The sequence below is a fragment of the Mauremys reevesii genome, linkage group 12 (genome assembly GCF_016161935.1).
Source record: "Mauremys reevesii isolate NIE-2019 linkage group 12, ASM1616193v1, whole genome shotgun sequence".
Classification (NCBI taxonomy): domain Eukaryota; kingdom Metazoa; phylum Chordata; order Testudines; family Geoemydidae; genus Mauremys; species Mauremys reevesii.
Genome location: NC_052634.1, coordinates 49478149 through 49547486, shown reverse-complemented (window position 1 = coordinate 49547486; position 69338 = coordinate 49478149). Strand labels below are relative to the sequence as shown.

General features: G+C 55.7%; 1 protein-coding gene and 7 non-coding genes across 8 annotated transcripts; 4 read left to right on the top strand and 4 right to left on the bottom strand.

The window, feature by feature from the left end:
* Positions 1–27004: 27004 nt before the first annotated feature.
* Positions 27005–27075, bottom strand: TRNAS-CGA. Its single transcript has one exon. It is a non-coding gene; the product is annotated as a tRNA-Ser (tRNA).
* Positions 27076–27392: 317 nt separating this feature from the next.
* On the top strand, positions 27393–27863 carry LOC120375795 (DNA-directed RNA polymerases I, II, and III subunit RPABC2-like). Its single transcript, XM_039496724.1, has one exon. The coding sequence runs from the start codon at positions 27410–27412 to the stop codon at positions 27791–27793; it is 384 nt and encodes a 127-aa protein (XP_039352658.1). The 5' UTR covers positions 27393–27409; the 3' UTR covers positions 27794–27863.
* Positions 27864–28919: 1056 nt separating this feature from the next.
* TRNAN-GUU lies at positions 28920–28993 on the top strand. The gene has a single exon. It is a non-coding gene; the product is annotated as a tRNA-Asn (tRNA).
* Positions 28994–31421: 2428 nt separating this feature from the next.
* TRNAN-GUU lies at positions 31422–31494 on the top strand. Its single transcript has one exon. It is a non-coding gene; the product is annotated as a tRNA-Asn (tRNA).
* Positions 31495–39464: 7970 nt separating this feature from the next.
* Positions 39465–39604, bottom strand: LOC120375945. The gene has a single exon (XR_005586879.1). It is a non-coding gene; the product is annotated as a U4 spliceosomal RNA (small nuclear RNA).
* A 3682-nt stretch (positions 39605–43286) lies between these two features.
* Positions 43287–43358, bottom strand: TRNAQ-CUG. Its single transcript has one exon. It is a non-coding gene; the product is annotated as a tRNA-Gln (tRNA).
* A 12535-nt stretch (positions 43359–55893) lies between these two features.
* Positions 55894–55966, bottom strand: TRNAV-AAC. The gene has a single exon. It is a non-coding gene; the product is annotated as a tRNA-Val (tRNA).
* Positions 55967–63173: 7207 nt separating this feature from the next.
* Positions 63174–63246, top strand: TRNAC-ACA. The gene has a single exon. It is a non-coding gene; the product is annotated as a tRNA-Cys (tRNA).
* The last annotated feature ends 6092 nt before the right edge of the window (positions 63247–69338 follow it).

Below are 69338 nucleotides of genomic sequence, written 5' to 3'. Positions count from 1 at the left end.
TGCACCCCTCTTCCTGGGACTCGCAGTGATTTTCAGCCAGCCAGTAAAACAGAAGGTTTATTGGACACAGGAACACAGGCTACAGCAGAGCTTGTGGGCAGAGCCAGGACCTCTCAATCTGGCCTTTCTGGGGGGTTCAGGGTGCTTGGATCCCAGCCTAGGATTCTCTGAACTCCCCTCCCCCAGCCCCAAATCGAAACTGACTCCCCCTCTCCACTCGGCTCTCTGCTTTGTCTAGCTCCCCTGGCAGAGATGTTGACCTCCCCTCCCCCCTGCCTAGCTCAGGTTAGAGGCTGAATACCTGTCCCTCACCTAATGTCCTCCCCGGCTCCCCCAACCCCCACACAGACAGCCCCTACTCCAGCACATCTCTCCCCCTTTCGAGACTGAACTGAGCAGGGTCACTCTGCCCAGTGACCCGGGGAAGTTCAGGGCCCCCTCTCCGGGACAGCGCGTCTGCTATCAGGTTGGCACTTCCCTTCACGTGGACCACGTCCATGTCATAGTCCTGCAGGATCAGGCTCCACCTCAGGAGCTTGGCGTTGGCTCCTTTCAGCTGGTGCAGCCAGGTCAGGGGAGAGTGGTCGGTGTACACGGTGAAGTGGTGCCCAAAGAGATATGGCTCCAGTTTCTTAAGGGCCCACACCATGGCCAGGCATTCCTTCTCGATGGCCGCGTAGTTCTGCTCCCGGGGTAGCAACTTCTTGCTCAGGTACACGATGGGGTGTCTCTCCCCTTTTTCATCCTCCTACATCAACACCACCCCCAGCCCCGTGTCTGAGGCGTCAGTGAACACCATAAAGGGCTTGTCAAAGTCTGAATTTGCCAGAACTGGGCCACTGAGCAGAGCCTCCTTCAGCACCTGGAGAGCCTGCTGGCACTCGGTCCAGACCACCTTGTCTGGCTTCCCTTCTTGCACAGCTCAGTGATGGGGCGGCTATGGCGCTAAAGTGGGGCACGAACCTTCGATAGTACCCGCCATCCCAATAAAGGCCTGGACCTGCTTCTTGGTTTGGGAGCGGGCCAGTCTCTGATCACCTCCACCTTGGCTGGTTCCGGCTTTAGGCAGCCGCTCCACACGATGGCCCAGGTAAGATACTTCAGCCATCCCCACCTTGTACTTCTCAGCCTTTACGGTTAGACCAGCCTCTCGGAGTTGGTCCAGCACTTGTTTAACCTGGGACACGTGGTCCTCCCAGGTCTGGCTGAAGACGCAGATGTCGTCAATATACGCCACGGCAAAACTCTCCATCCCCCTCAGTTGCTGATCCACCAGACGCTGGAAGGTGGCCGGCGCTCCTTGAGGCCGAAGGGCAGGGTCAGAAACTCATAGAGCCCCAGAGCGGTGATAAAGGCCAATTTCAGCCTGACATCTGCGTCCAGCGGCACTTGCCAGTAGCCCTTTGTAAGATCCATGGTGGTGAGGTACCAGCGCCTCCCAGCTTGTCTAGGAGCTCGTCAGGCCTGGGCATGGGGTTGGCATCAGATACAGTGATGGCATTGAGCTTTCGATAGTCCACACAGAACCGGATCGACCTATCCCTTTTGGGGACCAGGACCAGCGGCGAGGCCCAAGGGCTGGAAGATGGCTGGATCACCCCCAAAGCCAGCATGTCCCTGACCTCTCTTTCTAGGTCCTGGGCAGTTTTTCCTGTGACCCGAAAAGGGGAGCATCGTATGGGGGGGGGGGTGACCCGGTCTCCACCTGGTGGACAGTCAAATTAGTGCGCCCGGGCTGGTTGGAAAACAGCTGTCGGTACAGATGCAGCACCCCTCTGATCTCAGCCTGCTGGGCCAGGGTCAGCTGATCAGAGAGGGGAATCGCCTCCAGGGGGGAACCAGCCTTTGTCCCCGGGAATAGATCCACTAAAGGGTCATCTCCCGGCTCCTCCCAATGTCCACACACAGCCAACACCACATTCCCCCTGTCATAGTATGGCTTCATCATATTCACATGGTACACCCGGCGGTGATGAGCCCAGTTAGACAGCTCCACCACATAGTTTACCTCATTTAGTTGCTTGATAACCTTGAAGGGCCCTTCCCAGGCAGCCTGGAGTTTGTTTTTCCTCACGGGGATGAGAACCATCACTTGACCCCCGGTGGCGAAGGCGCGGGCCTGCGCCGTGCGGTCGTACCAGACCTTCTGCTTCCTCTGGGCTCGGGCCAGATTCTCCCTGGCCAGGCCCATGAGCTTGGCAAGTCTTTCACGGAAGGTCAGGACATACTCCACCACTGACTCGCCATCGGGCAGCCTTCCCCTCCCATTCGTCTCTCATCAGGTCCAGGGGCCCCCTTACCCGCCTCCCATATAACAGTTCAAAAGGCGAGAACCCGGTAGATTCCTGGGGTACCTCCCTGTACGCGAACAGCAGGTGAGGTAAGTACTTGTCCCAGTCCTGTGGGTGCTGGTTCCTAAATGTTTTTAGCATCATCTTTAGCGTCCCGTTTAACCTCTCCACCAGCCCGTTGGTCTGGGGGTGATACGCTGAGGCCCAGTTGTGCCGGACCCCACATTTCTCCCACAGGGACTGGAGCAGGCTCGACATGAAGTTGGACCCCTGGTCCGTTAAGACTTCCTTGGGGAACCCCACCCGGCTGAAAATGGTCAGCAGTGCATCTGCCACGGTGTCTGCTTCGATAGAGGACAAGGCCACCGCCTCAGGGTAGCGAGTGGCGAAATCTACCACCACCAGGATGTATTTCTTCCCCGACCGGGTCGCCTTGCTGAGAGGTCCCACTATGTCCATGGCCACCTTCTGGAAAGGTTCTTCTATGATGGGCAAGGCCTCAATGCTGCTTTCCCCTTGTCCTGGGCCTTCCCCACCCGCTGGCAGGGGTCACAGGATTGGCAGTACTGTCGGACGTGGGTAAAGACCCCAGGCCAGTAAACGTTCTGTAGCAGCCTCTGCCTGGTGCGCCGGATTCCTGGTGCCCTGCGAGGGGATGTCATGGGCCAGGTACAGGAGCTTGTGGCAAAACTTCTGGGGAACCACCAGCTGCCTCCTGTTCCCCCATGACTCTACTTCCCTGGGGGGAGCCCATTCTCGGTACAGGAACCCCTTCTCCCACAGGAATGTCTCCTGGCAACCTCTCCGCATGGTCTGTATCGCACTGAGGTGAGCCCGGTCCCTGAGCTTCTGCAAGGGGGGGTCTTGCTGACACTCAGCCTGGAACTCGGCAGCTGGGACAGGGATGGGGACCTGCTCTCTCTCACCAGCTGGGACTGAGGTAGCAGCCTCTCTGGGTCGTGTCCTGAGTGTTCCCTCCCCACCAGGTTAGGGTCCGGCACCTCGGGCAGAGTACCTTCCCGTTGTCAGGGCGCAGTGCCCTACACCGACTCTGACTACGGGTCACGACCAGGGCACCCGGGCGTTGCTTGGCCAGTCCTCGAGGTCCCCATTAACACCTCCGTGGGCAAATGTGGGTGTACCCTCACGTCCTTGGGGCCCTCCTTGGCCCCCCACTTCAGGTGCACCCTCACCACGGGCACCTTGAATGGGGTCCCACTCACACCCCTCACGGTCAGGTAGGTGTCGGGCACCATCCGATCTGGGGCCACCACCTCGGGCCGGCCCAGCGTCACCTCTGCGCCCGTGTCCCAGTACCCATCCTCCCATCCACCTCCAGGGGAACAAGGCACTCTTTCCGGAGGGCAGCCCGTGCCCACCCTGTAAACCAAAAACCCGGAGTCTGGAGCATCCAGCCCCCCAGAGGAGCAGACCTGGGGCCCTCCTCCCTCCTTCGCAGGTGGTACGCGGCCAGCCCCCCTTTCCTGGAAATGTTGCCCCTCATCTGATTGGGTCTTTACCCAGTCAACCCTCTGTGGGTTGGGTCTGCTCGGTCTGTCCCTGAGCTTGGGGCACTGGGCCCGTATGTGGCCTCATTGGCCACAGTGATAGCAGCCCATGTCTCGTGAGTCCCCTCGAGTGGGTCGGATGGACCTGACGCTGGATGTTCCCCTTTGGTGGGGGTTCTCCATAGGGCCCCGCTGGGAGGTCCCATGGTGACTTTCTCTCTGCGTTGAGGCAGGCCTGCTCCTTCGAGACTCCTCCCTGTTATCCCCTGCCCGACTGTCCACAAATTGGTCGGCCAGCTGGCCTGCGCGTGCTGCGGGTTCTCCGGCTTCTGGTCCATCAACCACAGCCTCAGGTCGGATGGGCACTGCTCATACAGGTGCTCCAGTATGAATAGGTCAAGCAGGTCCTCTTTAGTTTGGGCCCGGCTGTCCACTTGCGGGCATACCCCTGCGCCCGGTTGACCAGTTGTAGGTATGTGACCTCACGGGTTTTATGTTGACTCCGGAACCTCTTCCGGTACATCTCAGGAGTCAGCCCAAACTCACGGAGCAGGGCCTGTTTGAACAGTTCGTAGTCCCCTGCCTCCACCCCTTTCATTCGGCTGTACACCTCCACGGCGGTGGAGTCCAGTAAGGGGGTGAGAAACGGGATCCTGTCTGCAGGGTCAACCCGGTGCAGCTCGCAGGCATTCTCAAAGGCCGTCAGGAAGGTATCTATCTCCTCCCCCTCCTTACGCCGGGCCAGGAAGCTCTTATCAAAGCTCTTTGTAGGCTTGGGTCCCCCCTCACTCACCGCAGCCGGGGCCCCGCTGCTTCTCAGCTGGGCCAGTGCCAGCTCACGCTGGCGCTGGTTCTCCTCGTGTTTACGCTGGTTCTCCCGCTCCTTCAGTTCTTGCCTCCTTAACTCGGGCGCCTCCCTGTCATATTCCAGCCACATCTGTTCGAGGGACGGGGAGCTCCGCTGGGACGATCCCCTGCTGGCCGCTGAGCCCTCGGTATTCACTGGGCTTCTCCCAACCCCTCCCCTAGGTATAGGTGGGCAGGGTCTCGGGGTGTCCTCAGCAGCAGTCTGGCCCCTCCCAGCCATGTCAGGCCCCGGGGCCCATAATGTGTCCGCTGGGTGGCTTCCCTCTGGGACAGGGCTCGGTTCACCCAAGCGATCCGTCTCCTCCAGCTGGGCAATTAGCTGGTCTTTGGTGGACCTCCCAATGCACAGCCCCCTCTGCCTGCACAGCTCCACCAGGTCGCTCTTAAGGTGCTTAGCATACATCTTCCTGCTGGCCACTCGCCGGCCTGTGCTCTCAGCTTCCCACCGGTTCCAGGGAGACCCCTCGTGCACCAGCCCTTCTTCAGGTCACCACCTCTCTGCCAGGATCGAGCTGCAGACTCCTCCGCCCCTGGGACTGCTCCTGCAATCCCCCGGGGGACCCTGTTACTGCAAAGTCCTTCTCTCTGGTCACACACTCCCAGGGGTTAATCGCCTCCTGAAACTGTCTCTTTCTGTCTCTTCAGCCCACCTGGTCCCCGTCAGTTCCCCCTTCGTTTTGCTGCTCCCCAGTCACTAACTGCAGGAAGCGCTGTCCACGGGGTGCAGTAGGTCCCGCCGCTGCCACCAGTTGTCACGGAGTGTGGGGGAGACCGGCCCTGCACCCCTCTTCCTGGGACTCACAGTGACTGTCAGCCAGCCAGTAAAACAGAAGGTTTATTGGACAACAGGAATACAGGCTACAGCACAACCAGGACCACTCAATCGAGTCCTTCTGGGGTTCAGGGTGCAGGGATCCCAGCATAGGATTCCCTGAACTCTCCCCCCCCAAGCCCCAAACCGATACTGACCCAACCCCCTTCAGCCGGCTCCCTGGCTTTGTCTAGCTCCCCGGGCAAAGGTGCTGACCTCCCCTCCCCCCGCCTAGCTCATGGTACAGGCTGAATACCTGTCCCTCACCTAAAATCCTCCCTGGCTCTCCCAACCCCCACACAGACAGCCCCTACTCCATCACAGCAGGTCAGGACTGGGATAGCAGGGGCTGCGGGTCGGGAGTGAGGGGCATTAGCAGAGTCTTGAGGTCAGGACTGGGATAACAGGGGCTGCTGGTCGGGAGTATTGATGGGCACCAGCAGGGCTGTGATTCTGCAGGTCAGGACTGGGATATCAGAGGCTGCGGGTTGGGAGTGAGGGGCACCAGCAGAGCTCTGGGTCTGGAGGTCAGGACTGGGATAGCAGGGGCTGCGGGTCGGGAGTGAGGGGCACCGGCAGAGCTGGAGGGAGCCCAGGGGGCTGCGGGTCAGGAGTGAGGGGCACCAGCAGAGCTGTGGGTCTGGAGGTCAGGACTGGGATAGCAGGGGCTGCGGGTCGGGAGTGAGGGGCACCGGCAGAGCTGTGAGTCTGCAGGTCAGGACTGGATAGCAGGGGCTGCGGGTCGGGAGTGAGGGGCACCCGCAGAGCTGTGGGTCTGCAGGTCAGGACTGGGATAGCAGGGGCTGCGGGTCGGGAGTGAGGAGCACCCGCAGAGCTTTGGGTGTGGAGGTCAGGACTGGATAGCAGGGCCTGCGGGTCGGGAGTGAGGGGCACCAGGAGAGCTGTGAGTCTGGAGGTCTGGACTGGTATAGTAGGGGCTGTGGGTCGGGAGTGAGGGGCACCAGCAGAGCTGTGAGTCTGCAGGTCAGGACTGGGATAGCGGGGCTGCGGGTCGGGAGTGAGGGGCACCGGTAGAGCTCTGAGTCTGCAGGTCAGGACTGGGATGGCAGGGGCTGCGGGTCGGGAGTGAGGGGCACCAGCAGAGCTGTGAATCTGCAGGTCAGGACTGGGATAGCAGGGGCTGCGGGTCAGGAGTGAGGAGCAATGGTAGAGCTGGAGTTAAACCAGGGGGCTGCGGGTCGGGAGTGAGGGGCACCAGCAGAGCTCTGAGTCTGCAGGTCAGGACTGGGATAGCAGGGGCTGCGGGTCGGGAGTGAGGAGCAATGGTAGAGCTGGAGGGAAACCAGGGGGCTGCGGGTCGGGAGTGAGGGGCACCAGCAGAGCTGTGAATCTGCAGGTCAGGACTGGGATAGCAGGGGCTGCGGGTCGGGAGTGAGGGGCACCGGCAGAGCTGTGAGTCTGCAGGTCAGGACTGGATAGCAGGGGCTGCGGGTCGGGAGTGAGGGGCACCGGCAGGGCTGTGAGTCTGCAGGTCAGGACTGGATAGCAGGGGCTGCGGGTCGGGAGTGAGGGGCACCGGTAGAGCTCTGAGTCTGCAGGTCAGGACTGGGATAGCAGGGGCTGCGGGTCGGGAGTGAGGGGCACCGGCAGAGCAGGAGGGAGCCCAGGGGGCTGCGGGTCAGGAGTGAGGGGCACCAGCAGAGCTGTGGGTCTGGAGGTCAGGACTGGGATAGCAGGGGCTGCGGGTCGGGAGTGAGGGGCACCGGCAGAGCTGTGAGTCTGCAGGTCAGGACTTGGATAGCAGGGGCTGCGGTCGGGAGTGAGGGCACCCGCAGAGCTGTGGGTGTGGAGGTCAGGACTGGATAGCGGGGGCTGCGGGTCGGGAGTGAGGGGCACCAGGAGAGCTGTGAGTCTGGAGGTCAGGACTGGATAGCAGGGGCTGTGGGTCGGGAGTGAGGGTCACCGGCAGAGCTGTGAGTCTGCAGGTCAGGACTGGGATAGCAGGGGCTGCGGGTCGGGAGTGAGGAGCAATGGTAGAGCTGGAGTTAAACCAGGGGGCTGCGGGTCGGGAGTGAGGGGCACCAGCAGAGCTGTGAATCTGCAGGTCAGGACTGGGATAGCAGGGGCTGCGGGTCAGGAGTGAGGAGCAATGGTAGAGCTGGAGTTAAACCAGGGGGCTGCGGGTCGGGAGTGAGGGGCACCGCAGAGCTCTGGGTGTGGAGGTCAGGACTGGATAGCCGCGCCCGCGGGTCGGGAGAGATCGGCACCAGGCGAGCTGTGTGTCTGGTTGTCTTGAATGGTATAGCAGGGGCTGTGGGTCGGGAGTGAGGGTCACCTGCAGAGCTGTGAATCTGCAGGTCAGGACTGGGATGGCGGCGGCTGCGGGTCGGGAGTGAGGGGCACCGGTAGAGCTCTGAGTCTGCAGGTCAGGACTGGGATAGCAGGGGCTGCGGGTCAGGAGTGAGGAGCAATGGTAGAGCTGGAGTTAAACCAGGGGCTGCGGGTCGGGGTGAGGGGCACCAGCAGAGCTCTGAGTCTGCAGGTCAGGACTGGGATAGCAGGGGCTGCGGGTCGGGAGTGAGGAGCAATGGTAGAGCTGGAGGGAAACCAGGGGCTGCGGGTCGGAACTGAGGTGCACCAGAAGAGCTGTGAATCTGCAGGTCAGGACTGGGATAGCAGGGGCTGCGGGTCGGGAGTGAGGGGCACCGGCAGAGCTGTGAGTCTGCAGGTCAGGACTGGATAGCAGGGGCTGCGGGTCGGGAGTGAGGGGCACCGCAGAGCTGTGAGTCTGCAGGTCAGGACTGGATAGCAGGGGCTGCGGGTCGGGAGTGAGGGCACCAGAAGAGCTGTGAGTCTGCAGGTCAGGACTGGGATACCAGGGGCTGTGGGTCGGGAGTTAGGGGCACCGGTAGAGCTGTGAGTCTGGAGGTCAGGACTGGATAGCAGGGGCTGCGGGTCGGGAGTGAGGGGCACCGGCAGAGCTGGAGGAGCCCAGGGGCTGCGGGTCAGGAGTGAGGGGCACCAGCAGGCTGTGGGTCTGGAGGTCAGGACTGGGATAGCAGGGGCTGCGGGTCGGGAGTGAGGGGCACCGGCAGAGCTGTGAGTCTGCAGGTCAGGACTGGGATAGCAGGGGCTGTGGGTCGGGAGTGAGGGGCACCAGGAGAGCTGTGAATCTGGAGGTCAGGACTGGTATAGCAGGGGCTGCGGGTCGGGAGTGAGGGGCACCGGCAGAGCTGTGGGTCTGCAGGTCAGGACTGGGATAGCAGGGGCTGCGGGTCGGGAGTGAGGAGCAATGGTAGAGCTGGAGGAAACCAGGGGCTGCGGGTCGGGACTGAGGTGCACCAGAAGAGCTGTGAATCTGCAGGTCAGGACTGGGATAGCAGGGGCTGCGGGTCGGGAGTGAGGGGCACCGGCAGAGCTGTGAGTCTGCAGGTCAGGACTGGATAGCAGGGGCTGCGGGTCGGGAGTGAGGGGCACCGGCAGAGCTGTGAGTCTGCAGGTCAGGACTGGATAGCAGGGGCTGCGGGTCGGGAGTGAGGGGCACCAGAAGAGCTGTGAGTCTGCAGGTCGGGACTGGGATAGCAGGGGCTGTGGGTCGGGAGTGAGGGGCACCGGCAGAGCTGTGAGTCTGCAGGTCAGGACTGGCTAGCAGGGGCTGCGGGTCGGGAGTGAGGGGCACCGGCAGAGCTGTGCGTCGGCAGGTCAGGACCGGGATAGCAGGGCCTGCGGGTCGGGAGTGAGGGGCACCAGAAGAGCTGTGGGTCTGCAAGTGTGGACTGGTATAGTAGGGGCTGCAGGTCGGGAGTGAGGGGCACCAGAAGAGCTGTGAGTCTGCAGGTCAGGACTGGATAGCAGGGGCTGGGGGTCGGGAGTGAGGGGCACCAGCAGAGCTGTGAGTCTGGAGGTCTGGGCGGGGATGGCCGGGGCTGCGGGTCGGGCGTGAGGAGCAATGGTAGAGCTGGAGTTAAACCAGGGGGCTGCGGGTCGGGAGTGAGGGGCACCAGCAGAGCTGTGAATCTGCAGGTCAGGACTGGGATAGCGGGGGCTGCGGGTCGGGAGTGAGGGGCACCGGTAGAGCTCTGAGTCTGCAGGTCAGGACTGGGATAGCAGGGGCTGCGGGTCAGGAGTGAGGGGTACCAGCAGAGCTGTGGGTCTGGAGGTCAGGACTGGATAGCAGGGGCTGCGGGTTGGGAGTGAGGGGCACCAGCAGAGCTGTGAATCTGCAGGTCAGGACTGGGATAGCAGTGGCTGCGGGTCGGGAGTGAGGGGCACCGGCAGAGCTGTGAGTCTGCAGGTCAGTACTGGGATAGCAGGGGCTGCGGGTCGGGAGTGAGGGCACCGGCAGAGGTGAGGGTCTGGAGGTCAGGACTGGGATAGCAGGGGCTGCTGGTCGGGAGTGAGGGGCACCGGCAGAGCTGTGAGTCTGCAGGTCAGGGCTGGATAGCAGGGGCTGCGGGTCGGGAGTGAGGGGCACCGGCAGAGCTGTGAGTCTGCAGGTCAGGACTGGATAGCAGGGGCTGCGGGTCGGGAGTGAGGGGCACCAGAAGAGCTGTGAGTCTGCAGGTCAGGACTGGGATAGCAGGGGCTGCGGGTCAGGAGTGATGGGCACCGGCAGAGCTGGAGTCTGCAGGTCAGGACTGGGATAGCAGGGGCTGTGGGTCGGGAGTTAGGGGCACCAGAGGAGCTGTGGGTCTGCAAGTGTGGACTGGTATAGTAGGGGCTGCAGGTCGGGAGTGAGGGGCACCAGGAGAGCTGTGGGTGTGGAGGTCAGGACTGGATAGCAGGGCCTGCGGGTCGGGAGTGAGGGGCACCAGGAGAGCTGTGAGTCTGGAGGTCAGGACTGGATAGCAGGGGCTGCGGGTCGGGAGTGAGGGGCACCGGCAGAGCAGTGGGTCTGGAGGTCAGGACTGGGATAGCAGGGGCTGTATGTCGGGAGTGAGGGGCACCGGCAGAGCTGTGAGTCTGCAGGTCAGGACTGGGATAGCAGGGGCTGCGGGTCGGGAGTGAGGAGCAATGGTAGAGCTGGAGGGAAACCAGGGGGCTGCGGGTCGGGAGTGAGGTGCACCAGAAGAGCTGTGAGTCTGCAGGTCTGGACTGGTATAGTAGGGGCTGTGGGTCGGGAGTGAGGGGCACCAGCAGAGCTGTGAATCTGCAGGTCAGGACTGGGATAGCGGGGGCTGCGGGTCGGGAGTGAGGGGCACCGGTAGAGCTCTGAGTCTGCAGGTCAGGACTGGGATAGCAGGGGCTGCGGGTCGGGAGTGAGGGGCACCGGCAGAGCTGTGAGTCTGCAGGTCAGGACTGGGATAGCAGGGGGTGTGGGTTGGGAGTTAGGGGCACCGGTAGAGCTGGAGTCTGCAGGTCAGGACTGGGATAGCAGGGGCTGTGGGTCGGGAGTTAGGGGCACCGGTAGAGCTCTGAGTCTGCAGGTCAGGACTGGGATAGCAGGGGCTGCGGGTCGGCAGTGAGGGGCACCGGCAGAGCTGGAGGGAGCCCAGGGGGCTGCGGGTCAGGAGTGAGGGGCACCAGCAGAGCTGTGGGTCTGGAGGTCAGGACTGGATAGCAGGAGCTGTGGGTCGGGAGTGAGGGGCACCGGCAGAGCTGTGAGTCTGCAGGTCAGGACTGGGATAGCAGGGGCTGCGGGTCAGGAGTGAGGAGCAATGGTAGAGCTGGAGTTAAACCAGGGGGCTGCGGGTCGGGAGTGAGGGGCACCAGCAGAGCTGTGAATCTGCAGGTCAGGACTGGGATAGCAGGGGCTGCGGGTCGGGAGTGAGGGGCACCCGCAGAGCTGTGGGTGTGGAGGTCAGGACTGGGATAGCAGGGCCTGCGGGTCGGGAGTGAGGGGCACCAGGAGAGCTGTGAGTCTGGAGGTCTGGACTGGTATAGTAGGGGCTGTGGGTTGGGAGTGAGGGGCACCGGTAGAGCTCTGAGTCTGCAGGTCAGGACTGGGTTGGCAGGGGCTGCGGGTCGGGAGTGAGGGGCACCAGCAGAGCTGTGAATCTGCAGGTCAGGACTGGGATAGCAGGGGCTGCGGGTCAGGAGTGAGGAGCAATGGTAGAGCTGGAGTTAAACCAGGGGGCTGCGGGTCGGGAGTGAGGGGCACCCGCAGAGCTGTGGGTGTGGAGGTCAGGACTGGATAGCAGGGCCTGCGGGTCGGGAGTGAGGGGCACCAGGAGAGCTGTGAGTCTGGAGGTCTGGACTGGTATAGTAGGGGCTGTGGGTCGGGAGTGAGGGGCACCAGCAGAGCTGTGAATCTGCAGGTCAGGACTGGGATAGCGGGGCTGCGGGTCGGGAGTGAGGGGCACCAGGAGAGCTGTGATTCTGGAGGTCTGGAAGGGGATAGCAGGGGCTGCGGGTCGGGAGTGAGGGGCACCAGCAGAGCTGTGAATCTGCAGGTCAGGACTGGGATAGCAGGGGCTGCGGGTCAGGAGTGAGGAGCAATGGTAGAGCTGGAGTTAAACCAGGGGGCTGCGGGTCGGGAGTGAGGGGCACCAGCAGAGCTCTGAGTCTGCAGGTCAGGACTGGGATAGCAGGGGCTGCGGGTCGGGAGTGAGGAGCAATGGTAGAGCTGGAGGAAACCAGGGGCTGCGGGTCGGGACTGAGGTGCACCAGAAGAGATGTGAATCTGCAGGTCAGGACTGGGATAGCCGGGGCTGCGGGTCGGGAGTGAGGGGCACCGGCAGAGCTGTGAGTCTGCAGGTCAGGACTGGATAGCAGGGGCTGCGGGTCGGGAGTGAGGGGCACCGGCAGAGCTGTGAGTCTGCAGGTCAGGACTGGATAGCAGGGGCTGCGGGTCGGGAGTGAGGGGCACCAGAAGAGCTGTGAGTCTGCAGGTCAGGACTGGGATAACAGGGGCTGTGGGTCGGGAGTTAGGGGCACCGGCAGAGCTGGAGGGAGCCCAGGGGGCTGCGGGTCAGGAGTGAGGGGCACCAGCAGGGCTGTGGGTCTGGAGGTCAGGACTGGGATAGCAGGGACTGCGGGTCGGGAGTGAGGGGCACCAGGAGAGCTGTGAGTCTGGAGGTCAGGACTGGTATAGCAGGGGCTGTGGGTCGGGAGTGTGGGGCACCGGTAGAGCTCTGAGTCTGCAGGTCAGGACTGGGATGGCAGGGGCTGCGGGTCGGGAGTGAGGGGCACCAGCAGAGCTGTGAATCTGCAGGTCAGGACTGGGATAGCAGGGGCTGCGGGTCAGGAGTGAGGAGCAATGGTAGAGCTGGAGTTAAACCAGGGGGCTGCGGGTCGGGAGTGAGGGGCACCCGCAGAGCTGTGGGTGTGGAGGTCAGGACTGGATAGCAGGGCCTGTGGGTCGGGAGTGAGGGGCACCGGTAGAGCTCTGAGTCTGCAGGTCAGGACTGGGATGGCAGGGGCTGCGGGTCGGGAGTGAGGGGCACCAGCAGAGCTGTGAATCTGCAGGTCAGGACTGGGATAGCAGGGGCTGCGGGTCAGGAGTGAGGAGCAATGGTAGAGCTGGAGTTAAACCAGGGGGCTGTGGGTCGGGAGTGAGGGGCACCCGCAGAGCTGTGGGTGTGGAGGTCAGGACTGGATAGCAGGGCCTGCGGGTCGGGAGTGAGGGGCACCAGGAGAGCTGTGAGTCTGGAGGTCTGGACTGGTATAGTAGGGGCTGTGGGTCGGGAGTGAGGGGCACCAGCAGAGCTGTGAATCTGCAGGTCAGGACGGGGATAGCGGGGGCTGCGGGTCGGGAGTGAGGGGCACCGGTAGAGCTCTGAGTCTGCAGGTCAGGACTGGGATGGCAGGGGCTGCGGGTCGGGAGTGAGGGGCACCAGCAGAGCTGTGAATCTGCAGGTCAGGACTGGGATAGCAGGGGCTGTGGGTCAGGAGTGAGGAGCAATGGTAGAGCTGGAGGGAAACCAGGGGCTGCGGGTCGGGACTGAGGTGCACCAGAAGAGCTGTGAATCTGCAGGTCAGGACTGGGATAGCAGGGGCTGCGGGTCGGGAGTGAGGGGCACCGGCAGAGCTGTGAGTCTGCAGGTCAGGACTGGATAGCAGGGGCTGCGGGTCGGGAGTGAGGGGCACCGGCAGAGCTGTGAGTCTGCAGGTCAGGACTGGATAGCAGGGGCTGCGGGTCGGGAGTGAGGGGCACCAGAAGAGCTGTGAGTCTGCAGGTCAGGACTGGGATAGCAGGGGCTGTGGGTCGGGAGTTAGGGGCACCGGTAGAGCTCTGAGTCTGCAGGTCAGGACTGGGATAGCAGGGGCTGCAGGTCGGGAGTGAGGGGCACCGGCAGAGCTGGAGGGAGCCCAGGGGGCTGCGGGTCAGGAGTGAGGGGCACCAGCAGAGCTGTGGGTCTGGAGGTGAGGTCTGGGATAGCAGGGGCTGCGGGTCGGGAGTGAGGGGCACCGGCAGAGCTGTGAGTCTGCAGGTCAGGACTGGGATAGCAGGGGCTGCGGGTCGGGAGTGAGGGGCACCCGCAGAGCTGTGGGTGTGGAGGTCAGGACTGGATAGCCGGGCCTGCGGGTCGGGAGTGAGGGGCACCAGGAGAGCTGTGAGTCTGGAGGTCAGGACTGGATAGCAGGGGCTGTGGGTCGGGAGTGAGGTCACCGGCAGAGCTGTGAGTCTGCAGGTCAGGACTGGGATAGCAGGGGCTGCGGGTCGGGAGTGAGGAGCAATGGTAGAGCTGGAGTTAAACCAGGGGGCTGCGGGTCGGGAGTGAGGGGCACCAGCAGAGCTGTGAATCTGCAGGTCAGGACTGGGATAGCGGGGGCTGCGGGTCGGGAGTGAGGGGCACCGGTAGAGCTCTGAGTCTGCAGGTCAGGACTGGGATAGCAGGGGCTGCGGGTCAGGAGTGAGGGGTACCAGCAGAGCTGTGGGTCTGGAGGTCAGGACTGGATAGCAGGGGCTGCGGGTTGGGAGTGAGGGGCACCAGCAGAGCTGTGAATCTGCAGGTCAGGACTGGGATAGCAGGGGCTGCGGGTCGGGAGTGAGGGGCACCAGCAGAGCTGTGAGTCTGCAGGTCAGTACTGGGATAGCAGGGGCTGCGGGTCGGGACTGAGGGTCACCGGCAGAGGTGTGGGTCTGGAGGTCAGGACTGGGATAGCAGGGGCTGCGGGTCGGAAGTGAGGGGCACCGGCAGAGCTGTGAGTCTGCAGGTCAGGACTGGATAGCAGGGGCTGCGGGTCGGGAGGGTGGGGCACCTGCAGAGCTGTGAGTCTGCAGGTCAGGACTGGGATAGCAGGGGCTGTGGGTCGGGAGTTAGGGGCACCAGAAGAGCTGTGAGTCTGCAGGTCAGGACTGGGATAGCAGGGGCTGCGGGTCAGGAGTGATGGGCACCGGCAGAGCTGGAGTCTGCAGGTCAGGACTGGGATAGCAGGGGCTGTGGGTCGGGAGTTAGGGGCACCAGAAGAGCTGTGGGTCTGCAAGTGTGGACTGGTATAGTAGGGGCTGCAGGTCGGGAATGAGGGGCACCGGCAGAGGTGAGGGTCTGGAGGTCAGGACTGGGATAGCAGGGGCTGCTGGTCGGGAGTGAGGGGCACCGGCAGAGCTGTGAGTCTGCAGGTCAGGACTGGATAGCAGGGGCTGCGGGTCGGGAGTGAGGGGCACCGGCAGAGCTGTGAGTCTGCAGGTCAGGACTGGATAGCAGGGGCTGCGGGTCGGGAGTGAGGGGCACCAGAAGAGCTGTGAGTCTGCAGGTCAGGACTGGGATAGCAGGGGCTGCGGGTCAGGAGTGATGGGCACCGGCAGAGCTGGAGTCTGCAGGTCAGGACTGGGATAGCAGGGGCTGTGGGTCGGGAGTTAGGGGCACCAGAAGAGCTGTGGGTCTGCAAGTGTGGACTGGTATAGTAGGGGCTGCAGGTCGGGAGTGAGGGGCACCAGCAGAGCTGTGGGTCTGGAGGTCAGGACTGGATAGCAGGGCCTGCGGGTCGGGAGTGAGGGGCACCAGGAGAGCTGTGAGTCTGGAGGTCAGGACTGGATAGCAGGGGCTGCGGGTCGGGAGTGAGGGGCACCGGCAGAGCTGTGGGTCTGGAGGTCAGGACTGGGATAGCAGGGGCTGCGGGTCGGGAGTGAGGGGCACCGGCAGAGCTGTGAGTCTGCAGGTCAGGACTGGGATAGCAGGGGCTGCGGGTCGGGAGTGAGGAGCAATGGTAGAGCTGGAGGGAAACCAGGGGGCTGCGGGTCGGGAGTGAGGTGCACCAGAAGAGCTGTGAGTCTGCAGGTCTGGACTGGTATAGTAGGGGCTGTGGGTCGGGAGTGAGGGGCACCAGCAGAGCTGTGAATCTGCAGGTCAGGACTGGGATAGCGGGGGCTGCGGGTCGGGAGTGAGGGGCACCAGTAGAGCTCTGAGTCTGCAGGTCAGGACTGGGATAGCAGGGGCTGCGGGTCGGGAGTGAGGGGCACCAGTAGAGCTCTGAGTCTGCAGGTCAGGACTGGGGTAGCAGGGGCTGCGGGTCGGGAGTGAGGGGCACCGGCAGAGCTGTGGGTCTGGAGGTCAGGACTGGGATAGCAGGGGCTGTGGGTCGGGAGTGAGGGGCACCTTATCACCAGGAACTGCTCCCGGCCAGGCACCACACCCCATTCACACGCCTTTGGTCACTACGTAGCTCAGTGGCAATCACTGCCCCGAAGTGACTCCGGCGCAGGCACCCACAGCACGAACTCCCCACACCGGATTCTGTCCACACGCAGAGAATTCTCTCCGCCGGGCTCCTTCGGTTCCTCTCGCTGCTCTCCGTCCTGCCGCCAGACACTGCTCATCTGCATAACCCCGCCCATGGACACGTGACACCTCCTGTCATTTTGATCTCAAGTGAATGAGTCGCCTGCGGGGAGTGAACACGTCACCGCACGTCACAGCCGCCGGGCGGGGATTGTCTGTGAGCCCCGCGCTGGGGGCGGGGCTTCAGGGAGAGACCCCGCCCCATAGACAGCCTGGGGCTGGGATATATGGGGTAATGGTTTGTGGGGTTGGGGGGAGAAGGGGGGAGGGAGAGACCCACCCCCATAGACCTGCAGGGGCAGGGGATATTGGGGGCAGGAGGAGAAGGGGATTGGCAGAGACCCAGCCTGGGGTGCAGGAGAAATGGGGTGGGGTGGAGGGAGACATGTCGGGTGGGGGTGGGGTGTGTGAAATGTTGGTCCAGGAATCTGAGTCACTCCCAGGACATCGTGCAGGGGGGAGCACAGGGGCAGGGAGAGAGCCCCAGCCCCTGCCCCTGCCCCACAGAGCCCCAGAGGGATATTGGGGGCAGGGGAGGGGATGGAGGGAGAGACCCAGCCCCATAGACCCCTAGAGGCAGCGGGATATGCGGGGTCAGGAGAGGGGATGGCAGAGAAGACACCCATCTCCATAGACAGGAAATTAGGGGAGAAGGGGGTGGGAGGGATCCCGCCTATAGACCTGCAGGGGCAGGGAGATATTGGGGCAGGAGGAGAAGGGGTTGGCAGAGACCCAGCCTGGGTGCAGGGAAATGGGCTGGTTTGGAGGGAACTGGGGAGGAGAAGAGACACAGGGCAGGACACACCTTGGGACAGGGAAACTGACTCACTCCGAATACATGCAGAGCAGGGCAGGGCGGAGGCAGATCATGCTGGTCCCAGGGTAATTTCGGGGGGTTCTGAGTCCCCACTCAGCCGGGGGGCTCCCCTCTGGGCTGAGGAGCCCTGGGGTGGGGCGGGTGCAGGGGCTGTGTGTGTGTGTGTCAGGCTGGGGGAGCTGCCTGGGCAGAGGGGCTGGAACTGGGGGCGGCTCCAGGCACCAGCACACCCAGCGCCTGGTTTGGGGGGGGCAAACTGCAGGGGGGGGGCTCTGCTGGTCACCGCGAGGGCAGCAGGCACCCCAGCCCCTCCCCCACTCTGCCCCCCTCCCCACCCCACCCAGAGCTGGGGGAAAACCCAGGAGTCCTGGCCCCCAGCCCTGCCCCTCCCCCGTATTTCCGTATGGCTCCATCCAACAGCCCCGCCCCGCCCCGCGAGTGGGGAGAGACGAGGCCAAGGGAGAAGCAGGCGGGGGCGCTGGGGCGCGGGGCTGCGGGGCCGAGACCCCGGGACACGCGCGTTCGGGTCAGGAGCCGGAGGGGGGCGGGGGCGGGGCTCCCTGGCTGGCGGAGCGGGGATGAGGAGTTGCGTTGGGGGGGAGGTGTCAGGTTGACCCAGGGACCCGCCCTCACCTGGGCTGGAGAGGACGGAGGTGCCCCGGGGCAGGCTGGGAGTTGTAGTTCCTGGCTCGTCTCAGAGCGGAAGTGACGGTCAGTTGCTCAGACAACGCCCCCTCCCGGTGCACTCTGGGAAGCGTAGTTCTCTCTCTCACACACACACTCGGACTCTATTGGAGGAGGGGCCGTAGCTCGTCACATCGCCGCGCCCCTCCCCGCTCCCTGATTGGCGGAGAGAGCGCGGGACAGAGACTCGGCGCGTGGGGGGGAGGCCCCGGTTCCCTCGCCCCGAGGCTTCGCTGCCCCCCCCGCCCCGGGCGCGCGCTGCGGCCGTTGGGATTCGAATCCCGCTGGCGGCCGGGGGTCTGCGCGGCTCAGTCCCCGCGGGCGGCACCGGAGTGGGGGGGACGCGGCTCAGGGGCGGGGCCAGTCCAAGGGGCGCTGAGGTGGGACGGCAAGTGGCGGCTCCGCACTTGGCGCCGGGGGCTCAGATCCCAGTTCCAGGCGCCAGGCCCAGCCCCTGCCCCGGGAGCAGCCCCGGGCCCGTGGGATCCGGGCTGGGGGGGTGCCCAGGGCAGAGGCAGCGCGGAGTGAAAGGGCTTCACCCCCCCCCAGCTGGGCCTGGGGGGCTGCAGTGGGGGCTGAGCAGCCCACAAGCGGCAGCCTGGGGCGCGGGGCCCCTCAGCCCCCCCACAACCTCCCCGTGGTGCCCTGGTGTGGCAGTGCCCTATTGGTATCTCCCTCCCCCTCTCCCCACACCATTGTGGTAGTGGCCACTTCAGGCAGTGGCCTGTTTATCATCCCCCCACACCACCACCACCACCACCATTGCAGCAGTGCCCCCTGGTGGCCATGTGCAGCAGTGCCCTGCATGTATCCCCCCCAACCATTGTTGGGTATCACCTCACCTGCCTTGTCTCCCTGGTATTCTGGCCAGTGTCCAACTTCCCCTTCGCTCTTAGTCCTCAAACCTCCTCCAAGCAACCCCCCCACCCCAGTCCCTTAAGATGCCAAACCTCCCCTGGAGCCCAACCCTAGGGGGGGCACCCCACCTGAAAACCCTACGGCACCATGGGAGTGGTCGTGTCCACTGCCTCCATCTCCCCCCAGCCAGGACGGGCCCCACAGCACCATGGGAGTGGTCGTGTCTCCTGCTTCCATTTCCTGACAGCCGCTGCCAGGCCCGGCCCAGACTTCCCATTTCTGGTGCGAGTCCCGAAGCAGATGCTGCCATGAGGCGGTGCTGGGAAGGGTGGTGCTGGTGTCAGGAGAAAGCAGGAGGAGTAGGTGGGGTCTGTGCTCCTGCGGGGAGGTGCTGCCCTTGCCTGCCCACCCAACAAGCGTTACACGCAGGAGCCTTCGTGCCCTGCGTGTTCAGGTCCCTCCCATCGCCAGCTTTAAACTCCGCTGCTCAGTTCTAAGCTTTGGCCACACGGGGGCAGCCTGGAGCTCAGCCAACGCCTCCCATTGCTGGTTGCGTTTCCCGCTCCTCGTGGCAGGTTCACACCCTGCAGGCAGATCTCTGAACCGGAGCCGAACCGTTCCCCAAATCCAGCGCTTTAGCAGCAGCTTTGCTAGGAAAGCGCTGACGTCCCCAAGTAAAGTAAGAGCCAGAGCGCTGTGTCCAGGATCTTCTATCGGGCCCCTCACCGTGGTGTCTGTCAGGCGCAAGGAGAAACCAGGGAAATGTTTTCATGGCGTTTAAGGGCAGAAGGGGCCATTAGCTCAGCTAGTCTGACCCCCGAATAACACAGAATTACACCATGACACGTATTGATCCCACAGACCTTAGACAGATCAAAGCGTTTCAGCCCTCAGGAAGGAGGCTAAACTGGGTACCAGAGGCAGCGAACAAGGGACCCCCAAGGCAATGGCAGGGAGCTGACGAGGTGAAATATGCCCAGATGATCCCAGCAGGCGACCCACCCCCATGCTGCAGATGTGGGAGTCCCTGTTCCTCCTGCCCTTAAGAATCTCTGGTGGTAAGTGGGTCCCCCCAGTTCCCCAGGTAAGAATCCTCCATGTGGTTTCCCTGGCTTCACCTCCAGATAAGAACATTGTGTGGAGGGAGTGGGAGGAAGGTTGTCTGGCAGATATGTAAAGGGGGACTGTGTCTCCCTGTCTGGCCCAGGCTCCTGGGAGGAAGTGATCTCAGTGTGTCTGGCTGTCTCCATTCTTCCCGCCCATAAGAATCCCTGGTGTGTGGGTGCACCCTAGACCATTAAGGATCTCTGGTGGGTGGGTGTCTCTCTCCCCCTAGTCAGGATCTCTGGGGCGTGCCTGTATAAAAGGAGACTTTGACTCACCCAGGCTGGGCTGCCATCATGGAACAGACCAGGTCCTTCTGTGGAGGGTTTGCGTTCCTCCAAGGACGTGATCTCAGTGTGTGTGGGTGTCCCTGTCCCTTCAACCCTTAACAATCCCTGGTGCGTGGGTGCGCTGGGTCCCATTACAATCCCCTCTGTCTTACCCCCCATGAGGGATCCGGTGGCTGTGGGTGTTCTCCACACTACCGGGGGTGTCTGGTTCCCCTGTCCCTCCTGGTTAATAGTGGAGTGTGTGGGTATCCCCCCCGCCCGTTAAGGATCCGTGTTGTGCGGATGCCCCCGTTCTTCTCATTAAGAATGGTGCAACGGAGCATATGGGTGTGTCCCCCACCCCATGAACTAGCTCCCGTGTGTGGTTCCCCTACCCCCGTCCAGGCTCTGTGGTGTGTGGGTGTCCCTGTTCCTCTTTTCAAGATCTGTGTTGCAGGGGGCGTCCCTCCCCCCAAGTCAGAAGCCCCAGCGTGTGGGTGCTCCCATCCCCCCAGCCAGGCTCTGCGGGGGGGGGGTGTCTAAAAGGAGACCATGTCTCACCGAGGCTACGCTGCAGGGGTTACTCACAGGGACAATCAGACTAGTGATCAGCATGGGAGTTTTGACCTGCTCCATTTCCGACCTGGGTCGGTTCACCCCTCCTTAGGCAACCTGGAGACCCCAAGTTTCCCTGGGATCACCATAGTGATGCTGAACTTAGTGCGGACAACCGATCGGCACAGCCCCCTGCAGCCCAGAACTCCTGAACTCAAGCGATCTGCCAGCCTCAGCCTCCCCAGGTGCTGGGATCACAGGCACCAGCCACAGGGCCTGGCTTGTGTTATGGCCTGGCTTGTGTTCTAGCCTGGCAGCTGGAGCTTTAAACTCTGCTTGTGAGCTCTGTGCCTTGGCCAGACGGGGACAGCCTGGAACTGGGAAATGCTCCTGCTTCCCCCGCCCCCGTCTCATGTCGAGCTGCAGGCGCGCTGTCCTCCCAGGTAAGATCCCGGATGTTTGGTGCCCCATCCCTGTCCAGGTGTCCGGGTACCTCTGCCCCCAGACAGAATCCTGGGTGTGTGGGTGTCCGTCCCTCTGCAGAGGATCCCGGAGTGTGGATGCCCTTGTCCCCGCTACAAGATCCTGGGTGTGGGTGCCACTCTCCTCCCAGTAGATCTCTGGTGGGTGGGTCCCCAGGGTGTGAGTGCTCCCATCCCCCAATACAGGCTGGGGGGGGGGGTAAAACTGGCTCTCCCTGTCCTGCCCAGGCGGTGCTACAGCAGCTGTTCACAGGGGCAGCAACCCCACTGTCACCCTGCAGCTTTAACCTGCTCCAGGGTGACCTGCTTCCCCTCCTTTGGGAGCCCGGGGACCCCGAACTTCCCAGAGTCACCTGATCGATGCTGAGCTGAGTTGTCCCTTGTGCAAAGCAGGGGGCCAAATTCCATGGAAACAATGGATAAGCAGGGGGCCCTAGGCACATCCAGCCCTGGCCGTGAGATGTTCCCTCCCCTTTTCTTTATGCCCCTGTTGTTATTTCATGGATTGTCTGGGATGGGGGAAAAGCTGAGTTCACTCCAGGTGGAGGGGGGAAGAACCCTGAAAATCTCAGGCCCCAACTCCTGCTACGAGGATCACTGAGGTGCTGGGAATCTGCATGGGAAAGGGACAGTGTGAATTGTCAAGGTGGGGAATGAATATCAATCTACAACAAGATCCACCTAATTAATCACTGACACAGGCTAATCCTGCCGCAGATAGAAGGGAAACTGGGAGTGATTCTTTGCTGTTCAGCCATGGAAACAGTGACCCAATTGCACCGCAGTGAATGTGCTGGGGAAAGCTGGACTTTACAGGGAGGTGGAAAGAGCAGATCCTAGAAACACCTGGAGCTCCCCACAGCACTTCTGCCACCAGGGTCAGGTGTTGAGCGACTCACAGCGCCTCCCTTCCCATTACATTCCAGGAGGGTGGCAGCACCCCCACCCAATGCAGGGAAGAGGGCTGAGTGTATCTCTGCACCCTGAGCCCAGGGCACCCACTCTCTCTGCCCCACACATCGAATCTGGCCCTGCAGCAGAGTGACCCCTAAGAACCAGCAACTTGCAGGACAGCAGATTTGGCCTCAGAGCAGGGAATGTGTCCTCATGCTGCTTTTAGGTCACTAGGTGCTCTGGAAACAGGAGGGCTCTAAGTGTAACCTATAGCACAAATGGCCCATCTGGGGATGTAGCTTAGTTGTAGAGCACATGCTTTGCATGTATGAGATCCTAGGTTCAATCCTAGCATCTCTAGGTTCTTTTCACCCTGCTGCTTTGCTCATGCCCTGCAGGAGTTTCAATCCTGCTCAGTGAGGGGCTAGTGCCAATTGCATGGAAGGTCTGGGGGGGTTTCTGCTCCTAAGTCTCCTCTGCACATTTAAGATTCCCACCTGCTGTGCTGCTTGGGACAAGGGTAGATGAGAAGGGAGAATCCTCCAGCACTGGAGGAAAGGTCCCATCTGCACAGACTGAGAGGCAAAGACTAGACTTATTTCTTGTCTGGGCCCAATCTTTTCACCTGCTATAGCCCTTGTTCCAGCTCAGGTGGTAGCTAGGGATGTCTCATGACTGCAGCCACGTTTGTTCAGTTCCACCCTCTTATAGAGCTTTGGTACAAGGCAGGAATCTTTTGTCTCTCTCCTGGGGAAAAGCCCCAGGATTAAGATGGATTCCTGTACCAGGTGACATGGTCACATGTCCCGTGAGACACACACCCCCCCCCAAGCCTTCATTCTTCCTGGCCTGACTCACAGATGGTGACGGACAGAGCCATCTCCAGTAAATTGTCCTGGTTAATGGGCCATCAAGAGTCCAAACCACTATTAATGGCCCACACTTTGCATCATTACAACAGGACCTCAGAGTTATAGTTCATATTTCTAATTTCAGATCCAAGAATGATCGGTTCATACAAATAGGATGAACACACACCGTAGATTATAAGCTTTGTAATGATACCTTACAAGAGACCTTTTGCATGAAGCATTGTCCAGTCACTTTATATTCACACTCATTAGCATACTTTCATAAAATCCTATGGAGTGCAACTTCACAGCAGGGAAAGGGTTTTACTGTGGCACCTGGGAGCAGTTGAGTTTCATGTTCAGGCTGTGGTATGAGTTCCTTCACGTTTCTCGTAAGCACACAGGGACCTTCGCGGGTGCTCTCGATACAGGAATGGCCCAGATATGATAAAGTGATGGGAATTGCATTTTCCCCTTTTATTTCTGTATTTCCAATGACATTTCTGTTTGTGATTTCATTTTGCTTTGTATAACTGTGTTTTCTCCTGGATTTGATATTTAACAAAAAAAAGAATACGGCCTCAGGGCACCAGATGGAGGAGCAGGTGGGGCTAGGACTGCTAAGAGAGCGAGAGTAGCAGGTTTTCTGTATAGTTTCCTGCCCTCATTTTTCTTGACTAGTTTCTCTTCTGTACAAAATTTGCTTTTTGTAGAATGTGAGTCTAGCTAGCTCAGTTGGCAGAGCATCAGCCTTCTAATTTGAAGAGCCAGGGTTCAAGTCCCTGGTGAGGCAAAGAAACACTTTCCCCCTGTGACATACCCAAAGAGTTTTAGAAGGACTCTCCTTGACTTTAGTTTTTCCTTTTCAGGACATGGCCTTTCCCAGGAAGGGTCCTTTACTGCCTGGGACTGAAGGTGCTACTGCCTCACCTATCCACTGGCTTCACAGTCTGGAGGAAGAAAGGCCTCTGGGCCTGCAGCAAAGTGCTGTGTGCTGACTTTTTCAGCAAATGCAGGGCTGGCCAGAGAGGCATGTTCCCACTGAGACCTCCCTGCCAGAAAAAATTGTCCCCACAGACAGGGGCAGCTCCAGGCCCCGGCACGCCAAGCGCGTGCTTGGGGTAGCAAGCCGTGGAGGGGTGCTCTGCCGGTCACCGCGAGGGCAGCAGGAAGGCTGCCTTTGGCGGCATGCCTGCGAAGGGTCCGCTGGTCCTGCGACTTCGGCGGACCTCCCGCAGGCAAGCTGCCGAAGGCAACCTGCCTGCCGTGCTTGGGGCGGAAAAATGCCTAGAGCCGCCCCTGCCCACAGAGTCCTCCCTGCTGGAAGTCTACAGTAATCAACAGGTGCTCTGCTTTGGGGGAAGAGGCAGCGTAGGAGCGGGGCCTTGGGGAGAAGGGGTGGTGCAGGGGCGTGGAGTTGAGTAGCAGGGATGGGGCTACTGTTCGGGCTCTGGTGGCCGCTCCTTTTAGGGAGCCTGCCCCGCTCCTGGTGGGACCACAAGACGTCCCAGAGCAGAGAGGGTGGCCAGCAGAGCAGTGACAGGGGGGAATGGCAAGTGGCCGGCAATGTGGCCAGACAGCGGAGGGAGAAAGGGGCTTTCCCCCCGGGAGGTGAGAGGTGAACTCTGGGTTTTCACTGTCCCAGGACAGCAGCTGTGGGTGAGGTGCAGTGAAGGGAGGGGCACATCCACAGAGCTTCTGGTGTCTGGATTTAAGAGCCCGAGGCAAAAGGCCACTGCCCAGCACACTGTGGGGGGTGTTTGCTCATAGTGTTGTGTTATGAATCCTGATTGTGGTGTTTTCCCAAGTTAATACAAGGTGATTTTCCTCCTTTAGTTTCTTTTCTACACTCAGTGCGTGTGAGTGGGGAAAGTATCGCCTCTTAGAGGCACCCAGTGGCCAGGGTTAGTTTCCCCAGGTTACTGGGTGGGGGCTTAAGCAGACCGGGTGTTGTATTGTTGAAGAGGAGCCCCAAGCACCCAGACAGGGTGATTTTCCTCCTTTTTATTAAAGTTTCTTTTCTACACTCAGAACAATGTCCGCCTTTTCCAAAGAAGTGCTTGGAGGGGGGTTTCTCATGTTACCATGTGGCCTAATGGATAAGGCATCTGATTTCGCATCAGGCGATTGAGGGTTCAAGTCCCTTCGTGGTTGTAATCGTGCAGTTTTACCTTTGGGCTGAAAGTCCTGCTCCCTTCAGGGCTGGAACCTCTTCTTGGCCGCTCAGGCCAATGCTCTGGCTTCAGCTAGAGCCCCAGGAAGGAGTTGGGGGGTGGGTGTCACAAAGGCTGGGGCATGAGCCCCAGGTGTTTCCAGTCTCACCTTTGCCCTTCCTGACTTGCCAAAGAAAGTGCGCGGCTGCCCGGGCTAGTGTGTGCGCCTGTCCCTGTGCTGGAGGGTACTTGCTACACAGCGTCTTTGGAGCCTGGGTGTTTCTCTGCTTCTTGCCAGCTGGGGAAAAGCCTCTTGGGGTAAAATCTCCTGCCCCACTGCAAAAGTGAGCACCTTGAGTGGGACCAGTCAGAGGCCCCACCGATGGGGGCTGGCCCTGCTTTCCTACCATCTTCTGATGTTGGCCACAGAGCATCAGCAGCCGCCCCACATGCTGGTGACCTTCAGTGGGTGTTTGGCATGGCAGGGAGCAGCCTGGCTGGGTGTTTTGGTGCCTGTCTGCTGGCCACACATAGGCATGGTCCTGACCTCCTCTAGCCCTGTGGCTTTTAAGCCTTCCCTTGGAGCTGTCAGCACCAGCTGCCTCTGCTCTAGGTGCCCAGAGGAGGAGAGGTGTTGCTGGGTCACTTTTACAGATGCCCCTTCCCTGGTACTGCCCTTGCTCAGCTGCACAGAGGAGCTTCCATCCCCAATCCCTGCCTGTCACTGCCCAGCAGCCCTCTGGCACCATTCCTGAGGGTCACCCTGCCTTGCTCTCTTCCTGCCATGTTGGGAAACACAGCTCCCATCTCGCCTTGTTAAAGGTCAGGTGGGCCAACTAGGGGCAGAAGCCCCTTCTATGTTTTCCTACTGCAGAGCCCAAGCTCAGGGACTCACCTTGGGTGCAGGCACTGCAGTGCTCCCAGAAAACAAGCCACCCCTGTACAAAGAGGGATGAAAGGGCCTGCCAAAGCCTGGGATTGAACCAGGGACCTTTAATTCTTCAGTCTAACGCTCTCGTAACTGAGCTACTTTGGCAGCTGCATTGAAGTATTTTGGCCTGTTGCTTCTCTGTCTGGGATATTTTTGTCAGCAGTTGCACACAAAAAGAACAGGAAAACGAACGGCTGCTCCACACCCCCACCAGAGGAACCCGACGCCCTTAGCTGTGGGGAGTAAGAAGTGGCTGTTGGCTGACAGGGCCTGTCCCCGAGCAGCTGGAACAGCAGCTGCCGCCTCCCCCTCGGCTCCAGGCTGTGGGAAATGCTCATTGCCTGGCTGCATGGGCAGATGCTGCTCCGTGCTCTGGAGAGCGTCTGTATTGCTCTGTCAACCCCCCGTCTTCACTGAGCCAGTCTGGTAAGGTCCCAAGTGCCCCCTCCAGCCTGGCAGCTGAGAGTCTGTGCAGACATCAGCCCCCCTGCCAGCCCCACAGGCAGCAGCAGAGCCAGCCCCCCAGCACCACAGGGGCACTCAATGCACTTCCTGTGGGGAAATGGCTCCTTGGCGTCCAGCTGCTAGAGTGAGAGCCAGGAGAGAGCAGTGTCTGGCTCACCGTGGGGGAGAGAAGAGACCTGGTGAGTGCGGATCTCCCTCAGCCTCCCCCGCAATGCTGGTCACTTCTATTGTCACTGTGATAGTCGGTGCTTCCCTTCAGGGCTGGCCCTAGAGGGGTGCAGTCCCCGGAAAAAAAACCCCTTTCCTCCTCCACCCCTTCCCCCAAGCCCCCACCCCTGTCCCATTCCTCTCCCTCCCCCACCTCTTTCCATCTCTGCTCCTCCCCCTCCCTGCCCAGCGCCTCCTGCACCCCACTGAACAGCTGATCACTGCCAAGTGGGAGGTGCTGAAGGGGAAGAGGAGGAGCTTGTCAGCAAGGCCTGTAGTGGGGGGTGGGTGGGGGGAGCTGGCTGGCAGTGGGCGCTGAGCACCTATTTTTTCTCTGTTGGTTCTGCAGCCCCGTAGCTCCCATGGAGTCGCTGACTCAGCTCCTTTCACACGCTAGAGAGAGGAGCAGAACCAGGGCTATGGCTGATCTATGGGGCACCAGGTGAGTGGCAGAGGCTTCAGGTGCTGAGAGTTTGCCTGACCCCTCAGGGACACAGTGTGAGGTGGTGTCCCAGGCATCTCTATGAAAGGAGCAGAACAGGATTTACTTGGGGTGGGGAAAGAATTGAGAGTGGCTCAGGGGGTTGTACAGAGGTATTGCCCGGGTGAGAGACTGGCTAAAACACAGGCGTTGCTGTGAGCAGGATTTGAACCTGCCTATTGAATTTCGACTCCAACACCTTAACCACTTGGCCATCACAGCTGTGAGCACAAAATTGCCCCAGTGCCAGAGAAACTGGTAAAGAATCACAATGCCCAGGCGTGAAGTCATCTGAGCTACAGAATTCCCACCGCAAACCTGGCTCCCAAAGCACAGGGGGGATTTGGGGTTCATTCTCTTTGCTTAGCCATGTGCAGTCGCACAGCAGGATGCAGCTGGTGGGACAGGGATACTGAATGCTCAAGGGTCAGACCCAGGAAGGTTGAAGCTGCATAAGCTTCTTGCCCTGAAGACAGCCTGCTCAGAGAAAGGAAACTCCCTTAGAGGGGTCTGCGGTTGGGATCGCATCGCAAGAGTCTTGCGCCGGGCCGGCAGCATGTCCGACAACGAGGACAACTTTGATGGTGACGACTTTGACGATGTGGAGGAAGATGAAGGGCTAGATGATTTGGAGAACGCAGAGGAAGAGGGTCAAGAGAATGTAGAAATCCTTCCATCTGGAGAGAGACAGCAGGCAAATCAGAAGCGGATCACAACTCCATACATGACCAAATATGAGCGAGCCAGAGTCCTGGGCACTCGTGCACTCCAGATAGCGATGTGTGCTCCAGTCATGGTAGAGTTGGAAGGAGAGGCAGATCCTCTGCTGATTGCAATGAAAGAACTCAAAGCTCGGAAGATTCCCATAATCATCCGCAGGTACCTGCCAGATGGAAGCTATGAAGACTGGGGTGTGGATGAGCTAATTATCACTGACTGACCTGCTTCCTGTCATTGTCCCTGGTTCCTCTTTCACCTGCAGATGCTTTTATTTTTGTTTATATTTGTGTAAATAAAAAATAAACCCCCATTTTTAAGCAAAAAAAAAATTCCGGACTGGCTGTGTGTAGCGCACTTCCACAGCATTGCCTTCTACAGCCCCTGACGCAGCCACTGGCCCGCCGGGGAGAGCTGGACCCAGCAGAGGCCCCGGCGGGGACCAGGCGGCACTTCGGCAAGTGCCCCTGGTGGGGCTGGCAGCCGGGCTCTTAGCACCGAAGAGCCGGGGCTGGCCAGGGGAGTGCGCCAGGCCGGGCAGGTAGGCAGGGGGCGGGACCTGACTGGAGGGCTGGAGCCACGTGAGCAGGTGTGGGAGCAGAGCATTGTGGGAGAGGAAGCAGGAGTAATCAAGTTTATTTTCCTGTTTAGTTTGCATCAAGGACAGAGTAACTCTACCTGGCATTTGAAGCCTGAAAGCTTCACCCTCACCTGAAAAGTACTCACCATTAAGGGGTATGGGTTCCAAACGCCAAAACCTGTGGGGAGATAGGAATGGATACTTGTTTAGAATCTGCTTATATGAGTGGGTTCCTGCTGATTTTTTTTTTTTTTTTTTTTTTTTGCTGTTCCTGCTGTGTAAAGACAAAAGTATTTTGGGATCTCTTAGAATTGTTGTTAGTGCTGCACTGCTGAAATCATTAGTCCTAAGCTTATGCTATGTGATCTCCTTCATGGTATATTTTGGCCCTGGGAGATAAAAGGCTGCTCTGTGTGTGGTGTTAGGGAGTGAGGTAGCAAACATTGATGGCAGAGGTGGTGCATGTGCCACAGAAGTCGTGTGCCCCCCCCGCCCCCGCTCCTGTCCAAGAGTCCAGTATTTGCATAAACCCACCCACTCACCTGTGACTAACAATCTCGCTCTGCTAACTCTTCCAGCAAAACAGACCAAAGAAAGTGTATGCGAGCGCTGTACCACAGCCCCGGTGCTCTTTCGGTTCCTTCCCACAGAACTTTCCTTCCATAGCAATCCAGTTCCTTCCTTTGCTTGGCTAACCTCTGTAGGCATGTGCTATACTGCCCTGAGCTGATTCCCGGCTTTTGTGCTCAATACAGCCTTACCCCTCCATGTCTCTGTGGCGCAATGGGTCAGCGCGTTCGGCTGTTAACCGAAAGGATGGTGGTTCGAGCCCACCCAGGGACGGCGCTAAGCCCCTGCTACTGCCTTGCTTTCCCGAGGCCTGTATGGGGAGCCTCAAAGGTCCCATTTTGCTACCTCTTGGCCTCAGAGCTTTCAGCTGGTGGTCCAAAGAGCAGGCTGGATGCCATTCAGAAACCCATCTGCCAGCAGCCGTGCCGGAGGCTCAGGCTTAATCCTCAAAGCCGAGCACAAAAACTTTCAGCCGGGAACATTTCGCTCCCTTCCCGCCTCCGCCCAAGCGGCAAGGGAGAAGCGGAGGAGACAGGCCGGCTCAAAGACACCTCCCTCCCACTTCCCTGTACGCTGTGCAAAGCTCTTGGCCTGCCTCATGCCTCATCAGGAAAGCACGGCCATGCGGCCCAAGCCTGAGTCACGTCCGCAGCCTGGCCCACCCCGCCCCGGCTGACGGCGCGCAAAGCCACGCGAGTCAATGGCAGGTCGAGTCGGGAGCCTCGGCTCTTTCCCCTGACAGCCACACACACAGCGCTGCCTAGCGCCCCCAGAGCCTCCCTCGTGTTCTCCCGCAGCAGCCGCCTGCCGGTGTGGGTGGGAAAAGGGGACCAGGAAGCACTGCAGCCTCATTCCAGGACAGGAGGCCCTCGCCACGCCCAGGCGTGCCTCTTGCCTTCAGCCCAGGCAGCCAGAGGTGCCAGGGAGCTCCCTGGCAGGCCGCCACTTCGCCTCAGCCACCTCTTGCCTCATGGCCTAGGCTCTTGGGGCTCTGCTGATCACCGGCTCGCTTGAAGGCCCAGAGGGAAAAGAAACAAGCGCACGCGTAGCAGAGGATGGTTTCGATCCATCGACCTCTGGGTTATGGGCCCAGCACGCACCCGCTGCGCCACTCTGCTGCTTCTTCACACTCTCCCCCTGTCACCTAGCTGCCACTATCCGGATTAGTGCCTTACATGCCCTCGCTCTGGCAGGCAGATGCGCTGGCTGCTAGGCAGCTGCCCTGGTCACAGGATTTTACAGCTAGCTTCTACAGGGTAAAAAGGATCTATTTGGGGTTTGGACCCCATTGGGAGCTGGGTAGCTGAGTGCCAGAGACGGGAGCACTTCTTAAACTGTTTTCAGTTACGCTTGTGGGGGACGAGGGTCAGCCTTGGATCCGTGTCTGCAGCAGGCAAGCACCTCTGGCTCAATCGCCCCCCGCCGTATTAGCAGACTAAAACGCGGAGCGAACGCACACGCCTTGCAAAGGAAGAGGAGCCGGGATCTCGAACAAAAGTCAGCATTTTATTAAGATGAGGTTCAAAGAAAAAAAGTGTACGGTACAGAGTTTTGGCGAGAAGTTTCTGGTGCTCAGGGAACAACGTAGCTTACCCACGGGGTGCAAAGTTCGGTTTAAAATGGGGTGGCGTAAGGAATACATAATCTGCATTAGTCCTGAGGGGGGGTAAAAGGTTAACGTACAGACACTGAGTTAGGAGGGCATGTTGTCCATATGAGGGCTACGTTCGGGTGTGGAGTATAACGAGCGGTTACGACGATGAGGATGGATTGACCCGCGTTAGGTGAGTTTTAACGTTCGGTGTTTTGGAATCTTTGCCACAATCTAGTTGAAGCAGGGTCAGTATGAAGTCTACCCTGCCATCTGTTGGTGATCTGTCGTCAAGGCCTTTTGGGGCTGATGTCATTTGCATGGTTACACCCACCCCGGATTGCATGATGGGAGTGCTTGTCCAAACGGTCATTTCAGCTGCTGCGGGATCCCCAGTGTCTTTGTTATTGGGGCAGGAGTAATCCAGTGTATGTTCCTGTTGGTTTTGGATCAAGGACAGAGTAACTGTACCTGGCCTTTGAGGCCTGAGAGCGTCACCCTCGCCTGAAAAGTACTCACCATTAAGGGGTATGGCTTCCTAACGGCAGCATATGGAGGGAGATAGAAACAAATGTTTGTTGGTCTCTTGCAGGTGCTGCTGATGTCCTTTCTGCTGTCCCTGGTGTGGAAAAACAGAGGCAGAGGCGGTTTTGAATCTCTTCAAATTTTTGTGAGTGCTGCAGTTGCTCACCCTAAGCTTATGCCGTTAGATCTCTTTCACGGTGTATTTTGGTCCTGAGAGCTAAAAGGTGTGTTGTTAGGGAGTGAGGTAGCAAACGTTAGTTGCAGAGGTGGTGCATGTGCCACAGAAGTCGTGTTGATCCCCCCCGCCCCTGCTCCTGTCCAAGAGTCCAGTATTTGCATAAACCCACCCACTCACCTGTGACTAACAATCTCGCTCTGCTAACTCTTCCAGCAAAACAGACCAAAGAAAGTGTATGCGAGCGCTGTACCACAGCCCCGGTGCTCTTTTCGGTTCCTTCCCACAGAACTTTCCTTCCATAGCAATCCAGTTCCTTGCTTTTGCTTGGCTAACCTCTGTAGGCATGTGCTATACCGTACCCTGAGCTGATTCCCGGCTTTAGTGCTCAATACAGCCTTGCCCTCCATGTCTCTGTGGCGCAATGGGTCAGCGCGTTCGGCTGTTAACCGAAAGGATGGTGGTTCGAGCCCACCCAGGACGGCGCTAAGCCCCTGCTACTGCCTTGCTTTCCCGAGGCCTGTATGGGGAGCCTCAAAGGTCCCATTTTGCTACCTCTTGGCCTCAGAGCTTTCAGCTGGTGGTCCAAAGAGCAGGCTGGATGCCATTCAGAAACCCATCTGCCAGCAGCCGTGCCGGAGGCTCAGGCTTAATCCTCAAAGCCGAGCACAAAACCTTCAGCCGGGAACATTTCGCTCCCTTCCCGCCTCCGCCCAAGCGGCAAGGGAGAAGCGGAGGAGACAGGCCGGCTCAAAGACACCTCCCTCCCACTTCCCTGTACGCTGTGCAAAGCTCTTGGCCTGCCTCATGCCTCATCAGGAAAGCACGGCCATGCGGCCCAAGCCTGAGTCACGTCCGCGGCCTGGCCCACCCGCCCGGCTGACGGCGCGCAGAGCCACGCGAGTCAATGGCAGGTCGAGTCGGGAGCCTCGGCTCTTTCCCCTGACAGCCACACACACAGCGCTGCCTAGCGCCCCCAGAGCCTCCCTCGTGTTCTCCCGCAGCAGCCGCCTGCCGGTGTGGGTGGGAAAAGGGGACCAGGAAGCACTGCAGCCTCATTCCGGGACAGGAGGCCCTCACCACGCCCAGGCCTGCCTCTTGCCTTCAGCCCAGGCAGCCAGAGGTGCCAGGGAGCTCCCTGGCAGGCCGCCGCTTTGCCTCAGCCACCTCTTGCCTCATGGCCTAGGCTCTTGGGGCTCTGCTGGTCACCGGCTCGCTTGAAGGCCCAGAGGGAAAAGAAACAAGCGCACGCGCAGCAGAGGATGGTTTCGATCCATCGACCTCTGGGTTATGGGCCCAGCACGCTCCCGCTGTGCCACTCTGCTGCTTCTTCACACTCTCCCCCTGTCACCTAGCTGCCACTATCCGGATTAGTGCCTTATATGCCCTCGCTCTGGCAGGCAGATGCGCTGGCTGCTAGGCAGTTGCCCTGGTCACAGGATTTTACAGCTAGCTTCTACAGGGTAAAAAGGATCTATTTGGGGTTTGGACCCCATTGGGAGCTGGGTAGCTGAGTGCCAGAGACGGGAGCACTTCTTAAACTGTTTTCAGTTACGCTTGTGGGGGACGAGGGTCAGCCTTGGATCCGTGTCTGCAGCAGGCAAGCACCTCTGGCTCAATCGCCCCCCGCCGTATTAGCAGACTAAAACGCGGAGCGAACGCACACGCCTTGCAAAGGAAGAGGAGCCGGGATCTCGAACAAAAGTCAGCATTTTATTAAGATGAGGTTCAAAGAAAAAAAAGTGTACGGTACAGAGTTTTGGCGTAGAAGTTTCTGGTGCTCAGGGAACAACGTACAGCTTACCTAAGGGGTGCAAAGTTCGGTTTAAAATGGGGTGGCGTAAGGAATACATAATCTGCAATAGCCCTGACGGGGGGTAAAAGGTTAACGTACAGACACTGAGTTAGGAGGGCATGTTGTCCATATGAGGGCTACGTTCGGGTGTGGAGTATAACGAGCGGTTACGACGATGAGGATGGATTGACCCGCGTTAGGTGAGTTTTAACGTTCGGTGTTTTGGAATCTTTGCCACAATCTAGTTGAAGCAGGGTCAGTATGAAGTCTACCCTGCCATCTGTTGGTGATCTGTCGTCAAGGCCTTTTGGGGCTGATGTCATTTGCATGGTTACACCCACCCCGGATTGCATGATGGGAGTGCTTGTCCAAACGGTCATTTCAGCTGCTGGGATCCCCAGTGTCTTTGTTATTGGGGCAGGAGTAATCCAGTGTATGTTCCTGTTGGTTTTGGATCAAGGACAGAGTAACTGTACCTGGCCTTTGAGGCCTGAGAGCGTCACCCTCGCCTGAAAAGTACTCACCATTAAGGGGTATGGGTTCCTAACGGCAGCGCGTGGAGGGAGGTAGAAACGGATGTTTGTTGGTCTCTCGCAGGTGCTGCTGATGTCCTTTCTGCTGTCCCTGGTGTGGAAAGACAGAGGCAGAGGCGGTTTTGAATCTCTTCAAATTGTTGTGAGTGCTGCAGTTGCTCACCCTAAGCTTATGCCGTTAGATCTTAGATCTCTTTCACGGTGTATTTTGGTCCTGAGAGCTAAAAGGTGTGTTGTTAGGGAGTGAGGTAGCAAACCTTAGTTGCAGAGGTGGTGCATGTGCCACAGAAGTCGTGTTGATCCCCCCCACCCCTGCTCCTGTCCAAGAGTCCAGGATTTTCATAAACCCACCCACTCACCTGTGACTAACAATCTCACTCTGCTAACTCTTCCAACAAAACTTTTCTGCCAGGTTCTCATTCCGAACTGTATTCCTATGAACTTAAGGTTTTAAATAGCATCACATTCCATCTCCTTCACTATAACTCAATTTTTCACTTATCTAAGATTTTAAGTGTATGCCTTAACACATTATTTGTAATGGAATAATAATTAATTCTATTTTTCAACTAAAGAGAGAAGAAAACCATATAACGTGTATTTAGAGAATTCAGCAGAATCGCATGATGTTAAACACATATATTTTCAATCTCTCTTAAATTGCTATTCTTTGGAACCCATGTCCCTTGTCTAACGATTTTTATGTAGGTTCGGGTGAGTCCCGAAATCATGAACTGCTAAGTACCGTTCTACTGTTTTTGATTCATATGACCAGGATTACTACACTTTATTACTCCTGCCCTATTAAGAAAGTGTTTGGGGATCCGACAGCAGCCAAAATCACCATTTGGACAAGCACCCCCATCATGCAATGCGGCGTGGGTGTGACCATGCACATCAGCAACCAAAGGCCTTTACAACACATCACGAACAGATGGCAGGGTAGAGTTCATTCTGACCTTGCTTACATCCTCCCCACAGCCAAGAGTTGGTGCTCCTGATAAATCACACTCCCTATTATACCAGCTCATTGGTATTGAATGCTGAAGTTATGGCTAGCAAAAGTAGCCACCCATCTCTGCTCTGTAGCATCCAGCTTAGCCCTTCTTAACACATAAGTCAGTGGATTGTTCTCTGTGCATACCTGAAACTGAGCACCAGACAAGTAGTCTCGAAATTTCTCAATGATGGCCCATTTCAAGGCCAAGAACTGTAGCTGGTGGATGGGATAGTGAGTTTCGCTATCAGACAGTCCTCAGCTGGCAAAGGCTACAGATTTACATTTACCTTCCACTTCCTGGTAGGAGAGTGCTCCCAGACCCTCCAATCTGGCATCAGCATGTAGGATACTGTTTGTTTGGTCAGCAAGGACTAGGACTGGCACATGAATCAGGCAAATAATGATTTCCCGTAAAGCCCTGTCACATCTCTCATCCCGCCATGTCCCCAATGGAGAGGAGAGGAGCCCCTCCTGTCCCAGGCCAGGCGTACCAGATCTGTGGGGGCAGATGTCCATGGCCCAGCCCAGGTGAGCTGGAGCTGCTGGGGAGAGAAGTTCCTTCCTCAGCCCAAGCCCACCAGAGTTGATGTTGCAGTGGGGAAGAGGTATTTCTCACCTGGTTTTTAGATGCTCTGATGAGAGGGAGAAGAAGAAAGATTTTTCTTCTCCTTACATTTCAAATTCTCCACCCCCACCCCTAACCATTTTCTGCTCTAGCCTGATCTCTCTCTTATGTGTCCAGGGCCGTCCTTACCCATAGCCAGCTGCCTAGGGCACCACTAGGTGTGGGGGCACTGCTCTGCTGGGAGCCTGGACAGACGGGAAGCAGTGGAGCATGTAAGAGCAGGGCTGCTGGGTCCTAGAGAGAGCCGAATGCAGCACAGTCTGAGGGAGGGGATTGGCTGCTGGGGTCTCTGGGAAGGGGAGGGGTTGGGGAGGGAGCTCACCTGTGAGTGTGACTCTTTCCCCCGGCTGAGGTGAGGTGAGGCAGGCCCTGCGGCTCTGGAACCAGTATCCTCTGTTGTCCCCCATAACATCCATTCTTCTCCCACCCTGCCCCATGGAGCACCCCCTCCTTTCTCCCTCCTCCCCAGGAGCATCCCTCTCTTTCTCCTCCCTCCCCTCCATCAGGCATGGGTTGGGTGAGGTGCTGGGGGGTAGGTGGGGGGAGGAGGCTGGCTCCCTGCCTGCTGAGGAATGACAGTGAAAGTAACTCACTTCCTGGGCAGTGAGCCAGGATTGGAATGTCACACGGGGCTGGGCTGGGGTTAGCCAGATGTGTGAAAACTCAGGACAGGGGGTTGGGATAGGGTGAGCAGATATCCCTATTTTATAGGGCCAGTCCCAATTTTGGGGTCTTTTTCTTATATAGGCTCCTTTTACCCCCCACCCCCACCCCCTGTCCTGATTTTTCACACTTGCTGTCTGGTCACTCTGGGTGGGGGTAATTGGTGCCTATATAAGACAAAGCCCCAAATATCGGGACTGGCCCTATAAAATCAGGACATCTGGATCTGGTCAACCTAGCTGGGGAGTGTGTCTCCCCCGGGCTGGCAGCTGCCACCGATCCACCTCATCCGGGGGGAGCTGTACAGGGCAGGATGAGCTGCTGTGGCTCCATGGGTGACCTGTCCCTGAGATCAGATGCTGTGCTAACTTCACCATGGTCCATAAGGCTGGTGGTGGTGCCCATTGGCGTGTGATTGGACCTGAGGGTTTGCTGCTGCTGTTGCCACTCTGCACCCCAAGAGGTGGATTTTGGGGTCTACTGCAGCTGTTGGACCAGCAGTATGAAAGCAGTACTGTGTTGCCATTTAGATTGTCATTTAACAACTTTGTTTGCCAAAAATTCTTGCTAACAATCCTGAATCCAATTTCAATATTTAAAAAAAAAAGTCAATCTCTTAGCCAAAAACAGAAAATTAAGTTGTTGACAATTATTAGTGACAGGTTTGGTTTGAGGCAGGGAGTAGGCCAGTTTTCATCAGAGAAACAAAAAATGTTGACTGACTTTCCTATAGCCTGTTACTCCTGATAAGAGCCCTCCAACAACTGTAATATGCTCATCTCCTTACTAGTGTATAGAGCAGGGGTCGGCAACCTATGGCACACATGCCAAAGGTGGCAGGTGAGCTGATTTTTGATGGTATGCAGCGGCAGGCTGAGTGGCTCAGCCCATCACTGCTCTGGGGTTCCGGCTGCTGCCCTATTGCCAGCTGGGATACCGGCCATCGGCCCCTCTCAGCACCTGCTGCTGGCCTGGGGACCCCCAAGGAACCCCAGGCTGGCAGCGGGCTGAGCAGGCCGGCTGAACCACTCAACCTGCTGTCAGCCTGGGGTTCCATTCACTCAGCCGGCAGCGGGCTGAGTGGGCTGGTGGCGGGCTGAGCAGGGCCGGTGGAGGGTTGAGTGGCTCAGTCTGCTGCCAGTCTGGGGTGCCGGCAGTACTCAGCCTACTGCTACGCCGGGGTTCCTGCTGCCGGCCCCTTGCCAGTGAGGAGCCCAGCCGCCGACCCCTGTCTGCCTCCTGCGAGCCTGGGTGAGCAGAACCCCAGGCTGGTAGCGGGCTGAGGGGGGTTGGCGGCCGGGATCCTGGCTGGCAGGAGTTGGTGGTCAGAACCCCAGACCAGCAGCAGGCTGAGCAGGGCCTGGGATCCTTGTCTAGGGTTCCAGCCACCAGTCCCGCTCAGCCTGCACCCGGTCTGGGGTTTCATTTACTCAGCTGGCAGTGGCCTGAGCAGGACCAGTGGCCAGGACCTCAGATAATAACAATAGTTTATTTATATAATATACACATAGAGAGAGACCTTCTACAAACGTTAAAATGTATTACTGGCACGAGAAACCTTAAGTTACAGTGAACTTGGCACACCACTTCTGAAAGGTTGCCGACCCCTGGTATAGACTGACCATATGTTGTACTAAGATTCTCCTGCTTTTTTTTCCCTGTGAGTCAGTATAGCTTTTGCCAGCCCAGAAGTTGGGCAGCCAATGTTTTATGTTTTCACAATGTTTTCTCCAACTTTCATAAAGTAAATTCATAGTTAATATGAGTTAAAAAGGCCAGGGACACTTCCTTGTGAAGAATCTGTACAGCAGATCGTGCTAGAGCTGTGAAAATGTCAGTTTTTGATGAAACTTTAGAGGCAGTGATTTATCATTTATTTTATCATGTGAATGTGCTGCTATTGCTAATGTCTTTCCAAACAAAATAAGGCACAATAGGACTTCTGTAACATTTCTGTGCTACCTTAATCTAGATGAGATGATGCTGTGCTGACTTCATTTTGGTCACTTTGTGCTTTACCTAGCAGTAAAACTAGGGTTATATTGTCCCACTGTTTGGAACCCCAGCTTATTAAACTGATTTTGCAGCCAAAAAAGCCAGAAAGATTGCTTTTAATTAAAAACAAATCTTTGTTTCAATACCTCTTCATATAAATTTCCAATAAAAATTAGACAAATTAAAAAAATTATATTATTTGCATCATTCTGTCAAATCAGAATTTTTTCTATAGTGCTACTTCTTTAGTGCTAGTGCATCAGCATTACAGTTTGCTTCATTAAGTTAAACTGGTTTTAATAACGTGAATGTGGCAAGTTTTCCAATACTGTATGCTTATATTTGTGTTGCTAAGAGCAGATCAGGCACAGGGGCACCAGTTTCATAATCTCGACTAGGGCACCATAAATCCTAAGGACGGCCCTGCATGCCTCAAGTCTCTTTTTCCTGGCCTTGTTCCAGAGCCCTCACAGCCCAATTCTCTGCCCTAACGTTGAGCCCTCTACTGCCCCCTGAACCTCTCATTCCAACCCCACCCCAAAGCCTGCACCCCCAGAGCCAGTGCTCTCATCCCCCTGCACTCCAACTCTCTGTCCCATGTAGCCTGATTTAGGGTGTACTAATAATATTAATTTGGAAAATATGATGAAAATTTAATTTATTAGCTTACATTTTATTTAATTTAATTGAGTTATAAAGTTACAATTGCATTACTGCTATTCAAAAGATACATATGGCATTATATGCAACAAAGTTTTGGTTAATATACTCACACCCTTGCTTGATAACCTCGTGGTAAGAGACACAGGACCAGCCTTGCAGTTCAGGTTTCTCAATTCTTGAGTGAAAGATGCAGTGCTTAGAAAAAGCTAATGTTACTTTGGGTTTACTTGAATAAGTTAAACTTAAAATCAAATCCTAATAAACAAAGAATAAAAACTTAGGGAAACCGAGCTTAGCCGAGTTACTTTGAAACTCAAAGTTTAAGAACAAGTACAGCCTACTGATAGTAGATAGAGAGAGAGTGGAGGAAGTAAGTCAGACTGATAGAGCGACGTGCTCTAGCGAGGTGGGTTACCTCTTTTATAGGGCACAAGCGCCTGAAATCCTTCCTCCTATGCCCAAATTTCATTCCTTACCCACAAAACGTTAGGGTACGCTTACTTCATAGGCTAGTATGTTTGTGCGTGTTGATGACATGTACATATGCACATAAGTTCCCTTGTGGTGTACGTGTTAATTCTGTGGGTACAACACTGAAAAACCCCTTATGCCATTCTCCATTGTCGATTGGTCTAGGTAAAGGTCTTAGACAAGCATGGGTACTTCTCTCTTTATTTAACAAGATAAAGGTCAATTTTCCTTTCTCTATAGTATCTCTATAGTGTAAAAGGTCACACTATAGAGATGCTAACTTTGCCTTAGCTTAACATACAGGATATGGCCTGTAGGTTCTCTTAAGTCATGTGCCCCAGCCCCCTAATCATTTTTATTGCCCTCTGCTGGACTCTCTCCAGTTTGTGCACATCCATTCTCATGTGGGTCCCAACCCCAAAAGTACTCACATTTCACCCAATGGCTCCAAAATGTACATAGGGTGCTACCATTGTCAAGTCACTCCCGAGCTCTCCAGTGGAGCCTGCTGGCAGAGAACAAGGTGAAAATTAACCAGGACGTTGCTCAGTCAATTCCCTCTGCTCCCAGCAGGTGGTATCGGAAACCTCCAAGATCGCTCACTTCCCTTTCTCTCATCAGCTTCAGGCCCCAGGGTTACAAATGCACAAACCAGTTGAGATTCTCCCCTGGGCTCAGGGTGTGGGGCTGCTCTGAGGGGATGGACTTGCACATTTGGGATATTAGTGCAAAGATACAATTTCAATTTCTCATAGAGAAAACTGAGGGCATTGGGAAAAGTTTTCAACTAGCAATAATCACGCCTCGGATTAACCTCATTGGCTATGATACTGCCACTTCTTATTTAGTGAAAGGAAAGCTGCAGTGACAGCCTGGTTACTGAGATGCAAAACACTTTCCTCCTGGGAGAAACAAGAAGTTAGAATTAGAAATTTACATAGTTTGTTCCAGTGTTGGCACAGGTTTAATTTTGCTTCTGTGTAGGTTTGTTTCAGGCTGTGACTGTTTTGGTTTATTGGGTTGTTTTGTTTTTTTTAATTGGAATGGAGCTTTTAATTGACATTTGCTGGATTTGAATGGCTGACCTGCAACACCAGTTTTGACATAGTTCTGCATATTTTATACAGATTTGGCCAGTATTCAAGGATGTGATTCCTTTATGGGAGGTTTTAGTGGTCAGGCTTATTTATTTTATGTTATTTTCTCATCCTGCTGTAGCACACCTTTTTGATAAAATGTTGAAATTATTAATTTATGGCATTTGTTAGTTTTTATTTTTAAAAACAAAGTTTTTCTTAATGTTTGGGTTTTAAATTAAGCATTGTTTTTGGTTTCAATTTTTCATTTAGGTTTTTGTTGTTGATGGGATCTTTAAGAACTTTGGATTTAAATAATATTTTTATCTCAAGGTTCCAAAGACTCAGACAAAGTTTTCATCTCGAGGCCAAAAGACCAAAAACATCAAGACACTTGATCATGTCCTTGGATAGACCAAGAGACTACTCACACTTGATCTGAGCTCATAGTATTAAAATTTGGACAGATTTAGATTATTAAAGTAAACCCTGTTTACTATTTTATTTTAATAAAGGTTGTATTGCTCCCATAAAGGGTGGAGCCAGGTTATGAGAGACACAGCCCCCCAATTTTTTTTGTCTATCCCATCTCAGTCCCCCACCAAACGAGAAGAGTCTGATGCCACCTGCTGGTCACTGGGTGTCACTGCTGCTCCATGGGAAACATGCTCTGTGCATTACCCAGATTGGTGGGAAACACACTCTGTGCATTACCGTGACTGGTCCGTGGGTGTCACTGCTCCTAGAAGGAAGACACACGCTGTGCATTACGCCACCTGGCCACTGGGTGTCACTGCTGTATCAAGGGAAACACCTTCTGTGCATTACCCTGAATGACCACGAGGTGTCACTGCTGCACCAACGGAGACACCTTCTGTGCATTACTCTGACTGCCCACTGGGTGTCACTGCTGCGCCCAGGGAGACATAAGAACGGCCAGACTGGTTCAGCCGCAAAGTCCATCTAGCCCAGTATCCTCCTGTCTTCTGCCAGGGGCCAGTGCCAGGGGCCCCAGAGGGAATGAGCAGAGCAGGGAATCATCCAGTGACCCATCCCCTGCCGCCCATTCCCAGCTTCTGGCAAACAGAGGCTACAGGCACCATCCCTGCCCACCCTGGCTAATAGCCACTGATGGACCTGTCCTCTGTTCATTTATCTAGTTCTTTTTTGAACCCTGTTATAGTCTTGGCCTTCACAACATCCTCTGGCAAGGAGTTCAACAGGTTAACTATGCAACTGCCCTGAGTTTCCCCCCACCCACCCCGGGTTGTATATGGAAAAGAGGATGAGGATGAGGAGAGCCATGATGTGTCTGTCACTGGCTGGTGCCTCAGTTTCCTCTAGGCAGCAGTGCTGCGGGCTCCTTTGGTTAGTGTCCATGCAACTGTGTCGGGGGAAGGGGGAGTAGAGGCTCATGGTCCCCAGCCCCACGCCCCTCCCCCAGCAGCTGGGGAATCCAGGCCAAATGTAACCCTGGTAGCTGGGCCGGGATTAGCCTGGGCCGGGGTAGGGCTGGGGAGGAATTGTGGGGGAGACAGATGCACCCGCTGTGAGGGGAGATCCTCCCATTCCCTGCCAGCCCCCATCACTCCTTGCAGCACGGCACCCCCAGCACTTCTTACTCTGTCGTGGGGGTGTCTGCTGCCTGCTTCTCCCTTAGCATCATCTCTCCCCACCCTGGGGCACTGGTGTTGCCCATCCTGTGGAAACAGGCAGGCCCTGGTGTGCCCCATGGCACTGCCCTGCAATTGGGGAGGCAGCTGTTGGATGGAATATGGGGGTGGGCAAGGCTGGGGACCAGGACTCCTGGGTTCTCCCCCCAACTCTGGGAGGGGAGGGGGGTTAGTGGGTAGAGTGAGGGAGGGAGGGGCAGGGCTGGGATCCAGGGCTCCTGCTTTTTCTGCTTTTCTCCACCTCCTGCAGCTGCCTCGGTCCTTTCAGTGCGTTTCCTGCTCCAAATTCATTTGCTGACTTGTGCAACCCACCCCAGAGGTGGCTGCATCTCAGTGTTGGGTGAGGCACCCTTGGCTGCATCACCCCCTAACCGCGTCTCTCTCTCCCTGCAGGTGACCCTGCAGCTCTCGGCAAACATCCGCAAGATCATGGGGCGCTTTGAGCATTGGGCAGGCAGGGGCCAGGCACCCAGCCCCCCCCCCCCGAGAATGGGACCCAGCCCCCCCTACTTTTTACAGGGATTAAAGAGGGGCAAAGGGGGGCAAATCAGAGGAGGGGGTGGCCAGGGTCTGAGCAGGGGGTGGAAATTGAGTGGTTGGGGTTCAAGCAGCTGGAGGCAGAGTTAGGAGAGGGGCTGAAGGGCAGTCAGGGAGGGGGGAAGGAGCCGGAGTTGAGCCCAGGGGAAGGCGCTGTCAGAGGGTTAAACCCCGGCACAGGCAGGGCAGAGGGGTAACAGTTACCCCGGGGGGCTGAGACTCCAGTGTTTGCAAAAACAGGGTGGGGGGAGCAGAGGGGCTTTTCTATTTCCCCTCCCACAGGCAGCACCTCTCAGCATGGGCTTCCCAGGGCCGGGCTCTTAAAGGCACAGGCATCCCACTGCCTAGACACTGCAGCTCCTCTCTGATGTAACCTACTGAGGTGCTGCAGTAGGAGACTCAATTCAGTGAAACTGGCATTTCCTATACGCCCCCCAGCCAGGGGGCTGTGCACCCCCTCCCCCGAATTTCCCCAACACCCCCCCCCCCCAGTGGTCAGGTAGTTACATGCAGCGCTGCCAGTGTTGTCACTGGTTGCAAATTTGAATGGAAATTGAAACATTAACACACACTTTAAAAGCAGATCCAACGTATGAAAAATACTTGTACCTGAGAAAGTAAAATAGGATTGAAAAGTCTGGACAAAGCCGGGTTTCCTCACCCAGCTGTTGTGTTTGCTGACAATGTCGGTGCCTTGGCTTCGGCAATGTTGGCCAATCTCAGAATTTCAAATGATGATTTGGAAGCAAGGTGTGAATGACTCTCCCCTGACAGCTAGTGATGAGCCAGGGTTGGGGGAGGCTTTGGGACCAGACTGTATTTACATGAACTCACCTACTCTGCTGAGGTGTCCAGCAGACAGAGCTGGGCCGCCTCTGCTCTAGGTGCCCAGAGGAGGAGGGAAGGTGTGTGGGGCTCCAGCCTGGGAATCTTCTTCCCTCCTGCCAAGCCCTGACTATCAATCCCCGCCCTGGCCCTTCTTTCTTCAAGCGCCATGTGGGCCAGAGGAAAAGTGTGGCAGGAAGCACCAGGGCCAAACTTGTGGGCACCAGGTGAAGCAGCAAGAATCCCAACCACCAGGGTAGCAAGTTCTAGAGCCCCAACCCATTGTGGCCACCCCAGCCAAAACCCTAGCTCTAGGAGGTGTGAGTCACCCAGCAGGAGGGGGAAGATTGGCTCTTGCACAGCTGGAGACAGGGAAGTTGAGCACTGGGAGCTCCAGGGCTTTACCACAAGCCAACACAAGGTCCCACTGAGATTTGAACTCAGAGTGCAGGATTCAGAGCCCTGAGTGCTGCCCATTACACCATGGGACCAGTTCATACGGCCTTCTCTGCACATCAGTGACCCTCATGGGGCTGGTTTGTGTAAGGGGCTCTTGGCCCTTTACTAAAACTTAGTGTGTGTGTGTGTGTGTGCGGGGGGGGGGGTTGGTTGGCTAGTTCCCAGTCCCAATAGAAGGGGGAAGGGCCAATGGGAAATCAGGACCCTGAGACTGACAGTCCCCTGGGCAATGGGGAGAGGCCAAAGCTCCAATTTAGCCGCACTGACAGGCCAGGCAGTGTAATGAGGGAGTCACCAGGCCAGGGGGTCCCATCCTCCGTGGGAGCTGGAACTGCCTGGGCCAGAGTGGGGTGGAGCTAAGGAGAGAGCAGGAGCCCGAGAAGAGCCGGGGAGCAGAGCTGCGCAGGTGTAGTGCCAGAAACTGCTCCCTGTAGGACTTTGCTACCTGCAGCAGTTACTGAGACCTGAGGTTGTTCTTATTTACTGACTTGTCCTAATTGGCTCAAACTTGACAGTGGTTTCTCTAGCAAAGGCCAGTCCCTGCCCCCTTGGTCCAGACGTCCTCATTCACATCAGGCTGGGGTGACCAGATGTCAAAGATGAAATATCGGGACGCGGAGGGCGGAGCCAAAAAAAAAAGCCGGCGGCTCCCCGCCACCAGGCAGCAGTGGCACAGCTCCATTTCCACCCAACTCTTGGCTCCAACCCCCGATACACCCCCAGCTCCCCCATCCCCTCGCTCCTGGGCCCAGCCTGGGCTCCGAGCTCTGCAGCCGAGCCGCGCTCCAGGTCCCTCCTGCAGCTCCCGGGCAAGGGGCGAACCAGGCAGCCGGGCCCGGGCCCTCCTGGCAGGAGCGTGTCTGCCCCACGTGTGTCTCCACCCCCCGCCCACATGGGTCCTGCCCACTCCGCACATGGGCAGCAGGTTATATCTGTGTGCGGTGCCCGGGCTCCAGGAATATTCAGGGCCGGGTGCCCTGCTCCAGCAACAGTTGGAGCTGGGTCTTTCCCCCGGCCCTGCCTGGATCGGGCCCCGGCCCCCCACGTCTCCCCCCGCTGCCGCGACCTGCCTGGAGCAGGTCCCAGCCCCACCTGCCACCCCTCGCACGTATCCCCGCCGCTCCGCGTCATGTCCCTGCCTGACAGAAAGCAGCGCGCCCCCTCCCCTGCCTGCTCTGTGCTGCCAGAGAACTGCTGTCTGCTGCCCCAGGGTCCTAGTGCCGGCCCACAATACTGGCGAGGCAGGCTGCCCTTACCCTGAGCCTCTCCAACACCCCAAACCCTCAGCCCCAGCCAGAGCCCTCATCCCCCCTGCACCATAATCCTCACCCCAGCCAGAGCCCTCATCCCCCCTGCACCCTAATCCTCTGCCCCAGACAGAGCCCTCATCCCCACACCCTAATCCTCTGCCCCAGCCAGAGCCCTCATCCCCTGCACCCTAATCCTCTGCCCCAGCCAGAGCCCTCATCCCCACACCCTAATCCTCTGCCCCAGCCAGAGCCCTCATCCCCTGCACCCTAATCCTCTGCCCCATCCAGAGGCCTCATCCCCCCACCCCCTACTCCTCCCCCCAGCCAGAGCCCTCATCCCCCCACACCCTAATCCTCACCCCAGCCAGAGCCCTCATCCCCCCTGCACCCTAATCCTCTGCCCCAGCCAGAGCCCTCATCCCCTGCACCCTAATCCTCTGCCCCAGCCAGAGCCCTCATCCCCTGCACCTAATCCTCATCCCCAGCCAGAGCCCTCATCCCCACAACCTAATCCTCAGCCCCAGCCGGAGCCCTCATTTCCCCACAACCTAATCCTCAGCCCCAGCCAGAGCCCTCATCCCCCTACACCCTGATCCTCTGCCCCAGCCCTGAGACCCCCCACAGCATGAACTCCTCATCCTCAGCCCCACAGCCCTCAACCCTGCATTCCCTCCTATCCCCAAACTCCCTCCCAGAGCATGCACCACCTCCCCCGTCCCACTCCCCCCCCCCCAGACCAGAGCCTGCACCCAAACTCCGTCCCAAGGCCTGCACCCCTCACCCCGTCCTGCACACCCACCCCCAGCCCCAGCCCGGAGCCGGCACCCAGCACCCAAACACCCTCCCAGAGCCTGCACCCCACACCACTTACGATGCCCCTACCCCCAGCCCAGGACCTGCACCTCATACTTCCCCCCGAAACCCCACCCAGAGCCTTAGGGTGGGGGCAGAGTTTGGGGGGGCACGGGTTCTGGGCACCACCAAAATTTCTACAAACTTGCCACCCATGCTGCCTGGCTGATGTCAGCATCTCTCTGTGAGGTCACCACCTCCCCACCACCTTCGACCAATAGTCTGAGGTCCTGCAAAAGTCTTTGTGATGTCACTGCCACACCCCTCCCTTGCAGTGCTAATGTCCTGCCCCTGCCCAGGCACTTTGGAGGTTTGAGCTACTCCCTATGGATCACGCCATTCAAGGAGCGTTCGTTCTAGGAAGCAAGCCGGCTAGACAGGAAAACATCAGACGCTGCTCCCAATGCTACACTCAGTTTTTCAGAAATTAGTCAACTTTAGGGCCAGAAGAGACCATTAGAGCATCTAATCTGACCCCCTGCATATCACAGGCCTCCTGTATGACACAAGAGCTACTTTTGGGGCAAACACATTCCAGAAAGTCATCTAGTCTTCATTGAATGACATCAGGAGATGGTGAATCCACCACTTTCCTTGGTAGCTTGTTCCTGTGGTGAATCATCCTGGCTGTTGAATATTTGTGCCTTATTTGTAATATGAATTTGTCTCTTTTCACCTTCCAGCCATTGGGTCTTGTTATGCCTTTCTCTGCTTGATTAAAGAGCCCTTTCATATCCAATATTTTCTCTCCATTAAGGCCCTTCAACACTTCAATGAAGTCACCTTTCAATCTTCTTTTGATAAGCGAAACAGGTTGAGCTCGTTCAATAGCTCACTAGAAGGCATTTTTCTCCAGCCCTCAGAACATTTGGTGGCTCTTTGGTCATCAGATTCCTGAACTGCAGCTGGATGTGGCTCTTGTTCTTCTGCACAGCACAGCTCCTAGAGAAGAGGGATCTGCAAATGTACATTCATATGACAACTTTGTTTAATTGATGAAAACATAAACTAGACACTTAGAGGATTGGAACTGATTTCAGCTGATGGACAGCTTTGCTAGGTTTTTATGCATTTGGACAGCAAAATGTTGGGTGTTTACATTGATATCAAGCACTCCTGTATAGAGGAACCCCTGAACATAATGGAGAATGGAAATGGAAATGTTTTCCTTTTTTTTTGAAAAAAGAAAGAAGGTTATAAAACAACACAGGGGTTTGAACTAAGGCCCACTTGATCAGCAGTCAGGCACTCTACCACTGAGCTATGCCCCCATGACAACAGGAGTATAGAATTGTGATCTCCAGGACTTTTCAGGACGGACCCTGCTTCCTCGAGCTCCTTTGCCATTCCCAGACCACAGGAGGTTTTAAAAATGGGGTTTGATTAAACTTCTTAAATGTGGTAAACACCACAGCTTGCACACCCACCGATATAGCTTCTCCCACTGACATAGCTGCCACCTCTTGGGAAGTGGATTAACTACACCCCCAGGAAAACTCTCTCCCACCAGCACAGAATAGTGGTTCTCAAGCTGTGGGTCAGGACCCCAAAGTGGGTCATAACCCTGTTTTAATGGGGTTGCCAGGGCTGGCATTAGACTTGTTGGTGCTTGGGGCTGAATCCCTCAAGCTCTGGTTTTGCCCTCCCCTAACTGGGGCAGGGCTCAGGCTTTGCCTCCTCTGCCTGTGCTCAGTGTAGAGGGGCTTGGTGTGTCTTTCTAGGGTCATGTAGTGTTTTTTTTTTTTTTTGGTAGAAAGGGGTTGTAGTGAAAGGAAGTTTGAGAAACCCTGGCATAGAGCCTCTGAATATGTCTAGACTTGGCTCCCTGTGGCAGATCAGACACTGAAAGTACAGCCATGGAGACACCACACCCCAGCCTTGCCCAGCAAGCAAGAATCAAACCTCCACAGACAAGTGCCTGTTGCTTTCTAACCCATCTCCCTAAGCTCTCAGCCACCACCACTTAACAAAGGGGATTTTCTACACTATGGTTCTGGTCTCACTGAAGGGTCATTTCCAGTTGTTTGCTCAGACCAGCATTAGGGAAAATGGTGCCCTGGGCAAAGCTTGTACTTTGGCACTTCCCCATTGCCCCTGGATGATCCCCACTCCCCCTTTACCGCTAGCTCCTGCACTCCCAACCCTTGCGCCTCCTTCACCCCTAACTCCTGCCCCCTCCTGTGCCCCCTTTGCCCTTAACTCCCTGGGCCACCAGCCATTGCCCCTCTCCTGCAGCCCCTTCACATGGCTCCAGTGCTGGGGGGCCCGCACTTGTTCTCCCTTTCCCTGGGCTTTGGCATCACTAGCCCCTGATTAGCGAGTAGGGTTCAGTGGTCCCCAAAATGTGGGGCATTACTCCTAGGGGGACACAGAGGAACATTCATGGAGTCAATGAAATCAATTGAGCGTCTTCAGTCTCTCGCTGCAGATATTTCCCTTGTTTTTAAAGGGAAAAATCCTGATCTTTCCAATGGGAGCTGCTGCTTCAATGTTCAGTTTGGGGAGGGATTTGGCTGCGCTCAGAGATCTGCCCGCGGTTACAATCTGCGATCCGAAGGGTCGAACACAAACAGCGTTTAGATGGGACCGTTAGTGCCGCCCCCGTGTGGCCAAAGATTAGAACTGACCAGCAGAGTTTACAGCCGGACCCTGGGCCGCTCCTGAACAAACTGGGCACGAAGCCTCTCGCGTGGGATCCTCGCTGTGCAGCAGGAGGCGGAGGGAAGCTGATTGTCAGGGCTCAGGACAGCACCCTGCCAGGCTGAGCCGGTGTCTGTGCTAAGCTCAGCATCAATCAGGTGATTCTGGGCAGTTCGGGGTCCCCAGGCTCCCAAAGGAGGGTGAAGCAGGTCACCCCTGGAGCAGGTTAAAGCTGCAGGGTGACAGTGGGGTTGCTGCCCCTGGGAGCAGCTGCTGTAGCACCGCCTGGGCAGGACAGGGAGAGCCAGTTATACCCCCCCCAGCCTGTATCGGGGGATGGGAGCACTCACACCCTGGGGACCCACCCACCAGAGATCTGCTGGGGGGGAGAGTGGCACCCACACACCCAGGATGTTGTAGGGGGGGACAAGGGCATCCACACTCTGGGATCCTCTGCAGAGGGACGGACACCCACACACCCAGGATTCTGTATGGGGGGCAGAGGTACCCGGACACCTGGGCGGGGGAAGGGGGCACCAAAACATCCGGGATCTTACCTGGGAGGACAGCGGTGCCTGCAGCTCAACATGAGACGGGGGCGGGGGAAGCAGGAGCATTTCCCAGTCCCAGGCTGTCCCCGTCTGGCCAAGGCACAGAGCTCACAAGCAGAGTTTAAAGCTCCAGCTGCCAAACCACACAACAAGCCAGGCCCTGTGGCTGGTGCCTGTGATCCCAGCTCCTGGGGAGGCTGAGGCCGGCGGATTGCTTGAGCTCAGGAGTTCTGGACTGCAGGGGGCTGTGCCGATCGGGTGTCTGCACTAAGTTCAGTATCAATATGGTGATCCCAGGGGAGCTTGGGGTCCCCAGGTTGCCTAAAAAGGGGTGAACCAGCCCAGGTTGGAAACAGAGCAGGTCAAAACTCCTGTGCTGATCAGTAGTGGGATCACACCTGTGAATAGCCCCTGCAGCGTAGCCTGGGCAAGACAGTGAGACATGGTCTCTTTTTATACAGACACCCCCCGCAGAGCCTGGAGGGGGGATGGGAGCACCCACATGCTGGGGATTCTGCCTTGGGGGGAGGGACGCCCCCCTGCCACACGGATCTTGAAAAGAGGAACAGCGACACCCACACACCACAGAGCCTGGATGGGGGCAGGGGAACCACACACGGGAGCTAGTTCATGGGGTGGGGGACACACCCATATGCTCCGTTGCACCATTCTTAATGAGAAGAACGGGGGCATCCACACAACACGGATCCTTAACGGGCAGGGGGACACCCACACACTCCACTATTAACCAGCAGGGACAGGGGCACCAGACACCCCCCATAGCGTGGAGAATACCCACATCCCCCAGATCCCTCATGGGGGGTAAGACAGAGAGGATTGTAATGGGACCCAGCGCACCCACGCACCAGGGATTGTTAAGGGTTGAAGGGACAGGGACACCCACACACACTGAGATCACGTCCTTGGAGGAACGCAAACCCTCCACAGAAGGACCTGGTCTGTTCCATGATGGCAGCCCAGCCTGGGTGAGTCAAAGTCTCCTTTTATACAGGCACGCCCCAGAGATCCTGACTAGGGGAGAGAGACACCCACCCACCAGAGATCCTTAATGGTCTAGGGTGCACCCACACACCAGGGATTCTTATGGGCGGGAAGAATGGAGACAGCCAGACACACTGAGATCACTTCCTCCCAGGAGCCTGGGCCAGACAGGGAGACACAGTCCCCCTTTACATATCTGCCAGACAACCTTCCTCCCACTCCCTCCACACAATGTTCTTATCTGCAGGTGAAGCCAGGGAAACCACATGGAGGATTCTTACCTGGGGAACTGGGGGGACCCACTTACCACCAGAGATTCTTAAGGGCAGGAGGAACAGGGACTCCCACCTCTGCAGCATGGGGGTGGGTCGCCTGCTGGGATCATCTGGGCATATTTCACCTCGTCAGCTCCCTGCCATTGCCTTGGGGGCCCCTTGTTCGCTGCCTCTGGTACCCAGTTTAGCCTCCTTCCTGCGGGCTGAAACGCTTTGATCTGTCTAAGGTCTGTGGGATCAATACGTGTCATGGTGTAATTCTGTGTTATTCGGGGGTCAGACTAGCTGAGCTAATGGCCCCTTCTGCCCTTAAACACCATGAAAACATTTCCCTGGTTTCTCCTTGCGCCTGACAGACGCCACGGTGAGGGGCCCAATAGAAGATCCTGGACACAGCGCTCTGGCTCTTACTTTACTTGGGGACATCAGCGCTTTCCTAGCAAAGCTGCTGCTAAAGCGCTGGATTTGGGGAACGGTTCGGCTCCGATTCAGAGATCTGCCTGCGGGGTGTGAACCTGCCACGAGGAGCGGGAAACGCAACCAGCACTGGGAGGCGTTGGCTGAGCTCCAGGCTGCCCCCGTGTGGCCAAAGCTTAGAACTGAGCAGCGGAGTTTAAAGCTGGCGCTGGGAGGGACCTGAACACGCGGGGCACGAAGGCTCCTGCGTGTAACGCTTGTTGGGTGGGCAGCTGAGTGTAGCTGATTGCCGGGGTTCAGGGCTGCACCCGGGGTGCTGAGCAGGTGTCTGTGCTCAGGTTGGCCTTGCTATGCTGGTTTCTGGGAAGTTTGGGGTCGCCAGTCCCCTAGGAGAGGGGACAGGTCAGCCCAGGAAAGAAGGCTTTAGAAACTCTGGTACCAATTGGCAGTGGGACTGCCCCTGTGAAGAGCCGCTGCAGCCCCGCCAGGGAGAGCCGGTCTCTCTTTATGCAGCCCCCCCCCATTCCTCAGGACGAGGGTTGTGCTCAAAGATCTGTGCCCCGTGTTTTCACCTCCATGTGAACCGCACAGAGCAAATAACCCTCAGTGCATCAGCTCAGTTCCAGGCTCCACTTCCACCCGCTCAGAGCGCAGAGCTCCCAGGCTGAGCCTGACACTGGAAGCGGGAGACTTTGTAACCAGCTGGGTCCCGTGGCTGGTGCCTGTGATCCCAGTGCCTCGGGAGGCTAAGACTGGTGGATCACTTGAGCTCAGGAGTTCGGGGCTGTGCTGATCGGGTGTCCACACTAAGTTCAGCATCAATATGGTGATCCCAGGGAAGCTTGGGGTCCCCAGGTTGCCTAAGGAGGGGTGAGCTGGCCCAGGTCAGAAATGGAGCAGGTCAAAACTCCCCTGCTGATCAGTAGTGGGATCTTGCCTGTGAATAGCCCCTGCAGTGTAGCCTGGGCAAGACAGTGAGACACGGTCTCTTTTTATACAGACACCCCCCGCAGAGCCTGGAGGGGGGGATGGGAGCACCCACACGCTGGGGATTCTGACTTGGGTGGAGGTACGCACCCAAGCAACACGGATCTTGAAAAGGGGAACAGAGACACCCACAGATCCCAGATGGGGGCAGGCAGGGGAAACCACACACTGGAGCTAGTTCATGGGGTGGGGGACAGAGACACTCACCAGAGATCGTGGATGGGAGCACCCACATGATGGGGATCTTGAACTGGGAGGAGGGAAGCACCATGTACCAGAGGTTCTGAAGGGGGAACAGGGACACCCACACACCAGGTGTCTTGCAGCAAGAGCTGTGGTCTTGATTTACACAGGGCAGTGATGGGGAATTAACCACGTCCCTTGCGGAGCTTGTTCCACTAGATGATTAGCCTCATTGTCAACACTACGAGTTTATATCGAATTTAGCAGCGTTAAATCGCATTAACCTTGCACCCATCCACACAACGAAGCCCTTTATATCGATATAAAGGGCTCTTAATACCGGTATCTGTACTCCTCCCCGATGAAGGGAGTAGCGCTGAAATCGGTATTGCCATGTCGGATTGGGGTAGTGTGGCCGCAATTCGATGGTATTGGCCTCCAGGCGCTATCCCACAGTGCACCATTGTGACCGCTCTGGACAGCAATCTGAACTCGGATGCACTGGCCAGGTTGACAGGAAAAGCCCTGCGAACTTTTGAATTTAATTTCCTGTTTGCCCAGCGTGGAGCGCTGATCAGCACAGGTGACCATGAAGTCCCAGAATCAAAAAAGAGCTCCAGCATGGACCATATGGGAGATACTGAAACTGATCTCTGTATGGGGAGCTGAATCTGTTCTATCAGAAATCGGTTCCAAAAGACAAAATGCCAAAGCATTTGAAAAAATCTCCAAGGCCATGATAGACAGAGGCCACAACAGGGACTCAATACAGTGCTGAAACTTAAGAAGCTGAGACAAGCGTACCAGAAAGCCAAAGAATGAAATGGACGCTCACGGAGGGAGGGGCGACTGACATCTGTAGCTATCCCACAGTTCCCGCACTCTCCGACAACCATTTGAATTCTTGGCTGAGTTCCCAAAGCCTGAAGGGTCAAAAACATTGTTGCGGGTGGTTCAGGGTTTATGTCCCCCCCCCGTGAAAGCAAAGGGAAAAAAATCATTTCTCGCCTTTTTTCAATGTCACCGTATGTCTACTGGATTCTGCTGTCAGACGCGGTGCTGCAGCGCTACACAGCAGCATCCCCTTCTCTTCCCTTGCGGACGGCAGACGGTACAGTAGGACTGGTATCTGTCCTCGCCGTCCTGTGAGTGCTCCTGGCTGGCCTCGGTGATGTCACCCGAGGGCGCCTGGGCAAAAATGGGAATGACTCCCAGATCATTCTCTTCTTTAAGCTTTGTCTAATGGAGATTCAGTCCTGCCTGGAATATCATAGCAGCCGGAGGCTGCCCTCCCCTCCCCCCTTTGAGCTCTACTTGCAGAGGCAATAAAGTCAGTGTTGTTTCAAATTCCTGCATTCTTTATTACTTCATCACACAAATGGCGGGATAACTGCCACGGTAGCCCAGGAGGGGTGGGGGAGGAGGGAAGCAATGGATGGGGTTGTTGCAGGGGCACCCCCTAGAATGGCATGCAGCTCATCATTTCTGCCAGATGTCGGGGGCTCTGACCTGGAGCGGCCGTTTGCTTCTCTGGTTCTTTTGTAGGCTTGCCTGATAGTCTAGACAGGACTGACTCTCCCTTTAGACAAAACTTAAAGAAGGAAATGACCTGGGGAGTCATTCCCATTTTTGTCCATGTGCCCCCAGCCAACCTCACCAAGGCAAGCCAGGAGAACCCATGATAGCAGCAAATGGTACAGTATAACTGGCAACTGTCATCGTCAACTTGCAAAGCAGCAGATGGGACGGTATGGCTGGTAACCATCTCTGCTAACTTGCAAAAGGCAAGGGGATGCTGCTGTGTAGCGCTGCAGTACTGCGTCTGTCAGCACCATCCAGTAGACATACGGTGACAGTGAAAAAAGGCTGAACAAGCTCCATGGTTGCTGTGCTTTGGCGTCTGCCCGGGCAATCCAGGGAAAATGGCACGAAATGATTGTCTGCCGTTTCTTTCATGGAGGGAGGATTGAATGACATTTACCCAGAATCACCCACTACACTGTTTTTGCCCCATCAGGCACTGGGATCTCAACCCAGAATTCCAATGGGCAGGGGAGGCTGTGGGAACTATGGGATAGCTATGGGATAGCTACCCACAGTGCAACGCTCTGGAAATCGACACTAGCCTCAGTACATGGATGCACACCTCCGAATTAATGTGCTTAGTGTGGCCGTGTGCACTCGACTTTATACAATCTTTCCAAAAAACAGTTTATGTAAAATTGGAATAATCCCATAGTGTAGACATACCCTGTGATTAACAACTTTGGTGGCTAATTGAAAGGCTGATGGTTCAAACGCAGGTGAAGATGGAGGTTGGTTTTTTTTAGTGATGAGAATCCAGTACATTTTAACAGGCAGAAAAGCGCCTCAATGCGGGTCTAGCCTCATTGGGCAAGCATAAGTGACACTTTTGCTAAATGCATTGGTGGTATAGTGGTGTGCATAGCTGCCTTTCAAGCAGTTAATCTGGGTTTGATTCCCAGTCAATGCAAGGATGTGATGTTTTCTCTGCTGGGAATTGGTTTAATTTCAGTCACATTGTATCAGTTTACCAAGGGAATGAGAGAATCAATGTGCTGCAGGTCATTAAACACCCAGTGGAGGAAGAAAGGGGCGGGACTATACAATGAGCTGTTGGAGTCATCCTGGTATTACAATGTTTGTTTTATTTATTTTAAAAAAATTCTTTACTTCCCTCTCTCTTTTAGACTCAGAGCCTTTAAGGTCAGAAGGGACCAGTGTGATCATCTAGTCCGACCTGCTGCACCTTGCAGGCCAAAAGACCCCACCCACCCACTCCTGTAATAGACCCAGGAGGGGAGGCAGCTCTGTGCACTGCCCCTACCCCAGGCAGCACATGGAGGCCCTCTGCTCCCCTCCCCCAGTGGGTGTGCAGAGATGTGCCAGCAGCACTGAGGTGGCTCCCTGCCCACTCTGCCTCCGTCCCTCTGTGCCGCTCCCAGAAGTGGCTGGCATGTCCCAGCATCCCCTGGGGCGGGGGGAGTGTCTCCATTCACTGCCCCTGCCCCGAGTACCAACTCCACAGCCCCCATTGGCCACTGGGAGCTCTGGGGGCAGCGCCTGCAGGCAGCGGCACACGGAGACCCCCTGGCACGGCCCACCTAGGAGCTGCTGCCAGAGGGTTGTGTGTACCAGGCACTTTGGGAGCTGCACTGCCTGGGGTAAGCGCCACCCCTCCTGCACCCCAACCCCCTCCCCCAGCGCAGAGCCAGCACCCCGCACCCAAATTTCCTGCCAGAGCTTTGCTTGTCTTCCTTTCACCCAGAACCGTCTTTCTTCTCCTGGGCTGCAAGTAGCCATCCCTGGGAAGCCAAGAGGCAGGCACAGGATTCTGCCTCCCAGCAGCCAACCGCACCTCCCCAGGCTTTGCAGAACAACTGGTGACGCTCTACTAACCCCACTTAGCCGCACTGAGGCGCTGAGCTTCTGCCCTGCCTTCCTCAGCTCGACTTTCCTCTTTTGCCCCATTCCTGCCTCACTTCCTCCTTTGGCAAGTCACACAAAGGAGGCCAGCAGCAAGAGCCGGCCGCCATAGGCCAACCTCCCAGGGCAGAGGAGACCAAGCCACAAGGCTTCAAAAGGTGACCAGCCCAGATCCACTAGCTTTCCCCTGCTGATGCTAAGGCTTTTTCTCAGCTCATTTCACCACCCTCTGCCCTGCAGGGGTTGAGTTTATCGTAGGTGTTACCCAAAATTGGGCCAGCTAGTCAGCGAAGGGAGGACTAATGACCCACCAGAGTTTGGCAGAAAGCAGCACATTTATTATACTGACAGCTAAGCTCAAAAGAAGAAGTGGGGGGTGTCACACTCACACTTGCATACTCACGCTCCCAGGACAGGCACAGCACTGGGGATGTCAGGATTCGGCAAGGTAAGTGTCCCACAGCGCAGCTATGGATGGTGTGATGAAGGTAAATCTTCCTGAGGCACAATGAAATACAACGCAGAGAACCACTGGCCAGACGGTCCAGGCGAAGGGTATTCACTGGAGATACAAGCTTGTGAGTGCTCTCCTGAGCACATGGCCCCTTCCCCTTTTAAGGGCCTGCACCTCATGGCCTGCGACTAGAGATGACTTGGCTGCATCTGGTTGGTCACACTCCACCTTGGGCAGTGTCCATGCTCTGGGTGTGTGAGTGCTGCCTAATTAGAGTCCCAGACACCTTGTCTACCTGGGAGCTCTTCTGCTCTTCAACCAGCCCATTCATCCCACCAGCATTCCAGGAGGGAGCAGGAGGGGGAAAGCCACTTCAAAGGCATTCAGAGAGGGACAGGAGACAAAAGTGGGAGCAGGGGAATTATAACAGACCTTTTGAGCATAGAAATCACTGCTGCTCCTACAACAGCAGGGACAGGCCAGTAGGAGCTGGGAAAAACAAGCCCACATGTTTCTGCCTGGTTTCGAACCAGGGACCTTTTGCATGTTAGGCAAACGTGATAACCACTACACTACAGAAACTCTGTCATAGGCATCTCCCCCTCCCTTCATAAGAACATAAGAATGGCCATACTGGGTCAGACCAAAGGGCCATCCAACCCCGCATCCTATCTGCCAACAGTGGCCAATGCCAGGTGCCCCAGAGGGACTGAACCTAACAGGTAATGACCAAATGATCTCTCTCCTGCCATCCATCTCCACCCTCTGACAAACAGAGACTAGGGACACCATTCCTTACCCATCCTGGCTAATAGCCATTCATGGACTTAACCTCCATTCATTTATCTGCAAAAAGAAAGAGGAGTACTTGTGGCATCTTAGAGACTTACAAATTTATTTGAGCATAAGCTTTTGTGGGCTAAAACCCACTTCATCAAATGCATGCAGTGGAAAATGCAGCAGGAAGATATATACACAGAGAACATGAAAAAATGGGTGTTGCTATACACACTATAACAAGAGTGAGCAGTTAAGGTGAGCTATTATCAGCAGGAGAAAATAACCTTTTGTAGTGATTATTTGGATGGCCCATTTGCAACAGTTGACAGGAAGGTGTGAGTAACAGTAGGGGGACAAATAAAAATGGGGAAATACTTTGACTTTGTGTAATGACCCATCCACTCCCAGTCTTTATTCAAGCCTAATTTAATGGTGTCCACTTTGCAAATTAATTCCACTTCAGCAGTCTCTCGTGGGAGTCGGGTTTGAAGATTATTTGTTGTAATATTGCGACTTTTAGGTCTGTAAATGAGTGACAAGAGAAACTGAAGTGTTCTCCAACTGGTTTTTGAATGTTATAATTCTTGACATGTGATTTATGTCCATTTATTCTTTTACGTATAGACTGTCTGGTTTGGCCAATGTACATGGCAGAGGGGCATTACTGGCACATAATAGCATATCTCACATTGGTAGATGTGCAGGTGAATGAGCCTCTGATAGTGTGGCTGATGTGATTAGGTCCTATGATGGTGTCCCCTGAATAGATATGTGGACAGAGTTGGCAACGGGCTTTGTTGCAAGGATAGGTTCCTGGGTTAGTGTTTTTTGTTGTGTGGTTGCTGGTAAGTATTTGCTTCAGGTTGGGGGGCTGTCTGTAAGCAAGGACTGGCCTGTCTCCCAAGATCTGTGAGAGTGAGGGATAGGTTGTAGATCCCTGATGATGCACTGGAGAGGTTTTAGTTGGGGGCTGAAGGTGATGGCTTGTGGGGTTCTGTTACTTTCTTTGTTGGGCCTGTCCTGTAGTAGGTGATTTCTGGGTACTCTTCTGGCTCTGACAATCTGTTTTTTCACTTCAGCAGGTGGGTATTGTAGTTGTAAGAACAGCTGATAGAGATCTTGTAGGTGTTGTCTCTGTCTGAGGGGTTGGAGCAAATGCAGTTGTATCTTAGAGCTTGGCTATAGACAATGGATTGTGTGGTGTGCTCTGGTGAAAGCTAGAGGCATGTAGGTAAGTATAATGGTCAGTAGGTTTACGGTATAGGGTGGTGTTTATGTGACCATCGCTTATTAGCACTGTAGTGTCCAGGAAGTGGATTTCTTGTGTGGACTGGTCCAGGCTGAGGTTGATGGTGGGATGGAAATTGTTGAACTCATGGTGGAATTCCTCAAGGGTTTTCTTTTCTATGGGTCCAGATGATGAAGATGTCATCAGTGTAGTGCAAGTAGAGTAGGGGCATTAGGGGATGAGAGCTGAGGAAGTGTTGTTCTAAGTCAGCCATAAAAATGTTGGCATACTGTGGTGCCATGAGGGTACCCATAGCACTGCCACTGACTTGAAGGTATACATTGTCCCCAAATCTGTTATGAGTGAGGACAAAGTCACAAAGTTCAGCCACCAGGTTTGCCGTGACATTATCGGGGATACTGTTCCTGGTGGCTTGTAGTTCATCTTTGTGTGGAATGTTGGTGTAGAGGGCTTTTTTGGCCTGCTGCTTCTCTGTCTGGGAGGTTTTTGTCAGCCCTGGCACACAAAAAGGGTATCATTGCGACTGCCCACGAAGGCGAGATGAATTTTTGCCTGCCTTGCTCAGCTTGACTTGCTTCCTCATCCCATTCCTGCGTTAGATCCTGGGTCGCCTGGTGGCTGAAGATGGTCCATTGTCTCAAGCGGTGCCAGAGCCTGACACAGTGCTCCCGGGCAGCCTTTGCTCTGCACATGCCGGCCGTGCACATTTGCAAATACTTTAAAGCTCCTGTCAGTAAGTTCTGGGGACAGTTGCTCACCTTCAGAGGAAGCTCCCTAAAATTGGCCTGTCTCACCCAGTGGTACGTTGACCTCTGTTCAGACTGAGCCAAATGTGGGGGGGCCTCGCTGCTGTGGCTGCCGCTGCTGTGAGGGTGGCCACTGTTGCGGATGAAGCCATCCTGCAAGCACCTTCCACCTAGCCACCCACTGAAAATCATGTAGGGTGTAAGGTGGGTAGAAGAACACTAGAGGGGAGGGCATCCCCCTTCCCCCACTATTCGCCATCCCATATCCGGTGCTGCACCTAGGGGGGTAAAAAAAGTACGGCCATATCGGAAGAGTCAGTTGCGTTCTTTGCGGTTGCCCCACCATTCCCCTCGGGCCTGACCTGCCCTCCAGCTCAGCCACCACTGAAAATTGAAACTGAAAATCGACAAAACAGTCGAGCCGTACAAGGCTTCAAAGCCCACCAGGCCCAACCCCTCTTCTAATATGGCAGAAAAGCCACGCTTCTCCTGACTAGGTAGGGACGTCCTATTGCCCCACAAGAAGTGGAAGGCCATCGTGTTCGGTCTCAGCAGCACTCGTGGAGCAGGGGGAAATACCTGGCTGAGGAAATTCACCACAGATGGGTCTTGAGCATGACAACCTTGTAGGTAATGACAAGGTCCACTTACGCCACCGGCTGAGCCATTCCTCACAGGCCAGCAACCATTTCTCCCAGTTCGCATTCCCCACCTCGTCCCCAACCGAACACTAGAAGGCCCAGCCATCAACCTGCCCACTCTTGCAGCCCTCCTCTTCTGCCCTGACTGATGGGGGGAGTATTGAGCCTCCCTCCCTTAGGCCCTTCAGCATCCCTGGGGAAAGACAACACCACCCAAGTGACTTTGGGCCAGTAGGTCAACCAATAGGGCTGCCTCCTAGGCCAGGCTGCAGCCCAGCTTCAGGACTCAGAGGAAATGGAGCTCGCATCCCTACCTACAGGACTCCAGGCATGGCCAGGCTTCTGGATCAAACATCCCCTCTTGTGCTCAAGTCACAACAGCTAGCGGGCAAAAGACAAGCTTTCATGGCATTGGAGAAAGCAAGATAGAGCCTTGGAAGAGCCCTTCTATCTGCAGCAGGATTAGCCTGTGTCAGTGATTAATGAGGTGGATCTAGTTGTAGATTGTTATTCATTCCCCACCTTGACAATTCACACAGTCCCTTTCCTACTCAAATCCCCAGCACCTCAGTGATCCTGGTAGCAGGGGTTGGGGCCTGAGATTTTCAGGGTCCTTTTTACCCTCCACCTGGACTGAACTCAGCTTTTCCCCCATCCCAGACAATCCATGAAATAACAACAGAGGCATAAAGAAAAGGGGAGGGAACATCTCACGGCCAGGGCTGGATGTGCCCAGGGCCCCCTGCTTGCCCATTGTTTCCATGGAATTTGGCCCCCTGCTTTGCACAAGGGACAGAGAAGGATCTTGCTGTTCCTGTGTCTGTGCAAAGAAAATTGTGTTTCTGTATGAAAGAGAGGAGGGAAATGGCCCCATGGTGGGACAGTATCCTCAGGATTAAGACCTAAGAACTCAGGCTGAGAACTGATTTAACTCCACTCATCTGGGATTTAACAAATTGTCTTTCATGGAGCAGGGCCAGTTCCAGTGTTTTTGCCACCCCAAGTGGAAAAAAAAATAAAAAAGCTGCAATCAATGGCAGCTCTACCTCTGCTGCTTTTGGCCACAAGTCCTTCCCTCTGAGAGGGACGAATTGCTGCTGAAGCCTCCCCTTTCCATTGGCTGCCCCAGGCACCTGCTTGCTGGGCTGGTGCCTGGAGCCAGCCCTGCCATGGAGACACTGGGAAGATGGGGGAATCAGGAAAATACCATGGATTCGTTTATGTTGTAAGTGAAGAATAACAAAAACAGTGCTGGTTTAAAGTCACTTTTCCCTGACTGGGAATTGAACCCAGGCCTTGGCAGTGAAAGTGCCAAATCCTAACCACCAGGGAGGGGCAGATGCTGTTTTTCTTCTCACTTATGTTACACTTTCTTAGGCTACTTTCTATCCAATTTCTGAAGCTGCTCCATTGTCCATTCCCTGAGGGGCTAAGAGCAGAGAGTGCAGGAATCCCTGTACTCAGGGTCACAACCTGAGACCAACTCAAGCTACTGAAACAAGCACAAATGATGCTTCCTCCAGCAGGATCACAGAGCCACACAAAGAAAACCCATGAGGAACAATCCTCCTCTGCCTTCATTTACCCCATCGCAACCCTCTCAGCAGCCAACTCTTGTGGGAAGGACGCTGAGCTGATAGGAGCTCTGGCATAGAGAGCAAGGGAGGGGTGTTGCACCCCTTCAGTGAGAGCTGGTCACATTCTTACTCTGGAGGAGGAGGGAAAGGCGATGGCCACGTGATGGGGCCAGTATGTACCACAACATGGTTCTTTTATGTGGGATGACTCTGAACATTGACTGATCTCCACTCCCTTGGATTTGAAGAGATGTTTAGTTGGGCACTTAGGAGGCTGAAGCAATTTTATGGATGGTGACACTATGATTAAAGGGTTATTTAATGTTGTAGAAATTGTTAAAAACACTGAGCTTAAACTGGAACTGCCTGTTATCTCGCCTGCCTCGGTGGGAACTGCAGGGAATCGTCCCCTGCTGCCCTTGGCTCCAGGCTGGTTTTTCTGGGGAGGGGACGTGGAATTGATTTGTTTGCTGTTGAGAAGGGAGCCGAGCCAGTTCTCAGGAACGAGAACTCCCAGCATCTTCCCAGCCCAGCCCAGGCTGCTGCCCTGTCCCAGCCTCTGTTCCTGGGGGCCCTGCGTGTTTGACTCTAGAGCAGGCCGGGAGCAGCAACAGAGGCAGAGGACAGCCTGGGCCGGGCAGATAAGAAGGAATTTAGCCAGCAAAAAAGTAAAATGGCAGGGGAGTATTACCTTGGACTCGACGGCATTTCTCCATTGGTCTGTCTGCTTTGGGGCAGCGACAATAACACGTCCTGCTGCTTTCGTTATTTCAAAGGGAGGTTTAGGATTTTCATTCTCACACACGGTGCACAAAGCAGGACTCAACCTTTGCTGTAAACTAAACAAGCTGCCCACAGATTCTGGCAGCCACAATGAGCATTTGGGTGAGAGCTCAGACCTGCCCCTGTCCCAGAGAGGGGAGGGGGGTCATCTGTGTGGGGACTGGACCACTGACCTACCCGCTCCTAACTCCCAAACGTTCAGTAACTCTGTTATCAGTGCCAGTGAGTGTTATTTAAACCATAAGAAAAACCACACTGGGCTAGACCAAAGGCCCATCTAGCTCTGAAACTTCTTCTGACAGTAGCCAATAACAGGTACCCCAACATCCAGCCAACAAGGCACCACTGGGAGTTGAACCCAGAATCTCCTGTTTACAAAACAGAAGCTTTAGCCAGCTAAGCCATGGCCCCTGTGGGTGACTAAAGCACTCTGTGTGCCCACACCTGACTCCCTGCCATTGCCACCAGGGCCTGACAAGCTTTGCTTGTGTCTGGATTCTGCAAAGCAGAGGAGCAGGTGATGTTTTCCTTGCAAGCTGTGTGCGAGTGAATCTTTGGCCAGGTCTGCACTACAAAGTTGTTTCAGCAGAATGATATTGCTCTGGTGTGTGAAAAACACACAATGCTACCTCGGTCGGCAGCTTGTGGCTGGTGCACACACTGCAATGCCATGTCTGGCGACAAAACTGCCCTGTTTTGGTGACAAAATAAAACGACTTCGATGAGAGGTCTAGAGCTTTTTGCAGCAAACTTAAAGTGACAGAGTGTCAGTGTAGACGCTGCTGTTCATTATATCAGCATAACTGGCCTCTGCCAGTATCCCACAATGCCCGTCGTGAACTCGTCTGCCCTGCATTCCTGCTACAGAGGCTGGGCCCCTCCCCTTTCATAGCTCTGGGAAGTTCTGACAGCTGAGCCTGCTGCTCTGCTCCGGCAGCCAGGAGCAAATCACTGCCATGGATGCTGCTCTCTCCCGCACTGCGAACAAAGAGCAGGTGGTGGGAGTTTCCTTACAGTGTAGGGGGGCCACTGGAATCCGAACTGTGACACGCCCAGGACATCCCTTCCCTTGAGGAGGCTCTTACCTTCTAAACAGGGATATCTGTTTTCTAGTAAAATCACGAAAAGGGAAGGAGAAAACTCGAAAGAGGTTCCCCCTGGCACTCACGTGCGTGAACCCGAATACTCTCTCAGTCCTCAAAGAGAGACGTGGAGAAGGAGACTTGCTGAAGCAAAGCCACAGGGGCCTCTGAGGTTTCCCTGGCCCCTCGCCCCTGTCTTGCCTGCCTGATGTCAGCATCTCTCTGTGAGGTCACCACCTCCCCACCACCTTTGACCAATAGTCTGAGGTCCTGCAAAAAGCCTTTGTGATGTCACTGCCACACCCCTCCCTTGCTGTGCTAATGTCCTGCCCCTGGCCAGGCACTTTGGAGGTTTGAGCTACTCCCTGTGGATCACCCCACTCAAGGAGCGTTCGTTCTAGGAAGCAAGCTGGCTAGACAGGAAAACATCAGACACTGTTTGGATGGACTGGGTGGGTCTCAGGGGAGGGGCAGAGGGGGAACTGAACGCAATGCCCCAGATGTGGCCTCACCAGTGCGGAATAGAGGGGAATAATCACTTCCCTTGATCTGCTTGCAATGCTCCTACTAATCCAGCCCAATATGACCATTTACCAATATTGAATGCAGACACAGCAATATCTGATACATTGGTTCCTGTCCATTCAGGAGGTTATTTCCCACCTATTCATAAATAATGAAGATGCTCTAAGCGGAGGGAAGAGAACTGTCCCGTCCATGCAGTTAACCCATCTCCCGAGAGGTGGTAGCTATGTCAGTGGGGGAAGCTATGTTGGTGGGTGTGCAAGCTGTGGTATCTACATGTGTATATAAAATTTACTCAAACCCCATTTTTAAAACCCCTGTGGCCTGGGAATAGAAAAGGAGCTCTCTGAGGCAGAGCCCGTCCTTCAAAATCCTTAAGATCACTGACTTGCCAGTGTAAATGTCATGGGGGTATAGCTCAGTGGTAGAGTGTTTGATTACAAATCAAGTGGTTCTTAGTTCAAATCCAAGTGTCCCAATTTCTGAAATTAAAAATAATTCTGTTTCCAGTATGCTCAGGAGCTCCACTAAATAGGGATCCCTGAAATAAATGGACATACTCAATGTTTGCCTGTGCAAATGCACAAAAACCTATCAAACAAGTCCCCAGCTGAAATCAGTTCCAATCTGCTAAGTGTATAGGCTTGTTTTCATCAACTAAACAAAGGCCCATGAAGACACATGTGCAGAAGAACAAGAACCACATCCACATGGGAGGCATGGACTAGTCTGTATTACATTTGGTAAGTAAGTTGTCATTGGGACTGAAAACTCTACTGGAGGTGGACAAGAGCCTGTTACAAAACTAAAATAACCAAGATTTACAAACTCCCTGTTACAAATTCAATCCTCTCTTTGTGCACACGGCATCAACTGGGGCTCTAGTAAATGGCAGCCTTCCTTTAACACAGATCGTTGTTTCTTGTAACTTTCAGATATATTCAAATGGCAGCTGTTCAGAGGTCATGTGCTGCTAGTTCAGAGCAGCAGCAGAGTCTCTGTACGTTTCCCAACCGTAGAGCTGGGTGTGTCTGCATCCAAGTAACTGCAGAGTCAGTGTAGTCCCAGACAGTTAATTGCACAGTCTCCCTTTCTGGTCTCATTGATCATTTGGGTAGAAACAGCAATGGTTTGGTGGGTTTTTTTTTTCTCCTTCCTTTTCTCCTAAGGAATGTGTGATCTTGAGCATGTTAGTTTAAGTTCCCTGTGGGTCAGGAAAATTCCATCTCCTTGAAATAGCTGGGAAGTGACCTGTTTGTATCACCTAGAATAAAGGAGCTTTTGTAAAGCAGTTTCATCTTTAAATATGCTGGGATAAAAATAGTAAATAGTAAATTCCACAGCCAGACACCAGGTCAGGATCAATGGATGGGGCCAGGATCAATTAATTACAGAAGAAACAAACTCTTGGGAAGTAGCTATAATTTGTCCCCAAACCTTTCCTTGTTCTCATATGCTATCAGGGATTCTCTTCTAGAGGGCAGAGTTAAGGTTATCTGGGCATGTACCCTCACTCTGTATTCCCTGTTTCTCCAGAGTTTGAGTTTTACTGAACTCCATGTTCTGGAAGGTAAGAGATAGTCACAGTCAAAGTTAACTCTCTGTTAACAAAGGTTTTGTTAGTGGCAAATAATGAGACTAATCCTCATTGCGGTAATTCCACTGACTTCAATGTGCTCTTTCCCATTTCTAGTTCCAAAAAAATAAGCAAATTAAAACAACCTTGAGAACTAAAATGCTGTGAGAAAGTGGAAATTTTAGTAGCTCAAATAATTCAGTTTCTGCTGTGTCTTGTGCATGTGTAAATGGCACAACACGTTAATTTATAAGCACATCTTTCTTAATATCTTTAAATATTCTGTAGTACATTGACTAGATCAAGTGGGTTGTTCAATGCAGTGAGGTTTTCATGCATTGCCTAATACATATTTTTCATATTATGTAAATTAACACAACTCATTGAACACAAAATTGTGTATTTCATGCTGTGAACTGTGTCGGTAGCTCAAATTAATAGGTTTATTTTCTCTCTCTCTTTCTCTCTGTGAGGCACAATGAAATAATTTAGTGATGCTGAAAACATTCCTTCTCCTCCAGAACTGCCTTGGAATCACCTTCCTTTGTAGATTAATCTGCCCCTGTGTCGCTACAAGGAAAATATAGTTTCTATGAAAAAACACAATTTTTAATTAAAGGGACTGAAAGAGAATAGGTTACTCAGACATAGGTTAGGGGTTTGTTATAGAAGTGGGTGGGTGAGATTCTGTGGCCTGCGTTGTGCAGGAGGTCAGACTAGATGATCATAATGGTCCCTTCTGCCCTTAAAGTCTCTGAGAATAGCCACATGAGGGTGACACATCAGGAATGCAAAGCAACAGGTTCCTGGTTTGCACATTGATGGTGACAAGGGATTGAACTCGACTCCCCTCTTTTCACAGACACATTTGTTTTATTCTCTGAGGTCAAACATCAGTTTAAATGTTGTACTTAGTCCTCTGCCTTGTAGCTTCAACAGCTGCAGATGCAAGATGAGTTACTGCAGCCTAGACCTTGTGTCCGTGTTTAGGTGGTTTTCACCTAAACGTTCAAGCAGCTCCCAGTAATGTCCCGAGCTCCCCAAGTCCCACCGACAGCTGAGCTCTTCCTGCCCACTGAGCCCAGTCCAGACAGTGGGTGGGGGGTGAGTTTGTACCCAAATAACTGGCAGAGCCAAGCAAGGGGCAAAGAAATGTTTGCTTCGGTCACTAGGTCTCTGTTTCTATTGCTCGTTTGCTCTCTCCCCTTCCCAGATAAGGAGCAACAGTAAGAGAAGAAGGGGTTAAAACATGTGCTAGGTGGTGGCTGGGTTTGGATGACAAATTTAAAACCATCTCAGCGCCCTCTAGTGTGACACTGACACCATCAGATTCTCACCTTTCACTCACACTTCATGAATAACAGTTTCCCTGAACTACTTTGCTGTGATTATTTCAATGGTTCCTACACCGATACCTGCTGTCCCTTCTGGCTGGTTAATTGCACTATTTGGAACCTGCTCCTAAAATTACACCCTTCCTGGGAGCAAGATTCAGAACTGCCCGAGGAAACCCCATTGGGTTTCAAGTGCAGCCCAGGCAGGGTGGCAAGGGGACAGCCCAGGGGTCTCAGAGCTTCTTCTTCTTCCTCACAGAGAGAAGGTTAAGGGGGGCACTACTTATGACTCCTGGGTTTTAGTCCTGGCTGTGGGAGGAAAGGGGTGTTTAGTGGATTAGAGTTGGGGGCTTAGGACTCAAAGAGGAAACATCTCCCTTTTCAGCTTCAATGCACATTGAACAAGAACATGGCTTCTCATCTCTTTGGTTTCAGATGAGCAGCCGTGTTAGTCTGGATCCTCAAAAAGAACAGGAGTACGTGTGGCACCTTAGACACTAACACGTTTCTTAGGTTCTTTTGCCATCATGTGGCCATTTCATTTTACTTCTTATTGTTAAAAGGTTTGGGTACTTCAATAAGGCTAATCATCTAGTGGAACGAGCTCCACAAGGGACGTGGTTAATTCCCCATCACTGCCGTGTGTATATGAAGACCGCAGCTCTTGCTGCAAGACACCTGGTGTGTGGGTGTCCCTGTTTCCCCTTCAGAACCTCTGGTACATGGTGCTTCCCTCCTCCCAGTTCAAGATCCCCATCATGTGGGTGCTCCCATCCAGGATCTCTGGTGGGTGTCTCTGTCCCCCACCCCATGAACTAGCTCCAGTGTGTGGTTTCCCCTGCCTGCCCCCATCCGGGATCTGTGGGTGTCTCTGTTCCCGTTTTCAAGATCTGTGTTGCAGGGGGACGTCCCTCCCCCCAAGTCAGAATCCCCAGCGTGTGGGTGCTCCCATCCCCCCTTCCAGGCTCTGCGGGGGGTGTCTGTATAAAAAGAGACTGTGTCTCACTGTCTTGCCCAGGCTACACTGCACGGGCTATTCACAGGCGCAACCCCACTACTGATCGGCACAGGAGATTTGACCTGCTCCATTTCTGACCTGAGCCGGTTCACCCCTCCTTAGGCAACGTGGGGACCCCAAGCTTCAATGGGATCACCATATTGATGCTGAACTTAGTGTGGACACCCGATTGGCACAGACTGCAGCCCAGAAGCCCAGAACTCCTGGCCACTGCAGCCCAGAACTTCTGAGCTCAAGCGATCCACCGGCCTCAGCCTCCCCAAGCGCTGGGATCACAGGCACCAGCCACAGGGCCCGGCTGGTTACAGGGTCTCCCGCTTCCAATTTCAGGCTCAGCCTGGGAGCTCTGTGCTCTGAGCAGGTGGAAGTGTAGCCTGGAACTGAGATGATGCGCTGAGGGTTATTTGCACTGTGCGCTTCACATGGAGGTGAAAACACGGGGCACAGATCTTTGAGCACAACCCTCGTCCTGAGGGATGGGGGGGGGGCTGCATAAAGAGAGACCGGCTCTCCCTGGCGGGGCTGCAGCGGCTCTTCACAGGGGCAGTCCCACTGCCAACTGGTACCAGAGTTTTGAAAACCTCCTTTTCTGGCCTGGCTCCTCTCTCTCTAGGGAGACTGGTGGCCCCAAACTTCTAAAGTAAGAGCCAGAGCGCTGTGTCCAGGATCTTCTATCGGGCCCCTCACCGTGGTGTCTGTCAGGCGCAAGGAGAAACCAGGGAAATGTTTTCATGGCGTTTAAGGGCAGAAGGGGCCATTAGCTCAGCTAGTCTGACCCCCGAATAACACAGAATTACACCATGACACACATTGATCCCACAGACCTTAGATAGATCAAAGCGTTTCAGCTCTCAGGATGGAGGCTAAACTGGGTACCAGAGGCAGCGAACAAGGGGCCCCCAAGGCAATGGCAGGGAGCTGACGAGGTGAAATATGCCCAGATGATCCCAGCAGGTGACCCACCCCCATGCTGCAGAGGTGGGAGTCCCTGTTCCTCCTGCCCTTAAGAATCTCTGGTGGTAAGTGGGTCCCCCCAGTTCCCCAGATAAGAATCCTCCATGTGATTTCCCTGGCTTCACCTCCAGATAAGAACATTGTGTGGAGGGAGTGGGAGGAAGGTTGTCTGGCAGATATGTAAAGGGGGACTGTGTCTCCCTGTCTGGCTCAGGCTCCTGGGAGGAAGTGATCTCGGTGTGTCTGGCTGTCTCCATTCTTCCCGCCCATAAGAATCCCTGGTGTGTTGGTGCACCCTAGACCAGTAAGGATCTCTGGTGGGTGGGTGTCTCTCTCCCCCTAGTCAGGATCTCTGGGGCGGGCCTGTATAAAAAGAGACTTTGACTCACCCAGGCTGGGCTGCCATCATGGAACAGACCAGGTCCTTCTGTGGAGGGTTTGCGTTCCTCCAATGATGTGATCTCAGTGTGTGTGGGTGTCCCTGTCCCTTCAACCCTTAACAATCCCTGGTGCATGGGTGCGCTGGGCCCCATTATAATCCTCTGTCTTACCCCATGAGGGATCCGGTGGATGTGGGTGTTCTCCACGCTACTGGGGGTGTCTGGTGCCCCTGTCCCTCCTGGTTAATAGTGGAGTGTGTGGGTGTCCCCCCGCCCATTAAGGATCCGTGTTGTGCGGATGCCCCCGTTCTTCTCATTAAGAATTGTGCAACGGAGCATATGGGTGTGTCCCCCACCCCATGAACTAGCTCCCATGTATGGTTCCCCTGCCCCCATCCAGGCTCTGTGGGTGTCACTGTTCCGCTTTTCAAGACCCGTGTTGCAGGGGGCGTCCCTCCCCCCAAGTCAGAATCCCCAGCATGTGGGTGCTCCCATCCCCCCTCCAGGCTCTGCGGGGGGGGGGGGTCTTAAAAGAGACCATGTCTCACTGTCTTGCCCAGGCTATGCTGCAGGGGCTATTCACAGGTGCGATCCCACTACTGATCGGCACAGGAGTCTTGACCTGCTCTGTTTCTGACCTAGGCCGGTTCACCCCTCCTTAGGCAACCTGGAGACCCTGAGCTTCCCCAGGATCACCATATTGATGCCGAGCTTAGTGCGGACACTCAATCGGCACAGCCCCCTGCAGCCCAGAACTCCTGAGCGCAAGCGATCCGCCAGCCTCAGCCTCCCCAGGCGCTGGGATCACAGGCACCAGCCAGGGAGCCCGGCTTATTTTGCTGCCTGGCAGCTGGAGCTTTAAACTCTCCTTGTGAGCTCTGTGCCTTGGTCAGATGGGGACAGCCTGGAACTGGGAAATGCTCCTGGTTCCCCTGCCCCCGTCTCATGTCAGGGTGCAGACGCCGCTGTCCTCCCAGGTAAGATCCCGGATGTTTCGGTGCCCCCCATCCCCCATCCAGGAGCCCAGGTGTCCGGGTACCTCTGCCCCCCATACAGAATCCTGGGTGTGTGGGTGTCCGTCCCTCTTCAGAGGATCCCGGAGTGTGGATGCCCTTGTCCCTCTCTAGAAGATCCTGGGTGTGTGGGTGCCAATCTCCCCCCCCCCAGTAGATCTCTGGTGGGTAGGTCCCCAGGGTGTGAGTGCTCCCATCCCCCGATACAGGCTGGGGGGGGTATAACTGGCTCTCCCTGTCCTGCCCAGGTGGTGCTACAGCAGCTGTTCACAGGGGCAGCAACCCCACTGTCACCC

Excerpts from the sequence above, each read along its gene's own strand:
- LOC120375795 (XM_039496724.1), top strand. The coding sequence starts at position 27,410 with ATGTCCGACAACGAGGACAACTTTGATGGTGACGACTTTGACGATGTG.